Source organism: Gossypium raimondii, chromosome 5 (genome assembly GCF_025698545.1).
Source record: "Gossypium raimondii isolate GPD5lz chromosome 5, ASM2569854v1, whole genome shotgun sequence".
In the NCBI taxonomy this organism is placed as follows: Eukaryota; Viridiplantae; Streptophyta; class Magnoliopsida; order Malvales; family Malvaceae; genus Gossypium; species Gossypium raimondii.
This window is the reverse complement of record NC_068569.1, coordinates 34,436,085-34,508,173: the sequence shown is the minus strand read 5'-3', so window position 1 is coordinate 34,508,173 and position 72,089 is coordinate 34,436,085. Positions and strand designations below refer to the sequence as shown.

At 30.9% G+C, this 72,089-nt stretch overlaps 3 protein-coding genes and 1 long non-coding RNA gene across 7 annotated transcripts; 3 read left to right on the top strand and 1 right to left on the bottom strand.

The window, feature by feature from the left end:
• The first annotated feature begins 18,950 nt into the window (after positions 1–18,950).
• Positions 18,951–19,870, top strand: LOC105767546 (uncharacterized). Its single transcript, XR_008195840.1, has 2 exons — positions 18,951–19,116; positions 19,489–19,870. It is a non-coding gene; the product is annotated as an uncharacterized LOC105767546 (long non-coding RNA).
• A 7,667-nt stretch (positions 19,871–27,537) lies between these two features.
• LOC105765833 (putative clathrin assembly protein At2g01600) lies at positions 27,538–33,839 on the top strand. The gene is made up of 15 exons (XM_012585092.2): positions 27,538–27,848; positions 27,946–28,015; positions 28,130–28,227; positions 28,776–28,914; positions 29,058–29,185; positions 29,280–29,372; positions 29,488–29,538; positions 30,937–31,002; positions 31,116–31,181; positions 31,361–31,441; positions 31,540–31,620; positions 32,290–32,457; positions 32,537–32,618; positions 32,737–32,858; positions 33,317–33,839. The coding sequence occupies exons 1-15, from the start codon at positions 27,759–27,761 to the stop codon at positions 33,668–33,670; spliced, it is 1,689 nt and encodes a 562-aa protein (XP_012440546.1). The 5' UTR covers positions 27,538–27,758; the 3' UTR covers positions 33,671–33,839.
• A 3,033-nt stretch (positions 33,840–36,872) lies between these two features.
• Positions 36,873–40,855, top strand: LOC105765834 (cysteine-rich receptor-like protein kinase 43). Of its 2 annotated transcripts, XM_052631636.1 has the most exons (7): positions 36,873–37,115; positions 37,229–37,368; positions 37,858–38,068; positions 38,972–39,206; positions 39,332–39,482; positions 39,895–39,976; positions 40,091–40,235. In XM_052631636.1, exons 1-7 carry the CDS (start codon positions 37,052–37,054, stop codon positions 40,096–40,098), a joined length of 891 nt encoding a protein of 296 aa, XP_052487596.1. In that variant the 5' UTR covers positions 36,873–37,051; the 3' UTR covers positions 40,099–40,235. The 2 variants fall into 2 exon arrangements, with proteins under 2 accessions (XP_052487596.1, XP_012440548.1); XM_012585094.2 differs by lacking the exon at positions 39,895–39,976 and having other exon boundaries at positions 36,877–37,115; positions 40,091–40,855.
• A 2,629-nt stretch (positions 40,856–43,484) lies between these two features.
• Positions 43,485–46,116, bottom strand: LOC105765832 (protein TIFY 6B). 3 transcript variants are annotated; one of them, XM_012585090.2, is made up of 7 exons: positions 45,784–46,116; positions 45,454–45,632; positions 44,944–45,224; positions 44,746–44,845; positions 44,330–44,666; positions 44,185–44,255; positions 43,485–43,832 (listed from the first exon to the last, which is right to left on the bottom strand). In XM_012585090.2, the coding sequence occupies exons 1-7, from the start codon at positions 45,854–45,856 to the stop codon at positions 43,809–43,811; spliced, it is 1,065 nt and encodes a 354-aa protein (XP_012440544.1). In that variant the 5' UTR covers positions 45,857–46,116; the 3' UTR covers positions 43,485–43,808. The 3 variants fall into 3 exon arrangements, with proteins under 3 accessions (XP_012440544.1, XP_012440543.1, XP_012440545.1); XM_012585089.2 differs by having other exon boundaries at positions 44,185–44,239; positions 45,784–46,114; XM_012585091.2 differs by having other exon boundaries at positions 44,185–44,239; positions 45,912–46,114.
• Positions 46,117–72,089: the final 25,973 nt, after the last annotated feature.

Genomic DNA, 72,089 nt, shown 5'->3' with positions numbered 1-72,089 from the left:
TTTTCCCGGTAACAACCTTTTTCAAGCCGGTTTGAACTAGAATTACCATCATCTAAACTTGCCACAGATTGAAATTTGTCTCACCATCGAACTTCTCAATTTCAAACCTTATTGCTACCATATCTGAATGGGTTGATCTATGAAAATTGAAATAGCTCTGATACCACTTGTTAGGATCAACCCAATTAAGCAACAAGTAAAAAAATAACGAAATAAATTGAGAAATTGAACACACAAATTTAACTTGAAAAAACCCTCCAAAAAGGATAAAAAACCACGGCCAAAGATAATTTTACTATAATGGAAAAAGAATGAAGAGTACAAAAGATGGAGATAAAATCTAAACCTTGAAAACCCAAAAACAAAGAACCCTCAAAATGTAAACACAAAATTCTCTAAATGTGTTATGAGTTCTAATCTCTAATGGGTGTGTTTTCTAATGTTGTAAAAGAGCCTATTTATAGGCTAAATTTATTGGCCAAATAATAATAAAATAATCTAGACTAATCAGAGTTTGATTGAAACAAATAAACAGAGTTTAACTGAAAGATTATTTCTTAAATTTGACTAAAATAGGAGCCATACTCAACACTCAACATGCCACAACTCTCACACACTATATTCATTATGGTTCAACAGGTTTGACTTAATAGCTTTATCGTTTAAACCTTCTAGCCCCCGATTATCCGTATGAATATTAATGCGGTCACCTCAACGAACTTGCCACCCGAAGCCATCCTTGAGGGCGTCAGTCGCTGTAGTAATGCTATTCCAAGTAAACGAGGCTTTTTCAATTCTTTAGATTTAAAGATATTCCCATCGGGAAAGTATTTGGAGCTAAGGACTTTATAGCAAAGAGTTTATTTATTGTTAATGAGCCTCCACACTTGACGATCGAGAAGTGCCAAATTAAAAAGACGGATATCCCTAAATTCGAGCCCTCCCATACCCTTAGGGTGACAGAACTTCTTCCATGAAAGCATCGTCCAAAATCTACCCTGTTCTTTGCCAGTCCACCAAACTCTGCTGATTTTTGTTTGCATATCTTTGACTACACCTTTGGGAGCTAGGAAAATCAACATTGCGTATGTTGGTATAGATTGAAGAATCACCTTGATGAAAATCTCTTTGCCTCCAAACAATAAAAGCCTCTTGGTCCAACTATTAATTCTGCAAGACAATAGATTGTTAACCTCTTGAAAAGCCAAAGATTTTTCTTACTAATAGGCAGGAGGAGACCAAGGTAGTTATCCAATTTCTCCACCACTTTTATCCTTAGTAAGTCACCCAAGCTATTCCTTTGCACAATAGGAGTATTATGGCTAAAAATAACGATGGACTTGCTAAATTTATCTCTTGTCCTGAAACATTTGGAAAGTCCTTCAGAATATTAAGTAAAGCAATAACATCACTACTTTTATTTTTAACAAAAATAAGGGCATTGTCTGCAAAAAAGATGTGGTTAATCCTAGGGCCATTGATGCTAGCTCGAATACCACGTAAGACATATTTGCCTTGCGCATGGAGAAGTATTTTTGAAAGTGCTTCCATACAAAATAAGAACAAATAAGGGGAGAAGGGATCTCCTTAACGAAGTCTTCTCTCGGGTATAATAGCATCCTACAAATTATTGTTGCACTTCACTACATACCGAACAGTATGAACACAATTCATGGCTTTATTTACCCATTTATTACTGAAGCCCATCTTTAGCATTACCGTCTCCAAGAAGTCCCATTCCACCCGGTCGTACGCTTTGCCCATATCAAGCTTAACCCAAGGCCTTTATTGCGACCATTTTTGGAACTTTTAAGATAGTGAAGTAATTCGTGAGCGATCAAAATATTGTCATGTATCATTCTCCTAGGGACAAACGTGCTTTGATTTGGACTTATACAACTAGGGAGGACCACTTTGAGTTGATTGGTAAAAACTTTGGAGATGACCTTGTATATGAACCTGCATATGCTAATCGGACGGAAATTAATAATGTCAATTTTAGGAATTAAAATTATCATAGTTTCATTTAAATGGGAAACATCTTTATTCCCGTTAAGGATATCAAGGCAAAATCGAGTAATATCCCTGCCAACAATCTCCTAATTATGTTTGAAAAAACTCCCCGAGAGACCATCAACTCCAGGGGCCTTCGTAGGGTCCATTTGCTTAATGGCTTGGACGACCTCACTCTCCATGTATTCTTCTTCAAGCCAATCATTGGAATCTTTAGTGACACACTCTTGGATATAGTTCAAAAAAATGGTTGCCATCAACATGATTATTGAACCGAAACAAATTACAAAAATAGTTTTTAGTAACATTGCAAATAGTTTTTAGTTGAAAATAGTTTTTAGTAACATGATTATAATGGATTTTCAACTTTAATTACTTTTTTCTTGACCTTGAGGATCAACAATGGTGGATCTTTAATTTTGAATTGGAATCCAAATATTAATGGATGTCTAAGCTCAAAATAGGTCTAATAAGATGTTTTTAATCTTAAATCAAAAGATCAAACATGTTTTATGGATCAACTTTGAGAAATTCGAATTTTATCAAGAATATGGATGATTTTTCTGAAAAATTATGAAACGGGTTAAATGATGAAATTTACACATAGAAAACATGTTATTGGACTAGGAATGAATATTAGAAGTGGTTTGAGGTGCTGAAAAGGGAGTTTAGTTGAGGAATTTCATATTTCGGCTTAGTTGTGCAACATCGGTAATGTAGTTTAAAGCAATGATTTAGAGTTTTATACTTTATCAAATTTCATATTTCTTATTGCTATTGTTAGTTTTTAATGCATACTTTGTCTCTGTTAAAGCTCTACATCAAGAAGACGAACATGGAAATCAGAATTGAAGCTCAAACTTGCTTGTTTGAACACATTTTTGCATAAAGAGCAAAGTGTGGAGGTGAGTGATATTAAGGACAATTCGGTAAATTGGTAGGATTATGTGTTAAATTAAAGGTTTAATTGGTGTTATTAATGACTTAATTGCATATTGGATGGTTGGATTTGAAAAAATAGGTTTTATTTTATAAAATAGCAAAATGGCAATTGGTTGGGTAAGTTTTGTATTATGCGTTTAGCATGATTAAATTGTATGGAATAAATTGATATTTTGAGCATGAATTACTAATTTATTGAACACTTGATAAAGGAGTTCTAATTGGTATATAAATATTGGGAAAATGATATTTGCTATGCTTAATTTTATTAATGTTAAAATTGTTTAGCAACATGCTTTTACTTGCATTTTAACATCCTAAATTAAGTGATTAAACAATAGATTTTATGTCTTGTATGTATGATTACATTGGCAACATTGCATGGTGGATCTATTGGATAGTTGGCATGCCTTAGGATTTGTGAGTACTCACCATTATTTGTGATATTGTAAACATATGATTATTGGTGGACTGATTTGTTTGGAGTAGATAAGGAGTGTTGAGCTTGAGTCTCCACTCATCAGGTTATTTAAGTTGCTATAAGGGAGCGTGTAGCTTCGACCTGCTCAATTTGGATGACTGTATTTGATTTGTGGGAGTTCAGAGATCCGTTTATCCAATGTATGATCACATTTTTACTTATTGCCATGGATGTATTATGCCAATATAATTGATTGATTGTGCCAATATAATTGAATGTTTATGTGTTAAAAGATTATTTTACATGCCATGGAAAATTTTATTCTTAATTCTTGAAATAGCATGTGATGTTATGGTGAAATGTTAACATGTTGTGACTGAAAATTTAATGCTTAATTGCTTTGATTTATGCATGATTAGGTGCAAATAACTACTCTCATTCACTGAGCTTTTTAATCTCACACCCTCACATTTCGTGCAGAGAATTTCTGGGAGTAAGAAGTCGAAAAGCGAGTGCAAGGGTGATCTAAGAATAAGGTTCGGTAGTGGCTTAAGAAATTTACTTTAGAGACTATATAGGGGCATTGTGATGCTTTTGGGACTAGTGTTATTTTACTTGTAATGGACATTGGGAATTAAATTTTGGACTTTAATTTTGGTGATTTTATAATTGCTTTAATACATGATTTTATGTCTAATTTATGTTTGATTTATGGTGTGTTGATGAGTGTTCGTACTGTGGTTGATAACACGGTGTATGAAGCATGTATTTTACACTAACAATGTTTAATTGAAGCTTACCATGGAGTGGATTGCTTGCGACTAAGGTATGTAGCTTGTGTGAATTAATTGGTGTTTGCTAAACGTGTAATTAGGTGTTAACTTTTGATTAATTGTTGCATATTTGTTGTAAATAAATTAAATTAGAGGTGTGTGGATGTTTATGGTAATTAATTGTAGCTATTTCAAGTTTAATGGGTAAGTAAAATATGTAAAATCGGGTTTTTAAACGACACATGGGCTGCGGATACAGCCATGTGGGTTTTGGGGGTTTGATTTTTGGTTTTTGTAATCTAGTATTCTAATTTGCTTAATTTATAATTTAGTCTTAAAACTTGATTAGATTAATTGAAGCCTTTAATGATAGGGAAAATCGATAATATTTTAGGATTAGACTTGTAGCTATTAATATTTGGTATAAACACTCTTAATTTTTAAATTGGAAAATTTACTAAAAGTTTGTAAAAGTTACGATTTAGTCCCTAATAATAAAACTTGAATTAGACATAGTAAATGAACTCGAATTAAGCTAAAACTTTTAGGACTTGCATAATTTGACTAAAAGAAGGTCAATAAATATTTAGAAATAAAATCATGATAGTTTAACCTTAGGTGGTAAAATGATCAAAATACCCTTAGGTTTAAATACTTAGAAAAAGTTTAAAATGGTTCACAAATTGCTTTCGCATTAATAAATGATATTTAATTAGTTACAAATGAGGTGTTATAAGATTGGGGTGTGCGTTGAGTGGTCATTAGATGGAGAGTCACTTTAGTAGCTAATGTAACGCTTCAAATTCAGGCCGGTCTATCCTGGTCGAATTTGGGGTGTCACATTTTGGGAATTGTTAATACTCCTTCTTAGTTCTTGGTTGATAAAGGTGGGTAGTTAGTTGACAATCTTGATTTTTTAATGCATAGACAGAAAGATAAATTGTTGGCCTCCTGGTTATTATCAACTGCTTATGATGAAGTATTGTTCTATCTGACTAGTTCTCATACTAGTTCTGAGTTTTGGGAAACTATTGAGAAGAGATTTGCTACTAAGTCTAGTGTTAAGATCTCAAGTCTGAAAATTGCCTTGTATCCTCAAAAGAAAGGTCAGCTGACTATTAAGAGTACCTCTCCAAGTTAAAGGTATGTATGACATCCTAACTATAGCTGGCAGGATGATCTCAGAACAAGAGTCGGTGAGCATTGTTCTAGCAGGACTTTCAGTAGAATATGAGCCAATTCAAGTTGTAGCATCAGCAACTAGTGTTGCTTTTTATCTTCTTACTAACAAGCTTCTTAATTGTGAAGCAAGGCAGTTGGATTTTGTGTTTGATGTGCCAATGCAGGCTAATATGGTTAGTCAACAAAAAGGTAATGATGAAAACCAGTTCAAGCATTCTGGTTCGGGAGAATGTAGCAGGAGCTATAATCAAGGGTATAAGCAGTATGCTGAGGTGGTTTTCAACATGGCAAAAGCTCCCATCATGGTAGGGGTCGTGGAAGTTGATTTTCTAATAATTGGCCTCAGTGTCAATTGTGTGGAAGAATTAGCCATGTTGAGCAAAAATGTTGTTATAAGTTTGATGAGACCTTTTCTGGCATATCTAATATGGACCAAAGAGTTCAAATGTTTGTGAATTGTCATCAATTCACTAATCAGGGACATTCAGTCCAATCATCTCAGGGTGATAGTGTACATTAATGTTGTGGCCAAAGTGTGCAAGGACTTGGTCAACCAACTCAGGTATGACAACCTCTTCAAAACTGTTTTTAAAAGGCTTAATTATTATATACTTAAACCAAACTCAGTAATCCTTCTCGCTAAGTTTATTAACAAATTAACCAACCAAATTAAGGTTATATTTGAAAAACTAAAAAATTAAGTCTGAAAATAATAAGTGATAAAAAAGTACTCAAAAATTAAGTGATAAATTTAAGTTAAAAATATGTTTAGTATATTACTTAAAATTAAATCTTGAATAAAATTAGATTGTTTCATAAAGGATAATATAATCATAAAATAATAATTGTATTTATTCTCTAATAAGTGATAAATAATTTCCTATCTACTTATCTTTTTACACTTTTTTTATAAATAATTCTATCTAGTAGTTTTCATTGGAGGTTATCAAACATGTTTAACAAATTAAATTACTGAAAATATTAATTTTAGTTGATTGATTTTATCAACACTTTATCAAACAAGGCCTAAGTTGATTTGGTTATTCCAATTGTATATCATTGTAACACCCAAAAATCTCAATGTCCCCAATAAAAATATTTCAAAAGATAAAGAGAAACCTTTCCTAAAACGTATGAGTTCGTCAATTGTATAATGATAATAAAGTCAAATTTTGACATTGGAAAATAAAATATGAATAGTGAAATTTTAGTAAAGATTAAATTAAAAATTTGTGAAAGATGGACTAAGAGTGCAAATTTAACATTTTAGAAAAATGGGGAAAAAAATTTTGAAATATTTTTTTATGAATGTGGTGTGGATATGAATTGATAGGTAGAGTCAGAAAATTGAGATATGGACTAGATTGAAAATTGGTTAAAAGTACAATTATTAAACTGCAAGTTTTTCAGTTTGTGGAGAAAGGACCTTATAACAGTCCGATTCTAAGTGGTGCTAAAAAAAGCGGTTTCAAAATCTCATTTTCATAAACTAAGTCCGTAAATATTAAAAATAAATATTAATGGAGTTAGTAAGATAGAATATTAAAGTTTGGTCCTTTAATTTTGTCTATTAATTGTTTAATTAGGAGGATACAGGGACTAAATTGTAAAAGTCTTATCGCAATAGATTTTTAACTGGCCAAAGACTTAGAGACTTAAATAGCAACTAACCAAATGACTAAAATAGCAAAAAGACCAATTTTAAAACATGTTAGTGGACGACAATGTTAAGATTCCTTTTGTATGATTAAATAAGTAAGGTTAATAATGATAATTAAAGTTTAATACATGTATATATATATAATTTGAGTGGAAGTTTATCATCTTGCATAAGTTTCCCCCGTCCAACTTAATAAAAACAAGAGACGAAAAGGTTTCAAAGCTTTTACATTCAGTCACACAGTAGATCGAGAATTGGAAAAAACCGAAGATAATCAGGGAAAAGTAAAAATTGTCGATTAGTCCCTAAAGATTCAACTTATTTGTTGTTTTGACTAGGTAAGTTCATAAGGAACTTACTAATTAATTATACGCTATGTTGATTTATGTTCTGTTTCATTTATGTATTAGATTGAAGTGGATTGGTGAATTTGGCACTATTGGCTCGAAACAAACTAAATTATAAATTCATGAGAATATTGGTTATATGGAAATAGAACAAGTTATACAGGAGAATGTTGACTGAATATATGTCTCGTATGAGAAATGAAATTGTGTAAAGGAAAAGAAAATGTCATTTATACGGAATAATGACCGAGTGAATTTAGTAAAAGGTTAGGATACGTATGGCATGCCATTAGGGTTATACACTGATCAGGGATTTGAATGATGTTACGAGATCTAGAATTTATTGCAGACTCTCAGATTATATGTATCATTGGTTTAAACTGAACGGGTAACCTCGATAAGACGTTAGCTTGTGTAAGCAATTCCGTAAAAATGTCAGCTTGTGGAGCAACTCTGAAATATTGTCAGCTTGTGTGAGCATTACATTCCCGTATATCCGAGTCTGTTTTACTATAGTTTCATCGGGTGATGTTTAATTGATTGAAAATGGAATTCAAATCATGAATTGGAAATGAAATGGTATTGATGATACTTGACATATAGGTTGTTATGTGATTATGTTTCAAATGTTGACGGTATTACGATTCAAGAACGTAGCTAACGTATTCGATTTGTCATGATGTTGCATGTAAAGATATGTATTCAAGTGCTAAGGAAAGTTAATTTGGTAGCTAATAGAATAATTGTTTATGCTTAAATGATCAAGGTAAGATATGATAATTTCATGATTTGATTGTTAGTTGTAATGACATTGAATTGATTAGATTTAAATTGTGTATAAGTAGAAATAGACTTGTTAAGAACTTTAACATAGATGCTTGAACTATTCAACATGTTTTTGGTAGTATTTTTATTCAAAGAAAATTGGTATTTGGTGCAAATGTTGTAAGTTTTGGTTGAACTTGAAATAGGTACCAAAAGGGTTCATTTTTACCAAAAACAGGGGACACGTTGTGACCTCAGATTTTGGACGTCACAACGTTGCTATTACAATGAGTGACGTCATGACGAGCTAAGGCTTGTTGTCGCTACGTGACTTACTAAGATGGCCACATCGTGACGAGAACTAGAGGAAGTCGCGATGTCGATTCATACATTTTAAAAACTTTGCAATTTGGACATATTTCAAGTTCGGATTGACAAAAGAGCTTTTGTAAGCTCGAATAAGAATCACAAATGATTTATTGATGTAATTTGATGATGTTTGATGTATGATTGCACATGTGAATGATTATTTTACTATAAGTTTTAACTATAGTTGCTTTGGCAACGAATGTGGCATCTTGTAGCTCGGATCTGACGGTCAAAGTCGGGTGAGGGGTGTTACATACCTAAATGCATTTTTCCACTTTTAATAGATATTTGGAGACATAATCATGAGATTAGAATATCTAAGTGTTGAGATGTAAAAGAGAGATTAAATTTGTGGAAATTAAGAAAGAAACGTGTCGAATTTGATTGGTTGGTAATTAAAGGATTAAATTGAAAGAAAAAGGAAATATGTAGATATTTCACATTTCAATTCTCATAATTTGATCTTTTCAAATATGGGATATGATAATTTGAAAAGAGAACATTGATTGATAAGATTTAAGGCTATAGGGACCAAATTGTAAATATTTTAAAATCTAAAATTATGTTAAAAGGACTAATTTTTAAAATCTGGAAATTTCGGGCTGTTTTAGAAGTATTAAATTTTATTTTAAGTATTAAATTTAGAACAGTGAAAATTTAGATTTTAGGAATAAATCATAAAACTACAAAATTGGAATTTCAGGGACTGATTTGTAAAACTGGAATTTCAGGAATTCTGAAACATTTAATTATAAATTTTGGCATAATAATTATATACTTGATTCGATGAAATATTTTATTAATAATATTGTATGAAATTAAATAACATAAATTTGAAATTTGTAAGTTAGAATGGTTATGATTTGTATGTGTTTGGAATATTTGTTTAAGTTGTGTATACAAATTTATGACGGATTAATGAGAATAATTAAAATTAAAATTTAAGGCTATGATATAAGATCGAATGGTGGATACATGTATAAATTTTATATCAAACACAAAATTTAATTTCAAATGTTGAAATTGAGTGCAATAATAGTAAATTATGTGTATGAATGTTATGAAATTTTTTAAAAATTTTAATGTGACATTCATTATCCAGATCTGTTATCGGATCGAGTAAGAAATGTTACAATCATCATCAGTTGGTTATCTATTACTGTCGATTGAGGTTAGAAATTAAATTGATTTTTGACTTTTTTAACCAAACTGATTAATTACGCATTTTGTATTCACATGTTATAGGCTTAGTTCTCTATTGCTGCTGCAGTTGAAAAATACTTTTAAAAAACAAGTATTTTCAAGGGCATGGTGGAAAAGTACTACGAAAAATATAATTTGTTAATTCTTCATTATGGTTAAAAGTTATAGTGAAAAGTTAAAAAAAAAGACTATTTCATATATGATGATGAAAAGTAAGTAATATATTAATTTAAATGATATTTGAAAAATGATAGTACACATTACATAAAAAATTAAATATTTTAAATAATTAATATAAATTATTTTAAAACTCTAAATAAATATAAAAATCATATTTTGCTAATGTGTTGGTTAATTTAAATGATATTTAAAAAATTAATATACTAATTCATAACCTAAAAAATTAAAAACTTTTAAATAATTAATATAAATTGCTTTTTAAATCAAAAGCCAAAAGTTGGATTACACCACCTTCTTGATTTGGGTATAAAAACACTTTTAAATCATTGTTTTTCTATATAATTTGAATACAATACTATATATCTAAATCTATAACATATATCAAAATTAAATACATGCTTTACTCTAGCTAGGCTGTGATGCCCAACATTTGACACCTAGCTTTTATTATTATTATTTAATTAGTGGGGCCTAGATTTTATTATGGGATAGATTGGACCAATGCAAAATTTTAAGCCCGCTTTCTAGGCCCGAGGTCGACTTAAAAAATGGGCTTAAGTTTTGTTTAAACCCGACTCAGATAAAAATGTTAAACGATCAAGTCCTACCAGTCCCTGTTAATTTTTTTATATATATAAAAACAAATTTAAAAAGTATAATACATCAAATACACTAAAAATATTAAAATAAATGTTTCCCAATAAATTGAAAATACATTAAAAAATCTTTATACTTAAATAACACTATGATAGTTGCAATTTAGCAAGCAACTTCCTCTAAAATAGTAACAAAATTAATAATAAAACAACAGTTATACAATATTCAAAATTTAACAACAAAACAGTAGCAATATAATAGCAAAACAACATCAAAATGGTAGCAAACAACAATAAAGCAACAATGAAAAAAATTAAGCAAATTTGGGTCGGGCCTGAGCAAAAAAAAATCTTATCCAGGAAAACAGGCCTTATTTTTTGTCTAAGCCCATTTTTCGGGCCTATATTTTTACTCAAACACTTTAACTTTTCGGGAGAACCTTCGGGCCCGGGCGAATGACCTGGCCCATGATCAGGTCTAATAAGACCAAAGCAATAATGTTAAATTTCAGTTTTGGTCCATTTATTATAGTGAGATTTGAGGTTTGGTCTTTATGTTTTAATTTGACATAATTTATTTATTTACTCTTCTAATACAACTAGTTAGTGTAAATAATTAACATGATTTACAATTTCAATGAAAATGCTTAAGTGGACTTTTCCTTAAAAATACCCACTCCAACAATTTCTTTCATGTTAGTATGATTAGTTAGAAGGTGATTAGGGTTTGATGTGATTAGAAGGGGTGTTTCCAATAAAAGATACACTAACCGGAATAGTTAAAAGTGTTAGCTATTTGGAATAACTAATAACATTATAAAAGTCGAAGGATTGAATTGTGTCAAAATTAAAGTATAGGATTTAATCCTAAATTTTAGCATAACATAGGGACCAACACTATAATTTGAACAAGAAAGAAAAGAGAAATAAATAAAGATTCAACATAAAATCATATATATATATATATATTATTTTGAAGTATCACATATTTATTAGAAACTAAGACGTTAGTTTTATTTTATATTTAAATTATATTTGCATACTCATAAGTCTGTTTTCAATGCAAACACTTACACATTAATAATTTTATATAGATATTTTAGGTTAATGTATTCGCATAATGTTCATACATGTATTTGTGTAATATTTTAGAACTTCAAAATTAATTAAATAATTATTTATTAAAATTAATTTAAAAATAACTTTCGTTATTTATAATAAAATAAAAATTATAGAATTTTAAATATAACAATCATACTAAATCAAATCTTATTTAGCATCTCCTTTGCGTAAAATATGACATTTACAATCTAAAATCATTTTCTAACAACTCAAATATTTCAAAGAAACCGCAAGAAATCGTAAACCCTGAAATTTAAAACTCAAAACTGAAGAAATTTAAGAAAATATTAGACCCCAAGAGACTCAAAGCTCAAGAAGCCATCAAAAAAACATTAGTGTTCATCTTCCTTTGTTGATAGTGCAAGTCTTGATCACCGTTCCGGCGTTGGTATGATGCGAGTCATGGCGGCGAGTGAGGGAGAGAGCGCGCTTCGAGGATGGTTGGCAATGGCAGTCGTGGGATATTGGGTGCCATGAAGAACAGGTTTTGCCGAAACGAGCAGCGTCGACTGCTGATAAAATTGACAGAATGTTAAACAACACGTCGACCGGGATTTCAAGACTTTGCCTTGTCGGTGTTGATGATGGTGGTGGAGGCGGAAGAGACGGGGATTGTGGATGCTGAGAGAAGTTTCTCCATTGATCAACGCAAGAAGCCATTGGTGCAAAGCAAACCTATTATGGGGCGATTATATATATTATTTAGTAATCAGGAGAGGAGGCAAACTACAAACCTATTATGGGGCGATTCTTTATATGAAACGCCTTTTAGGTATTTATCTTGCAAAACAAGTTAGGGTTATGGTATATCATATGGGTGTGTTGGAAAAAGATAATTTAAATCTTTTTTAAAATTTTGCTGGAAATTATTTATTTGTGATAAATTGTAAAGATATGCTGCGTCTTGAGATTCTTGTGCTTTACTTACCTCAAAACCCACATGCAGCCACTACCTTGTTCATTCAAATACCAGTGCGTTGTTATTTTAAAATACTAATAATATATTTGTGAATTGAGTCTATACTATTGCCAGTGCAGGTAGGTTCGAGTGCGTTGAAGCGTATTATACTCCTATTTAAAGATTGGGATAGAAATATAAATAATTCTAAACATTATATAAAAAAGAACAGATGCTCCTATCATATTAGGAAGTTGTAAAATGTAGAAAAAACTACTCCTCCTAATTTCATTTTGTTAGGAAAAACTGCAAAATTATTGTTATCTTATTTTTGTGATTTTACCTTCATCGTGTAAACTTTTTTTAATATGATTTTTACGCCTAAGGTATGTGTTAAAGTTGTAATTGGAAATAAAATGGCAGGTAAAAATTAGAGGTTTCAGGTGGTAAAAGTTAGACAGAGAATGCGTCTTTCTTCATATATATTTGTATGCAATCATGGCCTAATTTAGTGAATGTCTCTGACATTTTTTGCCTAATTGTACAACATAAAATTTAATAAGTTGATTTAATATGCATATATTTGTGGGTTAATTTGTTATTTAAAAGATTCAAAAGATTTTTAAAAAATATTTTCAAAAATAAAATCTTTTTTAAATAATTAAAATTTGCATACAAAATGAATCGAATAAATAAAATGAATCTTGATAAATAGTTGTCAAGATTCATTTTGAATGAGTGGAAAACTAAAAATCTTCAAAATTCTAAAATATATAACCAATTTTAAATGTGCAAAAATAAAAAATTATTATTTTTCTAAATTTGAAATATGATGGTATTTGCTCCTAATAATATTTACAAGTTTGTTTAAGTGTTAATATAGAACTGATTAATTAACATCAACAACATTAAAAAATTTAAATTGAGGAAAAGTAAATAATTAATGTTGTGCAACAGAATTGAATCTTTATCAAGTGGTGTAGGAAGCAAATCAAAGCCTTGCACCAAGTTTTTCGAGTTAAAATTCTTACCCACCCAAATAAATATTGGTATTCTCCAATTTAAATTCTACTTAAATTATGTTTTTCTACTTAATTTCTGTTTCTATAATTAACTAATTTTGACAGTTAAAAATTTGCGATTTTGCTAATCAAATGTGGATATTATTGAGTTATTACATGTATATTTACTATTGTTTGATCATTAATCAAATACTACAACAAATTAAGCTTTTAGCGGCGTTTGAACCGAAAACACCGCAAATATATACTATTAGTGGCGTTTTTCTTATAAACGTTGCAAAAAGTAAAGCAATAGTGGTGTTTTTCCCATAAACAAAACGCCGCGAATTATTTTAATTTTTATTGAAACGGCACCGTTTTTATTCTTCGATACAAACCCCTTTCTTTCTCAAACGGCGGCGTTTTTCCCAACAAATGGCCAATATCATCTCCCCCGATTCCCTTTTCTTTCTCAATCTATTCTTTGCTTGACTAAAATATACAAACTTGTTATTCTATTTTATACCCCAAAATCCTCTCAGTTCTGCTCTATAGATATATTACCTTCCCCATCCACATTATTTGATTTCCCGAAACCCTAAACACCCACTGTGCCCCCTTTCCTCAGAGGCTATAACAAGCAACCGACACCTAGCCACTTTACCCAGCAGCCAACTTACTCGCCAGCCTCCGTGAGTCTTAGCAAGTATGTGAGGTTTTTCATGTTTTTTGTGTAACACCCCTAACCCTCATCTGTTATCGAAATAGGGTTACGGAGCATTACTGAACTTTACAAATTAAATAGGAACATTTCCTAACTTTTGTTACACATATTAAGAATTAATTATATAACACTCATATTGTCCCTTAGATGGACCTTCGAGGCCCAATTTTCACCTTAGAAGTGAATCGGGACTAAACCGGGTACTCAGGGAATTTTTCCCAAAATTTCAAAAATTTTCTTAGAAGTAGGGGACACATGCCTGTGTCTCTACCCGTATGAACGAAAATAGGCCATTTTACAAGCTATATTTCTCACCCAATTTTGTGTTTATCGACAATCAACATTACATATAACAAGCCATAATTAGACATTCAAAACTAGCCAAAATAAGTGGCTAAACTCAACACACTACACATAAGCCATCATTAAACAAAATCCCTATACATGTCATTATAACCAAAATCAAAACATTCGAAAATACCGATAGAACCAATGGATAGTGTGATATATCTCCGACAAGCTTCCAACCCAATCGAGCTTCCGATAATCTAAAAAGTAGAAGAAAACAAATACATAAGCAATGAATGCTTAGTAAGCTCATATAAAATTTAATCATAATACTTCCTTTTCAAATATGAAATTTATATTTATCAAGAATAATCTAATGTTTCTACCACAATACTCATGAAGTTATATTTAACAACTCACTAAGTGAATAAATCTATAGTATCACTTATACATAATATTTCTAGCATAGTAGAATTTTAAACAACTTTAACTCGTCCAAAATTTCTTTATTTTCATTTGCATTTCTTTACTTTCCATACTCATTCCATATGCATAACACACTAGTCATAAGCATATCATTCAACCATAGATACAAGCTAGTGCATTTAAACATAGACCTTTTTCGAATTAATCACATGATAACTCATTTTATAATAAATTGCATAACTAAAAACTTACCACTCTTTCATGAGCACAAGTATATTTTCATTTGAGCACTTACCCTTTCAACGCATCATGTAATAAACATATTACTATTTAACCAGTAACTTGGCACTTGTCTAAGTGTCAACAACAACACTTGTTAGCATACTTGAACATATTTCATATAAATTCAACATTGATAAACTTATTTTATCAACATATCACACTTGAGTTTATTACTCATCACAACTTACATAATTTCCATGTATCAACATATCAAGATATTGATATACATACATATCATGACACATATCATTCTCTTCTGTTTCTTCATATACATATATCATCCAAAAACAACTTATTTTATCAACATATCACACTTGAGTTTATTACTCATCACAACTTACATAATTTCCATGTATCAACATATCAAGATATTGATATATATGCAAATCATGACACATATCATTCTCTTATTGTTTCTTCATATACATATATCATCCAAAAACAACTTATTTTATCAACATATCACACTTAAGTTTATTACTCATCACAACTTACATAATTTCCATGTATCAACATATCAAGATATTGATATATATACATATCATGACACATATCATTCTCTTACTGTTTTTTCATATACATATATCATCCAAAAACAACTCATGTTATTTTACCATTCGAAGAATGACTTACGGATATGAGTACATCGTTTTAAGTAGCCCAAAGGCTTAACAGAAGCTCATGAGAGCTAAACAGAAAGTAAACACGAAAGTTCGCAATAAATGCTGAACCTCGGTTTACTTGGGTAATTTGCCGTTAATTCATCCTTTACATTCGTAGTGCCATAACTCAGTTATGGTCTTATTATCAGAATGCCATAGCCCAGCTATGGTCTTACATATAAACACTGCCATGGTCCAAACATGATCTTACGTCCATAGTGCCATAACCCAGTTATGGTCTTATCATCAGAATTCCATAGCCCAGCCATGGTCTTATATATAAACACTGCCATGGTCCAACCATGGTCTTACGTTCATATTGCCATAACCCAGTTATGGTCTTATCCGTCAATTCATCCTTTGCCATAGAACAATTGTACTCAATCTCGCGTTCAATCCAAACTGAGTATTAAATTCGATAATTTATTTCCAATAATAATTCAATTCCAACAATAGAATACATATATATAATATCCATCACCAAATAACATTCACTTTAATCAAGATTATACAGAATATAGTTCATACGAACTTACTAGGCTAAATTGCAAAAATACCAAGATACAGGGGCATTTTGGTAATTTTTATTTCCTTCAATTTTCCACCCGATCTTGATCTAAATTAATATTTCATCCAATTTATTAATTTAAATAATAAAACAATTCATTTCATGCAATTTGGTCATTTTGAAATTTTACAAAATTTCCCTAAAATTTTGCTTTTATTCAATTTAGTCCTTGAGCCCAAATCATGCAAATTAACCATTTTTTAATGCAAACACATGCTATAAGAATATTCATGGTATTAAATACAGCCCAATTTTGAAATAAGTTCACAAAAACCCTTATATTTTTACTATTTTAACAAATTAGTCCCTAATCGAAAAATTTATCAACATTACTTAATAAAATACTTTTAAATATCAATCAACATCTCAAATTCATCATTTAATAACTAAAATCATATATATTCATCAATGAAAACATTCAAAATATTTAAAAAATCAAAAACTAGAGTAAGATTTAGTTGGACATAATTGTAATAATCTCAAAAATATAAAAATTATAAGAAACGAGTAAGAATTGAACTCACATGAAGCAAAATTGAAGAAACAGCTCAAGGAGCTCTCCCATGTCTGTTTTTGAACCGAAAATTGGGAGAAGAATAAAGAATTGTCTAGAAACTTTCTAATTTCACTTTTATTTTTTTAGTTTTAATTTAATTACAATTTTGCCATTAATGGCTTTATTTTATTATTTTTTTCCATGTTATGCCGCCTCATCTTTTCATTTAGGCATAATTGCTATTTAGGTCCTTTTTTATTTATTAATCAAGCCATTTAATCACTTTATTATAATTAGTAAGTTTTACACCTTTTTCAGTTTAGTCCTTTCTAATTAATTAATTGTCGAAACGTTAAAAGTTTTTAACGAAAATTTAATACTACCTTAATGACACTCCTTAAATATTTATAAAAATATTCACGGCTCAGTTTATAGAAACGAAGTCCCGATACCTTATTTTCTAAAACCACTTGAACTAGGGTTTTATCACTTGAATCTAATAATTCATTATAATACATAAATTACTAATTCAAAATTTTTTTAAACCATATTTGACTCGTAAATATTAAATAATAAAATTTACGAGCTTACTCATCGGATTTGGTGGCCTCGAACCATTTTTTCCGACATCACTGAAAATCGGACTGTTACATTTTGGTTTGGGTTTCTTAAAATTTACTTTTATAATGTATTTCGTGTTAAATTTTAGAAATTGTTTTAGTTTCAATCCACATTGTCTTTGGTTGGTTCTGCTTCCTTTAATTTTCAATCGTGTTAAAATTTTAGAAATTTTAGCTTCAATCGTGTTAAAATTTTAGAAAATTTTTAATTTTCTTATTGGCTTTTTATTTTTGTGTTTTCCTTTAATCTCTAGATCTGTTGTAATTTATTTTCTCTTTTCTTCTGAATTCTGAGTTTTCATTGATGGTTCAGTCAAGTACATTGTGTTATTATGCTAGTTGGGTGCTTAGAAAATTGGGGTAATAGGAACATAAGTGCTTGATTAACTAAATTATTTAGTAGCACTGTTTCTTTTTAAGAACATAAGCATTTTTTTTTGGAAGAATTTGTGTGAAAGGTAAACGATTTCCTATATATAATATTAAAAAAATACGAATATAGAAAATATTAATCTACCTTAAATATATATATTTTGTTTTGGAAGAATTTATGTGAGTTGAAGTCTAAAGACTAATTGGCATGCCCTGCAACTTGAATTTTGGTGAGGGATGGACCAAAATTATTCTAACATATAACCATTCCAATTTTTGTGATTGATATACTAGTTAATGAGATATTCACTTATAAAATTCATTTTTGGAAACAAAATAATAAACTTTTATTTAAACATGAGAGTTTCGATATAGATATGTGTAAATAGTAATCTTCTAATTATATGATATAACACATAATAGCTCAATCTAGCGATGTGTGTTGTTGTTGCTAATATCTTCTACTCAATATTGTTTCCAAATATAAAATTTATCTTATAATTTGAGTTTTTATCACACCATTTTTAAGATGTGGTACTAATGGAGCTTTAGTAATTTCAATGTTTAGGAATTTTTTTAGCATTTGAGGAAGCTTCACGATTTTTTTTTCTATTTGCAAGCTGGTTTAGGTAAATATTTGCTAGCACTTGGTGTGTGTTTCTACTGTACTGGGTTTATGAATGTTAATTTGTTTTCTTGCAGGGTTTTGGTTTGGGGAAACATTAAAGTTTGGGTTTAGATCAGATACGTAGTTATTAGCATTAGTTGGCAGATAACATTGTCCCAAAGCAGGTCACAGGTATTCTCCTCTCCACCCACCAAACATAATCTTCTTTGCCGAGGTGCGCTATCCTTTTTAATTTCTCGACCCAACTTTTCCGCATTTCCCATATTGTAACAAGTTTCAACTTGCTATGTTTAATGGTATTGATGCATATTTATGCATGGTTTTTGTTATTTACTTTCTTGCTATGCCTATTTATTCATGGTTTCTTCGAATTTGGTTGCAATGTCCTTACTTGCTTTCTTGCTATGCCTATTTATGCATGGTTTCTATTTTTCTTTTTTTAGAAGAACACAATATATGATTGGCCATGCTTTCTATTTACAGCTAAAGATCAGCAAAATAAGGCTACAAATAGTTGGTCAATGGACCAAAGAAATAAAGTTGGAGTAGATGGACCATTAAGATTGTCAGACATTAAGGTGAGGAAATAAACTCTACTGATTAATTGTATTCATAATATTTGGAAAAAAAAGTAATCTGCATTGCTACAGCATGCAATGGTAAGTAGAGTGTCTGTCGAAGTATAGACCAGTAATAGAAATCACCTTGGGGTAATCTAACTTATTGAAATCTGAAGTTCAACAGAAGCATGTCATGACACGATAACAAACAAATTTCCTATACATAATTTTTTTTCTTGATTTCTTTGTGTTCTTGTTACTGTAAAATTACATATACAGCATGAATTAGTGTAAAAAGAAAAAAAATGGTTGAAGTTGAGCAGGTGTAGACAAGATTTCATTCTTTATACATCTCTCTTTCTTACTCTTTGGTGCCCTTCTGTTTTTCAGCTGGTGTTCCATGCACAACAGTTCCTTTCGAAGAAAGAAAATTGAAGCTTTTTCTTTCCATGTTTCTTTGTTCAGTTTTTTTTATACGTTTGGAGCTTCGTAAAGTTGGCACAAGTGCTGGCTGATTGTTGCTGGAGCTATTTGAATGTTGCCCAATCTTCATTGCTTACTTCTAATGTTGTAACTATTTCCATTGAATTTTGATTTTTTTTTTTCTTCCTAATGCTTGTAGGAAAATATCAATTGTCTACTCGGTACATAGAGATAGGTAATTTCTTCTTCTACACTTTCTTTTTGTTCAAAATATTTGGGTAAAAGTTTCCTGACTTTGACATGTAATTTACCTACTATCCTTTTATCCTAGCTACCATCTTCCTCTTGCTTTCCTGCTTGCTCTCTTTTTTACACTGTTTTCTTTTGGAAAAAAGAAAAAGAAAACAAATTGGGTAAGAAATTTAAGAAGGCCCAACTCATGGACAGCCAGACAGCAAAATATGCCTTCATCCATATTTTCCATTTTATTTTTTTTAAAGTATGTTCTGAAAAATAATACAAATTATATATTTTATTTACTGAGAATGCATCAAATAATGAAATATGAATAGAAAATGCAAGTAATACATTTTAATTAGATTTTGACTGAAATAAATGACAAGTTTTAACAATATATATGTTTTAAATTGTATATAATTAACGGTTGCTTTCCCATATTATGTGAATCTATTGAATGAGATTCATAGATATGCAAGTTTCAATTAGCTATGGTTTAATTTCACATTTGTCAACAATTAAAACAATATTGAGTAGATTGTTAGGTGTTTCTCTTCAAATATAGCATCTAACTTTATATCATAGTTATAAAATTAAAATAAAAAAAACTTATTTACTGAATATTGGATATTTCCAATGCATTTTAAATGGTGAATTTCTCTTACACATTTTACCTATTTTTAAATTTTTACTATCTCTTGAATCTATTTCAGATGCCCATATTTAAGTTAGCACAATAATTGAGAAATTTTTAACATATATTAAATTTTATAACAAAAATGCAAGTAAATTATAGATTTATGATAAAAACATGTTTGTCCAAATATTTGAAAAATGACTACTCAAATTTAAAAATAAAATAAAATTGTGAGATGAATTAACTCACCTATACTAAAATAACTTTTATTGATAAAATAGTACAAAATTAAATAATTGTTTTAATTAATTTTGATTATATTGGTGGGACCTTTTCTTTAAAAGAGAGCAATTTTTTATTTTATTTTTAAATTAAATTAAATCCTTATAATATGAGTCTTATTTTAAAATTTTAATAATCAGACTCATTAAATTAATTAGTTGAAAATCAATATAATCTTTTAATTATATATAAAATGTGTTAGATCAATTACTGATTTTATTAATTTTTAAAAAAATATAATTTAATCTAAATTGTAGGTGTAAAATAAAAGACTTAATTCCACTATGCATTCACCAATTTACAATTTTGCATATGCATCTAACTGCTTGGGATTCAATAAATTTAAATAACATGAATTAATATATATTAATGTCAATTTATCTTATCAGTTATTTATTATGTTTTTTTATTGAAACAGTGAATTGGATCCCTATAAAAGAAGTATTCGATAAACTCATTTGAATTGCCTAATCAAACAACCCCATTTTAAGCTCTCCTTAACTGCATTTGTAAGTACCTCGTATTACTTGCATGTTTTAATTTAATACAACATTTCTTTTGAGATAAATTCATGTTGGTGGTTTGAATTAAGGCGTGATATCTTACATATCTCCTTGTGATATTATCAATTTAGGTTAAATGTGTTCATTTAATTATATAAGTTACACGTTTCTTATTTTTTTAAGAAATAAATAAACAAACATAAATAGTAATAAACAAATTATAAATAAATAAAAGAAACACATAAGCAATAATAATACTAATTATATAACTAAACAATAGTTGATTTTAAATGATTTACTAAACTAGTTTTAAACTAGCAGGAAGATAATTAATTTGGATATGTTTCATTTATATTAGGTTAATTTAATAAAACAAATTTTAAATTCTTATTAATGTTGATTTATTCAACTTAACAAACGAATATAAATAAACAAAGATCCAACTTATTAACTATTTATTTATAGCCTTAAATTTACGAATAAAAATTTAGATTAATTAATCATATTATAAACATTGAGATATAAATTTGAACATAATATACAAATTAGAATTGAAATTTGACTTAAATCTATTTAGAACACTTAAGTAACTGTAATTTATTGTCAACTTTAGACTTCAAGAACTACGAAATGGATAAGAGTTGGATGGATTTGTCAAGGGTAAGCAAAGATTATCGAAATGGAGTAAAAACTTTTCTAAATTTTGCATTTCAAAATGCAAGCCAAGAGAATATGATTCTTTGTTCATGTAAGAAGTGTGGCAACATCAATTGGCATATTCGTGAAGTTGTCTACGAACATCTAATTGTTGATGGCTTTATTCGGGGGTATAAAAAATAGATTTTCCATGGAGAGTGTACACTTCGTAGAACCTCTTCAACGATTAATCCGGCTTGTCCTCATAGAGAAGATGACATGGAAGGCATGTTGAGGGATGCATTTTAATATGCATAGTCATGGTTTGCAATTATTTCCACCTGAAATTATTGCATCCAATGATTATGATATTGGTGGAAATACTTTTACCGAAACGGGAAGAAGTGCACTTGATGAAGAGTCAAATGGAGAAGCGGCAAAGTTCTACAAGTTACTTAATGAAATAAATGAAGAACTTTATGAGGGATCGAAATTTTTGCAATGTCGAAGAAAGAAAAAGAAGTGTTCTGCACAGTGTTGAAGGATATAAAGGTCCTAGATGGGTATGCATCAAATATATCTCAATGTGTGAGTCTTAAAGATCAAAGACTATATTCCCTAAAATCACATGATTATCACATCTTGATGCAAGATTTACTGCCAGTTGCTTTACGCTGTTGTATGTCAAAAAAGGTGATGTATTGTATAATTGAACTATCCAAATAATGAAAGCTATTTGTGGCAAAGTTCTGATTGTTGAAGAACTTGAGAAAGTACAAGATCAAGCCGCATTGACTTTATGCAACTTGGAGAAAATCTTTCCACATTCGTTCTTTACTATTATGGTGCACTTGCTAATCCATCTCCCTTATGAAGCAAAACTTGGTGGACCGATTTTCTGTTGGTGGGTGTATCCTATAGAGAGGTGCTAATTTATTTGAAAAGTTTTCATTCATTCATGAATATAGCTTTAATCACAACTTTTGATAATGTTGTATATCATGTTTAAGTTCCTATGCAAATTGAAGTCTTATTGTCGTAATAAGTGTTATCCAAAAAGATCAATTGCTGAAGGTTACTTAGTAGAAAAGTGTATGACTTTCTGCTCTAGATATTTAGAAGATGTTGAAACAAAACTGAATAGACCAAGTAGAAATGTTGGGCTCACTAATCATAACTTAGTTGAAACTTATCTATTTCGAAGTTATAGACAACCAATCGGTAAAGTTGAAATTGCACACTTAGATGATAGATCCTGGGTACAAGCACATCGATATGTTCTTTTTCACCACGATTCAATTGAACCATTACGCAAGTAAGTTTTAGAATTTGATAAATATTCATCTTTTTCATTTGTTTATTTTCTAACCAAGTAATCCATTTTTTAACATAGTGAGTTTAAACAAGTCTTGAGATCTTATTCACGCTCCTGAAGATTACAACATCGAGAGATTCATAAGTTATTCCCAGAATCTTTTCATGAATGGTTAAGGTAGACGGTATGCAACTGAAGCTTTCAATGAAAAATAATAATGTTTTCGTATAACATTATAATTAATCAATTTACTTTCAATTCAATAGGTTTGGAGTGGAAAGGACGTCAATGAATAAGTTAAATGGCTTTCCCAAGGTCCGAATAGAGTAGCAAAAAGATATAATGCCTTCCTCATTAATGGATTCAAGCTTCATACAAAATCTTGCTAAAGATTGAGGAGGACTCAAAATTGTGGAATAGTTGTTAATTTTTCAATTACAAGTTATGCTAGTGCTAGGGACAGTAATCCTGTTGAGGGAAATGTGGTGTATTACGAACTTTTTACAGGCATTATTGAGTTGGATTACTATGGCAAACGGAAGGTTGTCTTATTTCGATGTGATTAGGCTGATGTTAATATTGCTCGCGGAATTAAAAAAGATCAATTTGATTTTACAATGTTGAACTTCTCTCGATTAATTCACACTAGACAACAATTGATAGACGAGTCGTATGTATTTTCTTCTCAAGTCAAACAAGTTTTTTACTCGAAAGATCCAACTGATGAGGGTTTGTACGTTGTACTCTGTAACACCCCTAGAGACTTGTTTGACATGGGCAATGGAAGTAGAGATGACATCGACGAAAGATCAGAAACTTTGCCTTTTCCAGAACAAAACTTAAATGAAACTATCCCTAGTACTAGTATACAATTTCAATGGGTTCGCCAGGATGTGGATGAAGATATTTACGAATCATGATGTAGTAAGATTTTACATTTTTTTAATTATATGTAATATTATAATTTAAATCTTGATATTGTTAAATATTTCAACTATTTTATATGTATTATTATTGTTGTAATTAGTTACTAATATTTCAACTATTTTATGTGTATTGCAGATAATATGCCTGGAAGAATATTGCCAGATCTAAATATTATTCAAAATCCTCCGAATTCGGAAGAAATAAATAGTGATCAACAGACTGCTATTGGATCTTCGAATGTTCTGAATACAGTTGACGAACCTGTACAGAAATTCAAAGTAATGTTAACTTTAATTTATATGCATGTTGACTTTTATTATTGATTTTTGTTTCAAATTCTTATATTATATATCATATACCATTTTTTAGCTGAAAATGGTGGGAGGCGTAAAAATCGAGGACGTATGCTATTAAAGGATTTATACGATCTAAATTCTGTGGAGCGTGTCAAAGTATCTAGAAACAGTCATGGTCAACCTATTAGATCAGAAGCTCGACTTTTAGCAGGATACTTGGGCATTATAGCACGAAATGTCAATCTGTTGTCAATCAACTATGAGTCATGGAATCATATGCCTGATAGTAACAAAAATTAAGCTCTCGATAATATGAAGGTAATAACATGAATGTAATTTATAATACTTTGGCTTAATTTTCATTTATATTTACCTTCTAACTTGTGTTATTTGCAGGAGAGATTTGCTTTAGTGGTCTCGGACAATTATGTGAAGAAAGTATTAGCAAAGAAATGGAGAGATCATAAAAGTACTTTAAAGAAGGAATATTTTAAGAAAAATATAAGCCTCGAAGAGAAATTGCGAATTGTCCCACCAGGAATGCTGAGGTACCAATGGGATGATACAATTAGATTTTGGAATTCAAATAAATGAGAGGTATTATGTACTTCCAAACTCTTATATTTATTTTTGTTTATAGTATTTACTATATATGTAATAATAATTTCATAATGTAGGATCGTTAGCGAGTTGGAACTATAAGTAAGCAAAAACAAAAATTCACGCACACAGTTGGGTCGAAAAGTTTTGCTTATGTAGCTGATGAAGAGGTATTTTGAATTTATTAATTGTGTGAAATATTAATTACTTTCTACTAAATAATATTTTTCCTACTATATTGTAGGAATTGTCGTCTAGTCAAAAAGTTAGACAACTTCAACTTTTTGACATTACACATAGAAAGAAAGATGGATCTCTATAACTACTGAAGCTGCAGAAATTATGGTATATTTACTTAATAAATTTTGAATTATTTTAAATATTTATCATGTTTAATTATAATGGTTTAATTCGTCGTTTGTAATGCAAATAATGCCAAGTTATGTTGCATTTGTTTGGTTATATATTTCATTTCTAACTCATTGATTAATTTATTAGGATAAACTAAAGGATGAAAGGGCAGAGTATGAAGCGATGGCTTCAAGTGATAGTTCTGTTAATCTAGACGACTTTAATAACCGAATTATTACTGAAGTATGGTCGGGTTTGATTTCAGGGATTTTTTGTTATTATATTATATTGTTTATTCTCATGTTGTATTATTATTGTTATTTTTTCCTCATAAAATGAAAAGAAAATGGAAATATACATAGGTACCTAAATATACTGTGGTGATATATTTAGTTTTATTTACTTATGTAACTGTATATCTAAATTGTCTTTACAGTGTTCTAAAATATAAATTAATAAAATAATATTTTATTCTGATCATAGTTTTGGTTACAGAAACACAACTTGAAGTCAATACTTAAAAAATAGTTATAAACTTCACAAATGACTATCTTTTAAAATTTTTTATATATTTAAACTTCTTATAATTAGATTTTTAAAAAATATCAATGTAATTTAACTATTCAAGCTATAATAGTTAAAATTTAAATTCTAAATTTAAATTCAAGATGTAATAAATTAATTCTAATTCTAATTTAAATATTAATTTTAACTATTCTACTTTTTCATTAACCAATTTATTAATTTTAATATTTAGTTTAAATTTAAAACTTTCATAGAAAATTTAATTTAAATAATATATTTTTTATTTATCTTTAAAAACATAGTTTACAGTTCAAATTTTAAAAGTAAAACGTAATAATACATTTATCAGGAAGATAAATAATATTAATTAAAATAAAGTTAAATAATATTATCTTAATATTTATTGTAAAGATAAATAGTATTATTATAAAACATATATGATTTAATTATCATAAAATTAAATATTATTTAAATTTATTTCTAATTATTTTAAATTTTTGGTGCAATTTAAAAATTTTTGAATCATTAAGCATGTTATAACAATTTTATGTTTCAATTAAAGCATAAATTATATTTATTTACATAGCATGATATAGAAAATTTATTTTAATAAAGAATACTTCTATATTATATCAAAATCAAAAAGGATAAACTACTAAAATAGTCACTTTTGTTTACTTAAGGTTACATTTTAGTCACTTATGTTTGAAATGTTACATTTTAGTCATTTATATTATCGCGTTGTAACATTTTAGTCATTGAGCCGTTAATTGCAGTTAATGGTGTAACGACAAGCTGATGTGGCACATTAAATCATCTTCTCAAACTAAAATTTTAGGTTAAATTCTACAATTGGTCCCTATATTTTTTCATTTTGAGAAATTTAATTTTTTTCTTTTATATTCTTTTAACTTTCCTTTTTTTTCCTATTCTTTTATGCTTCTCCCTCTGTTTTCCTTCCTTCTTTATTTCTTTTAACATAGTTTTTTTTTATGTTTTCATTTGTTAAAACTAGTCCACAAGCTCGCCTCACTCGAAAAATTTAAATTGTTCAAAAATAAAAGGATAGGACTAGTTTTAACAAATAGAAAATATAGAAAAACTATATTAAAAGAAATGAAGAAGGGATGGAAACAGTGGGAGAAGCTTAAAAGAATAGAAAAAAAGGAGAATTAAAAGAATATAAAAGAAAAAAATAAATTGCTTAAAACAAAAAAAATATGGAGATCAATTATATAAATTAATCTAAAATTTTTATTTGAAGTAATAATTTAACGTGCCAAAACATCAAAAAAACAAAATAACCTTTTGAACAAATAAAAAAGAATCAAAAACAAAACTGTGCAACAATTGTGCTTAGAGCAATTCACAACTGTATCATAAAAAAAATTCCTGGTTGAGTCAATAAGATCATGAAAGGCATTTCGATTTATTTATCTCTTATTTTACACAGGATGGATTTGCCTGGACCAATATACGATTTTCTTTTAGTTTTTCTGGGATCAGGTCTTATATTAAAGCTTACCGTTACACCGTTAATAGTAATTAACAACTTAGTGAATAAAATATTACAATACAATAATATAAGTGACTAAAACGTAATATTTAAAGAGTGAAATAAAAATAATGGGATTAATGGATAGTCTAGAAAATAGTTAGAAAAGAGGAGAAATTATGAATAGAAAGTTATATTTATAAACTAGAGTTTAGATGGAAGCGTCCATCAGTACAGCAACTGACAGCCCATCTTTGGATTCTCTCTCTTTCTTTCCCTCTTCTTTCATTCTATTTCCTCTGCGATAAAGAAAAGAAAAGAAAGGAAAAGAAAAACCCAAGCAACGCTTAATTATTAGTAATCAAACTGAGAAAGGAAAGTGAAAATCCTAGTGCGGAGGATTATTTTTCTTTTAAGCGGTTAGACGCTACAAATGGGGACTCTTCAAACTTGGAGAAAAGCGTATGGCGCCCTTAAAGATTCCACCAAAGTCGGTCTTGCTCATGTCAATAGCGATTACGCGGTAATTCTTTGGGAGATCTCCTTTTTCTTTTCTATATTTAGTATTCGAAATTTTATTGGATTTTGATTTGCTATTTTTGTGAAATGTTTCTAATTAGGATTTGGATGTCGCTATAGTTAAAGCTACCAACCATGTCGAGTGTCCTCCGAAAGAAAGGCATCTTAGAAGTGAGTTCTTTTGGGGTTTTTGGATGTGTAAATTTACAGATCCAATTTGATTTTCCGGGGTTTTCAATTTCTGGGATTTGGGTTGATTTTTTTGGGATTTGGTTTTTGTTGCAGAAATCTTGTTAGCCACATCAGCGATTCGGCCTCGAGCAGATGTTGCTTATTGCATTCATGCGCTTTCCCGCCGTTTGGCCAAGACTCATAATTGGACGGTATTATTTCCTTATCATGACTATGAAATCTTAGGACTTCTGGTCTTTCAATTTGATATCGGATCAATGTTCAATTGGACGATGATGCTTTTGCTTTAGAATGAGTTGGGGTTTACAATTGCTACGATTAATTGTTTCTGGAGTTTAAGTTAATTGTTTCGTATTGATTTGTTTACGGGCTTGCTCTGTTGATATTATTAACTTGAATATGCAATTATCCGAGGTATTGCTGTGCATCATGTAGTATGTTTTCCCGTCATATTTATGGAAGAGTTCATTGCAACATCTTTCCACTCAAATCTGTTTCTTGCAGTTGAGCTTCATTATTCTAGTTCTGCATGCATTGTTGGATGGTTGTTTGGTTTTTTTTACTTTTTTTTTATTTATGGTTCTTTAGTTGCTCAAGTCATTGTGTGCATCATAGTTATCATTTATGATTTGATAAATTAAGTTGTATTGATTTTTTACAATATATCAGCATCTAGCTCTTGTTTTAATATAGATAGACAAACTTATATTGTAAGTTTTCTTTTTCCTTTATTTAATAGGTTGCATTGAAAACACTCATAGTTATCCATAGGGCGCTGAGGGAGGGTGACCCGACTTTCAGGGAAGAAATTTTGAACTTTTCGCAACGAGCACGTATACTCCAACTTTCTAATTTCAAGGATGATTCTAGCCCTATCGGTGAGCTTTAAATCTCTCTACTTTTATGCCTATTGGTTATGCATATGTCTGCATGTGCTTCTCTATTTGTCTCCTCTTCATCAGTAATAACTTCCTATTGATTTGCTTATTCACTCCTGCCCCTTTTTGTATATGCTCTTCAGCATGGGATTGCTCTGCCTGGGTACGTACATATGCTTTGTTTTTGGAAGAGAGACTTGAATGCTTTAGGATTCTGAAGTATGACATTGAAGCTGAGCGCCTCCCAAGACCTTCCCAGGGGCAGGATAAGGTTGGAATATTTGTTCTGTAGAATTATACTGGTGTTTGATTTTACCATTGTGGGTTCATGGTCTGCTGCAAATTTTGTTCTCTTAAATGGGCAGGGTTACAGCAGAACGAGGGATTTGGGCAGCGAAGAATTGTTGGAGCAGTTGCCTGCTCTGCAGCAATTGCTTCATCGTCTCATTGGCTGCCGGGTATTAATACATTTTAAGCTTGTAGAATTTTAGTTTTATTTCCTCAATGTGTTATAGATTCTGTTATTTGTTCTTATATCTGGGAAGTTAATGGGCTTCTCTGCTCTCTTTGCAGCCAGAAGGTGCTGCTATAGGAAACTACGTTATACAGTATGCTTTGGCTCTGGTATGTTCAATATCTCTCCCCCCTCCCTCCCCCTCTCTCTCCCTCATTATGTGTGTGTCATTTTATTTAGCCAATTTTATTTTAAATCATCACTAGTTGTGTCTGGACCTGGCTTTCATGCAGTATTCTTTGTCTTCTTTGTCTTCTTAGATGCTTAGTTTTGCTTTCAGATTCCCATCTAGGTTAGATTATGATTTTCATTCTACTTGTTCTATTCATTTTTTTCTATCTCATGTCTTGTAATGAATGGTCTCAAAAGAATTCTCTTCTGGTCAGACACAAGAAAAGGAATACTAGTTGGTATGGCCCAGCGCACTTGTAATTCACAATCCGTCTTCTATCTTATTACTGGTCTCCAGTCACTCAACTAATCTAGTTGAAAAGTCTTTGTTTGAAGAGTTGAAACTTAATTGTCAAGCAGTTCTTTACACAGTTATCGAACTGGTGTAGTGATTTTGTTATTAAAGAGCACCATATGTATGATTCTTATCTAGTCCCCAGTTCTTGTTTTGAGTTTTCTACTAGTGGAATCTGGAGTTGCTAAATCCAATGGTTAAACATCTCATTAACGAGTTTCTCATTTTCCATATGGAAGGTGTACAAAGTTCATGGAATTATTTCCCTTATAAATAACTACTAACCAAAAGGGAGAAGAATCCACTGAACAAGCATCTTCTCACATTTCAACCTAGTGTCTCAAACTATTTTAGAGATAAACAGCACAATTTCATAAATTTCCTCTTATAACTTTGACTCCCTTGATTTTGAGAACACTGGCTTCCTTTTATTTCAAGTCTAACTGAACCTCTTTAAAATTCCACTGTTTAATTTGGCTGAATTCGTGAAAAGATCATAGCGAAAATCAATGAAATCTTTATAATTTAATTAGTGGACAAATAAATCACATTGAGTCCTTAAAAATGACATTGAGCTGGAACATGATTGCTAATTTTGCTACCTATAGAATCATGTTAACCTACCTACTCAAAAGAAAGGATTGGGGGGGCTGGAGATGTTTGATTTACAGAAGGTGGATTGCTATTAAAGTTTAGAAGTTATGCTTCCTGCGTATGAAATGGATGTTAATAAAAGATGTGATTGCAGGATGGTATAATATAAAAAACTATTTGATTGATTATGTGACATATATGTATGTTCGGAATTTCAGATTTGAGAATAAGATTTTAAAACCCCATTTTGTATGTGTACCTCCTTTTTACTTTTAAAGATTGCATGACAGTTTTCTGTGTTTGTTAGAAAGATTGTCAGAAACCTATTCTTGTACATCTTCCTAAGAACCTCTTTACCCTCTTAGGAATAAGTAAAATGATGAGTATCTGACAATGGAAATATTTTACTTGTGAAACTATGTTAACCTCGCAATATTGCAAATTTCAGGTATTAAAGGAGAGTTTCAAAATATATTGTGCTATTAATGATGGAATTATCAATCTTGTTGACAAGGTGACATGGTTTTTCATTGTTTAGAAAGAGTTTCCTAGTTTCATGCTGATGCTTTTCTGTTTTCCCCTCTTTTTTCACTTTAGCTCAAGTTGTGGTTTTTTATTTTATTGCAGTTTTTTGAGATGCCAAGACATGAAGCTGTCAAAGCACTTGATGTATACAAGCGAGCTGGTCAGCAGGTGAAGATATAATCTCTTAAAATTTACATTTGTGTCAATTCTTTTGCTAATTAGTTACTTCTCTGATTATTGGATTACATTCTCATTTGGTTAGTAATTGTGGCTGGTTTGATGTCTTGATGTCAACAGTTAAATATAATGTTTGCTTAGTAAAAATATATTTAATGTCTATGATGCAGGCTAATAGCCTTTCTGATTTCTATGAAGTTTGCAAAGGATTGGAACTTGCTAGGAACTTCCAGTTTCCTGTTCTTCGGGAGGTATGGGTTCTATTGAGATGATTTGTTGTTTGTGTTTTCTCTTCTGTGACTTTTGTGTTCAATCCTTTGATGTTAATTAAACACTATTATTGTTTCAGCCACCACAATCTTTTCTTGCTACCATGGAAGAGTACATTAGAGAAGCGCCACGTGTGGTTTCTGTTCCAACAGAACCTGTGGTTAGTAGTCTTTCGACTCTATTCCAGATAATACATGCACGCATACATACATACATGCTACAAAGATAAGGAATTCATTAACATTAATGTAAAACTAATTTGCTTTTATACTCTTTCATAAATTTTATATGATTTATGTATATATTGTTTAATCCAATGGCAGTATTTAATGTTTTATTCATGCAGATTTTGAATGGTATTTATTCAACCATTAAATATATATGATAAAGATTGTATTACTCTATAAATATGATAGGGATAGCGGGTTGATTTGAAACTTTATTTGCATGATGTGTATGGGTAAACTGTTAATTCTAACAATTAACTGTGCATGAAGAAAAATGAAGTCTGGGAAATATGAGTAAAGTTGGTAGAGATGGTTTCCAAATATGAAGCAAATGAGAATAATGCTGTAAGAAGTGGTATCAAGCCTTGAGAATCTAAGCTGAGATGGTGAGCAAACATGATTAGTTGCAATTGCTAATGTAATGGCAAAAGTTGATTCATATAACTTGGCTCGGGATTTTAGATCTTAAAATGGAGGACCTTGTAAACTTTTTCCCCTCTTCATTTGCTTGTGTTTAATTAATAATTCTCAATTTGCATTGGAATTTAGCATTATTTTGAATAAATATATGCTATAAAACTAATGGTGTCGTTTTATTACAGCTTCAATTAACATACAGACCTGAGGAAGGTCCTTCTGAAGATACAAAATCATTCAATGATGAACCTGAACCATCTGCGCCTGCTGATGATGTTGCAGTTTCCAGTGTCGAGACTGCTCCTCCTCCCCCTCCTGTGCCTCAGACCAAGTTGGACACTGACGACTTACTGGTATGTTTCTTTTTTAGCTTGATAATGTATCCTATTTTTCTATTTCGTTCTTTCATTGATTGCATTTTGTTGGGTTCAGGGATTGAATGATGCTGCTCCTAATGCCTCGGCAATTGAGGAAAGTAACGCTTTAGCACTAGCCATTGTTCCAACTGAATCTGGTAAACTATGTTTCGTATTTTGCCCCCCCCCCCCCTTCCCCTTCCATTATTGATGGATACTATTCTGATCTTTGGCCGTGTGAGGCTAAGAAGTTACACTTTTTTCATTATTTTGCAGGTACTGCCTCAGCATTTAATTCTAGTGCCGGCCAACCAAAAGATTTTGATCCTACTGGATGGGAACTTGCCCTTGTCACTACACCAAGCACTGATATTTCTGCACCAACTGAAAGACAATTGGTATGCTCTTTCTGATCATTTCGCATGTATTTCTTTTGCCTGAGACTATGTTGTTTTAACTAAAGTATCCAAGTCCGATGCATATTCATACATGACTCTAAGGATATGACCTTCAAAGGTCTGTACATTGGACTTGGATGATTGAAGGTGGGGGATATGGACGAAATCTTACCAAATATAAATGTGTACCTGTAGGAAAGAGAGATCTGCTAATTCTGGACTTTTTTTTTGGGAACTAGGGCTTCTTACTTCTGGTTTAAATTTCTGGGTAGTTTATCAAGTATCTTTCTTCCAGCATTTTCAGTTTAGATTTTCATTGCTTGCCCCGTTTTAAAGATATACATGCAACTGAAAGATAAATCTAAGTACCTGAGTGAGGATACATTGAGGATCTTCCTTCTGAGCCCGTTGCAAACAATCTAAATTATCTAAGCGATATTGTTATCAATAATTGTCAGGCTGGTGGATTGGACTCACTCACCCTCAACAGTTTATACGATGAAGCAGCGTATAGAGCTTCTCAGCAGCCTGTATACGGGACTGCAGCACCAAACCCGTTTGAGGTACAAGATCCATTTGCTGTATCAAATAACATTGCAACCCCTACAGTAGTTCAAATGGCAGCAATGGGTCAGCAGCAGAACAATCCTTTTGGTTCCTACCAACCCACCTATCCGCAGCAGCATTTGGTGATGAGGCCATCTAATCCTTTTGGTGATGCAGGGTTGGGGGCATTTCCAGCTAACCAAATGGTCCCATTTGCTCAACCACATGCGAATAATCCATTTGGTGGAAGCACAGGCCTATTGTAGTGTTAAATACGAGGAGTTGATGGGTGTGTATTTTGGTTGGGAGATGAGAAGAGTGTGTAGAAAGGATGAATGGCTTTTAGCACCTGTGTTTTGCACTTGTATGGGCTGTAAAAGCCAGCCTGTGGATATTTAAAGATGTAATAATAATTTGTTGCTACCAATTCTTAAATATTTTGTTGAAAATTTCCCCAGCTTTCTGCCACTTGCATTTAATCTTGAGTACATCATGACTTGGCTGCCAACCCAACGGACTTAATTGATTAACTCCAAGTACTATTTTTCATCAATTTTCGACTTCTATTTTTTTATCATTAATTTACGCCTAAATAGCCTCTTTTTATTTTTGAAAGGACCCCCTCTTAAGTGTCTTTTTCTTTTTAAAATAAAATAAGGTTAATATGTAGTTTGTCTCCAAACTTATCTAAAAGTACCTATGTAGTATCTGAACTTTTTTGTACTTGGTATTTGAATTTGTATTCCGTTACTTAGGTTTGTGCCTTTACAATAACACCGTTAGTTTGTATTGACGTGGTATTAATGACCAATCCTATAATGACATGTAGTGTCTCAGTATGACACATGGTGAACATAAGTTTTAAAATTTTAAAATCTAATAATTTTTTGGACAAGTTCAATGGGCAAATAACATGTTAACTCTTACAAAACTAATGTTGTTAACAAATTGGGATAATGTGTGTAACGAAATACAAGTTCAGATATCAACTAGATACAAATTTAGGTACCGACTACGTACTTTTGAATAAGTTCAAGGGATAAACTACACAATAACCCTTCAAAATGAGATGGGGAGAAGTATCTTTATGCTTTTTAAAAACATGTTTCATGACAGGTTGAACTTTTGGTTTTAGTTTTTGTATTATGCATAAGTTACAGATTTTAATTTGGTCATTTTAGTTTGTTTCCTTTTTTTTGAATTTTTAACATTTCAGACTTCATCAAACGATAATTGTTAAATTCATTAAGTTTATTATTTCTAAAATCTTATGCGTAAATATATTATCACATATTTAATTTCATGTCAACTTATTTTTCACATATTACTTATTTAAAAGCTAATTAATAGATTTAATGAATGATCAAATTGGAGAAATTAGACTAAATCTACGACTTTATGCATGATAGATGATTAATAGTGTAATTTAACCAGATGCATTTAGTTGCTATGATTTTAGTCAAGATTGAAAATTTCAAATTAACTATAGGGACTAAATTTATCAAGTAAAAAATTACAAGAACTCAAATTAAAGTTGATAAATTAAATCCACAATAGCGCAGTTTAATGTATATAAAATTAAAATTTTAGTTTCGAAATATTATAATTTGAAGGAAAAACTGACATCAATATTCAATATTTAAAATTATATAGTTGTTTTGTTTTTGAAACTAATGGATACAATTATTTACTCCAGGACTGAGTTCAGTTTGACCTGCCCGACTAACTGCCTAGACAACACCATATACTGCAAGACCCTCTTTCTTATTCACACCAAAAATATGTCTCCATCAGCCTATTCACTTACCACCACCAACAGAACAAACCCAAGGAGAAATTATTTCAAAACGGATTTCAAAAATATTGGGTTTTTACATGAGTAATACCCAAAAACAAAAAATTAATTACGAAAATGGGACATTTTGTAAATTATTTATCAAAATGGTATGTTTTCAACAGTGGCTAACGTGTTAAGTCACCCATCATTTCTTAAAAAAATATTTTTAAAGTAGTGCTACCAATTTGTCAAGTGAAACCAAAAATCATTCGTATTTTCTTTAAATACAGTACAATATTGAAGAAATACAAAAAAAAAATTAAGTGGTGTCGCTTCACCCATTGGTGGAATCGATTTAATTTTTTTTATTAAAAAAAGTGGCATAGTGAGCCAAATCACGTTGCCTGATATGGTAGCGGTACCAAATTTTGTATTTTAAAACCGCTTCCCAGCCAATTCTTTAATGTTTTTTCTCACATGCCAAATCTTTTATTTTACTCCTGCTTTAAAAAAAAAATTTGAACAGTGCTGTCGATGCATTAGATTTTTGTATTTTTTTTTCCATATTGTACAATAATTAAAGAAAACACCAACAATTTTTTGTTTTGCTTGACAAAATGATAACACCACTTTACAAATAATTATTTTTTCATATGAAATAATTGGAAAATGGTGGGATGACTTTTGAGACTAATGATGCATGACATTTTGGTGACACCTAAATTTGCTATTAAAAATATATCATTCTCGTAAATAATTTATTATATGTGTTATTTTTATAATTAATTTTGTGATAGTAAAATGAAAAACCCAAAAAAGAAAATTTAGAGTGTAAAATTTAATAATATTAAGTAACATAAAATTGGATGTTAAAATAAGGGTTTATAAATGGTATTATATCTTTTTGTTATCAACACACACCATGACTCAAACGTCAACTTCCATTTTAATTTTCAAGTTTCAACCCAACAGATGTCAGTTGCTTTACCCACCAAAACTCTCTCTTTTCCTTTGCTTCCCACGACAACCTTATTTAATTTTAACAATTATACCTCAAAAAAAAATAATTAAACTATTAAATTCCCACTTAATTTAAATAATCAATTAATTCCAATTTCTTTTATTCATCGTTAAAATAAACTAACAAATCAATCCAATCAAATAGCTTCTAGTTTAATCTAATATTTTCTCATAAAATGATTAAAAAATTATAAAAGTATTAATATTAAAAAGTAAAAATTTGATATAAGTTTTAAAAATTATTTATATATAATATTTATAAGTTTTATAATTTTAATATTTTATGAGAAAATTATTAGATTAAGCCGAAGTTGTATCCATGAGGGGTCTGTATTGATTGTTTTAGTTAACAACAAAGGCTTAATTGGGCGTAAATTTAATACATGAACTTAATTAAATTTTTACATTTTGAAGATGATATTTAGATTTATTTGATTTATTTCACCTTTAAAATTCTGGATAGTAAATATCCCAAAATTTAGAATTGCTTATATATACTAACTAATAATTTCAAATGAACTCAAAACAAAATTTAATGAAATTACAAGATACAAATCTAAAATTTGAGTCATTTCTTTATTCCACAAACTTAACAATAAACTGGAAATTTAATTTTATAGAAAATAAGACCAAATCCAATATCAAGGGAAATGGTAATGTGAAATGTCAACCAATTAGTCAACACGCTCAATCACTGCCGTATCTTTGTTTTCCGCCCACATCATATCCAGGAAAAACTTCAAATTTCTCATTAATATCTCTGAAACCTTCCTCTTTTTCTTCAACCTCCCAACAATTCATTACTTCTTCTCATTCCATTTTCATTTCATGGTCTACTTTTCAAGACCTCATGTCTAAAACCAAGAATTTCTTTCAAAATCTAATCAAACCTTTCAGGTCCAACTCAAGCAATGGTAAATTGGGGGGGGGGGGGCGGGGGTGGGGGGGAAGCCCAGTTTTTATGTGAAAAGTTTGATCTTTTCTCTATACGATTGATGATTTGGGTGTTATTTGGTGTGTGTTTCAGGTGGGGAAAATGAAGAGGATTTGGAGAAAATAGCTCAAAAAGAACAAAAGAACTTCCTTTTCGAGACTTTAGTTGCTGCTACAAAAGATTTCCACCCTCACCACAAGCTCGGTGAAGGGGGTTTTGGACCTGTTTATAGGGTAAGATCCTAATTATTGTTTGGCTGGCTAGAAAATAAAGGAAACTTTTGTTGAACCTTATTTATTTAATTTTTTCCCCATTGATACAATGGGACAGGCTTCGTTTTTGATAATTTTTCATTTACTTAAGGAAAAATGAAGAGTCTAAGTAACATAGCTTGAGATTTCCATTTTTCACCATTAGCTTTGATTTAGAGTGAACTGTTTGTCCTAATAACTCAAGAAGCTAATCAAACCATTAAGCTGTTTGTCTTAGCTATTAATGAGGAGGCAAAGCATAGAAAATTTTAATTGAAGTCGCACAACAAGCTAGAACTGTAGTTAATTCATTAAGCCTGCCTTACTTTTCCAGTAATTCCATCTTAAACCAAGCTTAAAATCATGTTACTCTCAAGTAGTTTTCAGGTTTCAAAATGCTGATGTTTTTAGTTAATTGAGCTTAAGTGTGAGGAACTTATCTGTACTTGATGGCTGTTCTTTAATTTGTAGGGTAAGTTAGATGATGGAAGGGAAATTGCAGTGAAGAAGCTATCTCAATACTCAAATCAGGGGAAAAAGGAATTTGAGAATGAGGCTAAGTTGCTAGCACGTGTACAGCACCGCAATGTTGTGAATCTGTTGGGCTACTGCATACATGGCAACGAAAAGCTTTTGGTGTATGAGTATGTCGCTAATCAGAGTCTTGACAAGTTTCTCTTCAGTAAGTCACCATAATTTGTTTTTATGCAGGTTTGGGCTATCAGAATAAATTGTAATGGATTAACTCTGATAGTTTTGGCACAATTTAGCTTTCGGTGCTAGAAGCTATATTGTTTGTTTTCCTTTTGTTTCATTTTTTGTTACGTATTTGTTATTTCTTTTGTTTCATCTCCACCTTTGTGTGTCTGTGGTGCTGTTGTTATTGATGTCGGTTTTTAGAACTCAAAACAGACTAATATATGTAGAAACTACGAATACTCATTTCGAACAGCTTTGAAAGGATAATGGATTGAGCAATAGAGACAAGGCAGAACCTTTGTTCTCTAAAGAGAACTAACCCTTATTTTTATGAGGAGGAGAATTCTGAATAAGAGTGGAAATTACAACTTATGTTGTGCTAACCTTGATGCGTTTATATTTTGAAAAATGTTAAAATTACAGTTTGAAAGGGTCTTGGATTATGAGAAATTAGCAGTTAGGCTGAGTGAAAGCTTTGACTAATAACTGATCTGTCGTTAACTGCATCACTGCCATTCCAGGACTCAACTTGCTATCTACAAGCCAGAGTAAAAGTTTCTTAACATTGGTTCGTTCCCTTGGTGATATCTAGTATGTATTTAATTGTAATAGTTGAGTCAACTGAGCTCTTCGTGAATCATATGAGTTTTACACAGATGGTGTAACCATCTTTGGCGACATGCATGAGTATTGCTGTAAATGATCTTTTGATATTGTGATTCAAGGGATGTTCTGCTAGACTCATTCTTCGAAACTTAACTTCAAGATTGTGCTTGAAACTGATCATCAAATATGAGATTATTTATCATCTAGTCAAAAGATCTTTTTAATGAAAAATTCCAGGTTTTAGTAATAATAATGATGAATAAGATTTTTCCCTCCGTAGAATCGAATAGAAATGTGGAGCTTGACTGGAAGCGAAGGTATGAAATAATTACAGGCATCGCACGAGGTTTGCTTTACCTCCACGAAGACTCACACAATCGCATCATTCATCGGGATATCAAGGCAAGCAATATTTTACTTGATGATAAATGGGTCCCTAAAATTGCTGATTTTGGTATGGCTCGTCTCTTTCCCGAGGGTGAATCAAATGTCAACACCCGTGTAGCTGGTACTAAGTACGTTGTCTCGCATGCATCCTCTTAATTGATAATATGATGAGATCTACATGCTTCTGATTTTGTGGTAATGTCATAAGGTGTCGATATAACAAAGTTATTTGTATTTTATTGTTTGGAAACAGTGGATATATGGCACCGGAGTATGTCATGCATGGACAACTATCAGTGAAGGCAGATGTGTTCAGTTTCGGAGTTTTGGTTCTGGAGCTGATCAGTGGCCAGAAAAACTCATCCTTCAATTTAAATTTGGATGCTCAAAATCTACTTGATTGGGTAAGAACTAGATTATGATCTAATCTTTTGTTGCTTCAAGTCTTCTTTTTCTTTTATCCAACTCTCCAAATATATAGATAAACTTGAAAAACGAATGCACTTATGTTCAGCCAATAGATGGAATCATTCATTTAACTAAGATAACTTTTGGTAATTCGTGACATTCATGTTTTTGAATGTTTGCAGCTTGTACGAGATCACATGTCGTGTGCTATTATTAGTCTTTCTGTCTAATGTCATCTGGCATTTATGCCTTAGCATAGTTCTTGCTCTGCCTTATTACATATCTGCTGTCCTGTGGACTCTCCACAAGGGCGAAAATCATTATCTGGGGACTGAACATTTTGTGATATCTGACTGGAAATTCCATGATGCCTTACTTTACTTTTATATCCTATTGATTTTGTCTCAGTTAGGACCATACCACTTGCATGAGATGGACTCGGTCAAAAGCACTGAGTCAATACATTATGGGTCCTGGCATGCATGGGAAGGTTCATAGGAATCATGTTAATCATCTTCACATTTAATGGTGAAAATTATTCAAACATTCAAGGATTTGGAAGAAAGGTTTTGTAACCGGCACTTGTTGGTTGTCGATTTTGCAGGCATATAAGCTTTACAAAAAAGGGAAGGGCTTGGAGATTATGGATGCTGCCATAGTGCCATCAGCATCCCCGGAGCAAGTAAGTTTCTGCATCCAAATAGGGTTACTATGTGTGCAAAGCGATCCCAAGTCACGACCTGACATGCACCGGGTTGTTATTATGCTGTCAAAGAAACCTGGACATCTAGATGAGCCAATGAGACCTGGAATTGCGGGTAACCGATACAGGAGATCAGGCCCTCGCCCTGGATCCTCATCGACTGCTGGAGCTTCCGGTTTTTCAGATTCTCGTACTTCTGAATCAACCTTTAATATTAATACTAATACTGCATCTGCATCTGCTTCAGCATCAACTCTTGCAAGCTCCTCAAAATCTGACCCCCATGGGAAGCGCCCCATGAAGAGTTAGTTTTTTTGGACATTTTTGTATATTTAGATTTATATTTGATACACCGATAATATATGAATATATACAATGTCTACGAACCAAATTATGCCATTTTATTAATGAAGTTAGGTGGATTTACTTCCGAAACTTTTAATGAAGTGGCATCATCTGGTTCATTGGCATTTTATAGATATATATATATTATCCTTGCATCAGATGTAAACTCTTCATTCCTTTTCTGTTTACTAGTATGTAAATGTTAGTTGGGATTAGTTAGGCTAAAGCATGGATTAGAAAATTGTTAAGATGAAATTTTTTGGGGAAAAAATCATTGTTTTATTCGTAAGAAAATGAAAAATAATTGAAAGATTTTCTTTTTTGTGTGTTTTAATTCACATTGTTGTAACGGTATATGCCAGTAAGTCCCAATTGTTTTTTTAACGATATTATTATTTGTAAAAATGTAAAAATTATTTTATTATGTTTTGAAGGTTTTTTTTCTGCAAGTTAAATGAAAAGGTAAAATTTAATATAAATATACAATTAAATACTTTTAATATAAAAATCTGAAATTATAAAAAATATTTTATATAAATTTAATATGGTTTCAAATATTGCTTTTGTATATAAATATACAATTTTAACTCCATGAGCCAAAATGCATAATTTTTTTCCTCAAATTATGAAATAATAAAATATGTTATGCATACTATTTATAAAGTTTTTATTGAATTGGTGTGACCTATTGACCGAATTTTAACTCAATTAGGAAAATTACTTTAATGTCTATTCGCATTTAAAATAAATTATACTATTCGAGAATATTTGTCTTTTTTTAAAAGTAATAAAATATGTATATGATAATATTTGAACTCAAGTCAATTGAGTTAGAAAACCCTTAAATTTACTACTCAATCAAAATTTCATTTTAATATTCTTATACATTTTTATTTTATTATTGACACATTATAGCCTCCATCAATTGCATATATTCCTATATATTACTTTATTTATTTTATTTTATTTTTAAACATACATTTGTGTTTTATATTTATGGTTTCCACATACACGCGTAATATAGGATTTCTAATATATGATAATTAAAGTTAGAAAAAGTTGGTTATAAACTCAAAAGTTATAAAATATTATTTCTGTGTATATATATTTACAAAATTTGCAAAAATTAAAATATTAAAATATTATTTTTCTAAAATTATATAAAATATTACCGATGCAAAATCGTAATTTTACAAAAAAAAAAACCTTTTTCCAATATATGTGGTCATTTTGAAAAAAATAATTTTAAATTATTGAAATTTTTTGAGTAATTATTTGTACACAAAAGGAAAATTTTAAACTCTACAAGCAAAGTTAAGATTTTATCATATGTCCTTAAGTTGTATTTAAAAAGGCATAAAGATAAACTTAGCCTCCATTGTTTACTTATTTTGTCATATTGACCCTTTTTTTGGTCATTTTAGCTCTTAACCTTTAAATTTTAGTTAAATTATTTTTTTATGAAAATTTGATTAAACTGTTAAAATTTTAATTATATTGACGTGACAACTTACGTATACTTCACTGCTAATATAATAAAAGTTTTAAAATTTTTATGAATTGTTTTACATATGTTGATTTTTTTTAAAAGTCATTAAATTTTTAAAATTTTATGAATATGTGAACTGCCAGGTTGATGGTGATATTAGTGTTGTTAGTTGAGTCAGTTTTCTGCCAAAAATGAAGCAACTTGATTAAATATTAAAAATAGAGACCCAAAATGACTAAAAAAAGAAAAGTTAAAATGAGAAAATAAGTAAAGGTGAGTTAATAAATATAGAATACGAGTACTGTCCCGTACCTTATCTTATTGGTCAATCAGTTTTCCTGTCTTCTCAACAAGAATCAATGCACCCAAAATGGTTCTTATTCCACCCTTTCTCAACTTTACCAACAAATTCCTGCCAGCTTCATAACTTCTCCATTCCTCTTTGAATTTCTTAATATTTTCCTTGTTTCCCTCAAGCATTGGGGACACAATTTCATTGGAATACATCACTATATGATACGAAATCCTCTGATTTTCACATTGAATGTCCCCAACATTCCATCCCACGTGCCAAAGTTGTCCACTTCAGATGTCTCTGACCACTTTGAAAATTACACCCATATTGTATAGTCATATTACAAACCAAAGCCAATTCAGGAACTCTGATTGGAAATCTATCTAATCCACATCCTCAATCTTTTTTAGTTGGGTAGTCATAATCAACAATGTAGCATTCATGCAACTTTAAGGTATCACCTCCAACCCCCCACATAGCTCTGCTATGCTATCTTCTCGTAATTCCACACATGCAAAGGGAATCCATAAATTTCCACCCAAGTTGCTCTGTATTTACGTCTCTGACTAGAAAGTTGCTTTGCTTCAATTTAAAAACACCATTTTTTCTAAGTAATGCCTATGATGATTGAAGCAAAGAAGGCAATACAAGAGGCAATAGTAGCAGAATAGGATCTTTACTTTGATAGAATGAACTAAATGAAACCGATTATGATGATGATGATGTATTCAAATTGAAGACCATTGCTTGTGACGCTGAAGCCTTGCAATCAACATCAGGCTTAATCCGCATAGGACAAGGGGCTCGACTTTGAAGCCTGGTAAGTGGGCTTGTAGATACCGGTTCATCTTTGTGAACACAAAATTGGAACCTTAGGAACTCAGTATCAGATTCTGCCATTGTCTCTCCTCTATCTGCTCATCTCTATCACATCCTAAGTGCATCATATTGCTTTATGTAGACCACGCTGCTTTCTGTGATTTTGTGTTGAAATTGAAAAAATTGTGAGAAGATTTATTTGGAGTAAATTTGGGAACAGTAGGTAAATAGCTCCTGTGAAATGGTATAGTATGTTGTTAGCCTTGTATAAATGGTGGTTTTAGGCATCCGTAGATTGAGGGAGCAAAACCAAGCTTTTATGTTTAAGATTGATTCAGAAAAAAAAATACAAAATCTTACTATTGTATTATTTTTTTATAATGTAACAAAAGATTGAATGGGTTACAAAGTAGCAAATAATCCCACACTAATACCAAACAAAACAAAAAAAAGGGTACAATTATAGACCCTAAGAAATAAAGTACACAAATATAAAATTCATTTAGTTGATGGGAATTACATATATAAAACTTAAATTACTTTCCTTTTAATGACACCAAATGAGTAACCATGGCTAAACCCTGAAAGACCAAACCTTGTTGCAGGGTTTGCACAGCCAAGTTCATGCATTTGATTCCTGGGTTGTACAATGTGGTGGTTTCTTGCTTAGATCATACGGTGATGCAGTCATAATCCTACAAACAGAGCACCAACCAGATAATTAGGCTTTAATTCGAGCATGAGATCGGAACTTGAGCTTTAAACCTATCATCCAACTCTGGTACAAGTGTCTAATATGAATATGTTCAAACTTTTTCTAAGTTTTCCATGTATTTAAAGAATCATGTTCATATATGTTGTACAAGAGTACTCTAATACATATAGAACATGAGTACTTTAAAAAAGAGTAGAATTCATGCCTCAGCTATCAAACTTGCAATAAACACCAGAGGATTAATATATTTACATCTCATAATCTTGTGACTTTAGGGTTTCTACTAAAATACCATTAAGCTGCCAATAACTGTTCCTTGTATAAAAACTAACCTTTCCTTGCGTTTCTCCAAAAACCAAGCCAAGGATGCTTTGCGAGCCTGGGGCACTGCAAGCAAATGATTCTGCGTTATTTACCAATAGCTTTCAGTGGTGAGTAAGTTCTGAAGAGTGAATTTAGCTTAACCAAAATGCATACCAGAAGGCATCATGCTGGTTGGGGTAACAGGTCCCATGGTATTTGCCAATTTAGGCGCCTCCACTAGGCTAATAGGGGTTGTCAGACTTCCTGTGGTCTTGCATACGGTCTTTTCATCAGTACTAGTGGATCCACTCCTGGATTGAACACCAGTGTGAGATGAAACCGATAAAGGGCTTGGGATACCAGAACAAAGTTGTGCATTCGTGAAATGATTCGTGGGAAGAGTTTCGAATTGAAGTGGTTTTGAAATTGGTGCCTGGACTTGGACATTTGGATGTGCCACATTAGAAGTCAAGGAAGATCCATTCCCAGCAAGTAACATGATAGCCTGAGCCTGGATAAGATGCAAAAGAAAATGTAACTTTCTAAGCTTTCCATTAACCAGTAGATACCAGAACGTGAAAGAGATTCACCTTCTCGGGGGTGATATCATCATAAACATTCACGGTACCAGCATAAAAGATAGTCAATTGAACAGGTGATCTGGAGTCCCCAAGGCCCCTGACACTTTTCCTAATAAGGATGGCAAAAATACGACCAAAGTTCAGTAACCTGTTGTCAACCTTTTCGATAAAAGAAACTCTACTCGAGCTTAAAATCATCAAACTTACCGTGGTTCGATGCTTCCACCAAAGGAACCAAGGGTGGGAAGAACCGAATGCGTCGGAGTCGTAACTGGAATTCCTCCAAGCAATTGTGATTTCATAGCAGTAGTAGTGAAATGACTATTCATAAATGGGTTGGTAGTTGAAACGGGAACTGATTGGTTCGAGACCGGAAACATTTTCATGTCATAAGGCCGTTGAACATGATGTACATCATGCTGAACAGAAGAAGCAGCTGTGAATGGGAAATGATTGCCTACTCGTTGCCTGTTGTGATTGAAGGATTTCTAGATGGTGAAGACCAACATGGGAAGAGAAAGCAATACCAGTTTAGTATTCACACACAGTAGGAGACATTCTCAATCAATAAATACTAAAAACATGTACATCCGTGTTTCAAGTGTCGTATCTCTATAATCATGTCTTATACAAATACTTAATGTTTAAAAAGGTTCAGAAAAAGTTGATATCTCTGTATCTATGCCTAAAGTAGGAGCAAGGGAAATGAAAGCAAACCTGAAGTTCAGCAGCATCTGGTGGTGAGATATGCATGAAAGTAGAGGATACTATTGAATCATATCCAATTCTTTTAGCGTTATCTCCTTGAGCAAAATCAAAACTCATCGGCTGTGGTGGAACAGCTGAAGAAAACTTGTTTGAAATTGGCCATTGAATCCCCAAGCTTTTGGTAAAACCTATCAAATCCCAAACAAAACAACGCCATTACTAAAACTGGAATCTTTAACATAGTTATCCAAAGAAAGGAAGTTTCTTAAACTAAATGGAGAGTTGATTGAAGAAAAAAGAAGAAGGTTTAAAGAGGCAAAAAGGGGAGAAAATACACACCAATTTCTTCAACTTCTTCTTTAACCAAAGGGAAGGATTGTTTTGAGTTCAAACCCAGAAAATCTCTCTCCATTTCTTTTTCCTTTCAATTTATTCTTAATCAAATCAAAATTTGAAGCGAAACCCACCTTAGAAACCATAAACAGGAGGATTTCACTTTCTTAAATCCCTTCTTTTTTTCCTTTTTCCTTTTTCTTTATTATTGTCCACCAAAGAATGAAAATAACCGAAGGCAAAGCGAAAGGCCAGAGCTTTTATGCGCAAGTTGCAACCACAGAAAAATAAACAGAGGCGAGCAGGCAGTGATAGTGTTCTTTTTTCTTTCTTAAATCTCTTTTTCCTAACACGCGGGAGTTTTATAAGAGAGGATTTTTACAGCGGCGTGACGTATGTTGTACGGCATTCATTTTCTGTCTTCTTTTACTTTTTACCTTTTTTACCCTACCCTATCATTGATTGACTCATCAAAATAAATATTACTTATATTAAAATATGTGCAAAAATAATACTCCTACTAAACCTAAAATTAACTACTTCAAATATTACTCCACTTCTCTACTAAATATAATCAGAATTTGACAAAATAATTTATTAAGAAGAGAGATATACTTATAAATTTAAAGTAGTTTTACACATTCCTATTTAGTTTTGTACAACTGTAATATTTCATATTCTATTCTTATAAATTATGCTTATTAAATTTGATGTAAATTTTAAAAAAGTTTAAGTCATTCAATAAATATTAATATACATTATTTTAGATTGATGTGATAGAGATATCACATCAATTTGAAGGGTTAATTACAAAATTGGTCAATTTCTATAATGAACATGGGTGCCACTATACTCTCTGGCAACACCACCCAAACTCTGTCACCAATCATCAGCTATTTATGTAGTTGGAAAAAAATAATTTTTTTAAATGCTAATGCCTGAAAAATTGGCGGCACCGGCAAATATTTATAAAAAAATATTCATATTTCCTCCCAAATATAGTAGAAATGATATACGGGATAAAAATAATAATCTTTTTGGTGTCGCTTAACACATTGGTAACATCAAGGTCTTTTTTCAAAACAAAAAAAAAGTCACGAGCAAGGAAAAAAAGTTGAAGAGAGAGAGAAAAAAAAAGAAAGCTGAAAAAATGGCTTGGAGGGTAAGCCAATGACCTATTAGTCACGTCGGACGGTAGGGTGTCAACCTGGTGCCACTTGACAGGCTAACACTCTGCTGTTCAACATGACCAATCAATCACGAGCTCACCCCCCAAACTATTTTTTTTTCTTTTATTTCTTTCTCTTCTTTTATTTATATAAATCGGTCCCCCTCTCCCAATTGAAATTTCAAAAGTAAAGAAAATAAATTTATTATTATTATTATTATTATTATTATTATTATTATTGTAGTTGGCTATTTTGAGTTGAAATTTTGGGAGGAAAAATTGCGATAGTTTTAAGGTATGTTTTATTATTTGTAATAATAATTTATATATTATATATATGTTTATAGTTTAATCTATTGTTAATCTTTAGATTTAATATTTAAGATTATATTTTGTTTGTAAAAAGTTGTTTGTGATGGAGTTTTAAGGATAGATTATGATAGTTTTAATGCATGTTTTGCATATTATATGTTGATATTTTATTTTCAATATTTAAATTTAATGTTTAAGATTATATTTTAGTTTGAAAAAAATGTTTGTATTGGAGTTTTGGGAGAAAAAAAGTTGGTTTGTGTTGGAGGTTTTTTTATTGTTTTATTATTTTTATGCTTATAATTTATATTTTACTAGATTAGTTATGTTTATATATTTTTAATGAAGATACTTAAATTTCAGTTGCAAACTTCCTCTTAAGGTAATTTATTTTAATAATTTTTTGTTTAGTTGGAGATTAATATTATTATGTGGAAAATTTATTTAAATAAAAATTCTAAAATCACTTATGAAAATGAGTTTTGCTAAATATTATTAGGTGGAAGCGATATTGTTTATTCAATTTTGTTTGTGTAGATATTGAGATGGGTTCATTAATTGGAGCAATTGATCACATTGCTATGATGGTTAATGTACTGGTAAAAAAAATTTCTACTTGCTATTCATGAGTATTTTATAAATTTGTACATCATTATTTTTCTAATTGACATGTTTAACTAATATGGTAATTTGTTATGGACAGGGTGAGTATCGCATCTAGAGAGCGTGTGTCCATGGTCCGAGCTACTGCCCAGATGAACGTATTTCCCCTATTTGGATGCAGCGAGATTTGGAACAACGACATTGATTAGGATGTTTAAGCTTAAGGCTGACTTGATATCTGCCTTGGTTGAGAGGTGGCGCCCAGAGACCCACACGTTTCATTTATCGTGTGGGGAGTACACCATCACCTTAGACGATGTTACATTGCAACTCGGTCTCCTAGTTGATGGTGTTGCGGTTACGGGTTTAAGGAAAGGGATCGAACCTGTGTCACTTTGCCATCAGTTGCTTGGACGATCATTGGGTGATGGTGCTGCTAAGTTTACCAGTTTAAAAATTTTCTAGTAAAAGCAAAATTTTGAAACTTTACCGAGTAGCCTCTCTAAGTGGAAGAAGATGCGCACTGCTCAGGCGTATATACTGAAGCTAATAAAAGGTACTCATGTTGGACAATATAATAAAGTCCACTTGATATACTTGCCTTTGTTGGGTGATTTTCAAGTTGTCCATTTGTACAGTTGGGGTTCAGTAGTATTATCAATGTTGTACCGTGAGCTTTTTTAGGTGACAAAGCACGGTACACAAGAAATAGACAAGTGCCTACTATTGCTGTAGTCCTGGGCGTTGTAGAGGATGCCATTTTTGGCATTATTGAGTCACCAACAATATGTTTTTCTACTTGTAAATAGGTTAAAAAAATTTAAAACATCGATAAAATGAAAATTTTATCTAACAAGTTTTTTCTTTTCAGATGGTGTACTTGTCCAGAAATTGAGAAGTCTAAACCCTAGTTGTGTACAGACAAATGATTAAGGCATACACTGAGGAGGAGGTAATTTTTTTCAAAATAAAACTATATTCATGTCATGTAATTATTTTAGTTATGTTATTTTACTCATGTCACTATAATTATGATACTAATTGTGCAGTTCGTATGGATGTTATATGTTGCGTTAGACGTTGCAGGTGTAATTCCTTATTTAGCTTACCACCATTCATACGTGTGGTGCATTAACGCACCCGTGTTGAATTTTTCAACCGTTAAGTGGTACAATGATAATAAATTTCTACGACAATTCAAGAGTAAGCAAGATGTTTTGGACGTTCCATTCAACTTTGATAATGTCCACGAAATTAATAAGAAGGGAAAAAATACAAAGAATTAGGCATTAGAGTATAAAAAATGTATTGTAATGTGGAACTCTTGGATGGATATGAGGCCTCGATTGGACTTTTGTATGGGGGTTTCACGCCCTCGGTCCACTACCAACGTTGGTACATGAAAAATGGGTTGTCGTATTTGTTTAGTGGCCAGTTGATGGTAGTCTTTAGATACATGTACCGATGAGAACATCAGCAATGTGGACTGAGTCAATCTCATCCTTGCCAAAAATATCTTCCTCCTGCTCCCGAGTCAGAGTCTGAGCCAAAACCTACAAGGACAAACACAATCGGAAATTAGTTCTTATCATTCGGAATTGTACAATGATTGTTTTATGCCAGAGTTCCAAGGCTACACCTATCATTCGGAGATGCTCAATTCCAGTTTTGATTACCAATAACCAAGATCATCAATGATGGTTGATATGTTTAACTCTGCACCGTAGTACTCCACACCTCCTGGTCAAACCTTTGAGACATATAATTTTTTGAGTTACTTTGATACACCCCAAGGTTCGTCGATGGGTGATGGGAATGTAGGTTTGGGTGAGGAAAATATTGAGCTTCCAATTGACTGTAATGAACAACCCAAACATCAACAAAGCATAGGGATAATCATCAAGGATTGACAGGGTCAAGTTATTGGTTCAAAAACAATTGTAAACTCCCACATAATTATGAGTTTCACAATGGAGGCCTTTGCATGTCTTCAAGTACTGAGTATTGGGCTAGACCTCGGGCTATAGGAGGTGTTGTTGGAATGTGATGCCTTATGATGATTAAAAAACTGAATTCATACAGTTAAGATGGATCGGTTATAGGAGTCTTCATTCATGATACAAATTGAAAGCTGCAGGGTTCAAAAGATATCTATTTGGGTATGTGCCTAAAGAGGGAAATAGAGTGGCTCAGTTACTAACAAAAGAGGGTTTGAGGAGAGATGAGAGCACTTATCTGAGTGGGGGTGTGTTGGACTTCGCAGAGAATGAGATGGAGAAAGATCTATAAGCTCAATTGATGGGAAAATATGAGAGGGACAATGGGGGTCTTCTTTGATGTTTTCACTTTGACGTTTACAAAGATTCAGTTTTTCCCTTCATTTAAAAAACATTATTTTTGTAATTATTTATGGGAACAAATATCTTTTTAGAAACAAAAATAATTAATAAATTGTTTAAATTAAAAAATTGTAATTCAAAAATTTTCTTTCCATATATTTTTAATTAACTCATGAAATTTTGTTAATGTAATTATTTGAATTAATGTAATTGAGAGCAAATATTTTTCTTATCGTGATTTCAACTTCTTACCGTATATGAATTTAATGTATATTGTTTCAATTTTGTAATAAAGGCAAGCTTGCCTATAATTGTGGGTCATCATGACAAAAATATAGAAACAAATTTAATTCAATCTCTAAAAATGATTAAAATGCATTTGAACATCGGATACATAAATTTATATTTGCCTCAACTGTAATGATTGTCTATGACGGAAGTTTCAATGATGAAACTTGTTTCAACCGCGGCTAACCGTTCTACACGGACCGTAATGTTTGAGTTCGCCTTTTCCCCTTAAGTTAATGTCATTTCGAATCATGCAGTCGACCTTTGGGTATGCTACGTAGCCCTGAGTTTGGGCAAATCAAATGTAGGTGGAGGCACTTCTCATGTCGAGATATCCCTAAAGGTAGGGAACTTATTTTCCTAAATACGTAACGTGCATTCCAGTGTGTACACCTCATCGATGTATTGGTCATAATCGATATTGACCCATGCATATATTAGAACGACATGTGAACATGGGTATTGAAAAGTCTGAAACCTCCCACAGTTGTATCGTCTATTTCGAAGATCGACTATATAGGACGTAACCAAGAAACTCGCTCGATGGTTGATGGACTCTATCATCTGGAAAGTTTTCAAGTGTTGTAACCTCGCACTCTGTGTGTTGACTGCCATCGCTTTCCTAACCTCTTCACAGTGAACATATCCCGCATCAATCTACTTTGCTTGTTTCTCCCTCATTTTTGGCATCAAGGTTGCTAGCCTGCATAATGTAGTTAAGAAAACAACTGAAATGGGTAGATGTTGTGTGCGCTTTAATATGTCATTAACAGACTCTACGAGGTTGGTGGTCATATGTCTATAATGTGACTTGTCATCGAAACATTGAGCCTATTGGTACGGCTCCATGCTACGGAACCACTAGTGTATATCATGATTCGTTTCAACCTAAAGTCTCATAATCCTCTGCCTGAAACGATGTTATTCCAGATCGTACCCTATGTACGTATTTCCATAGGACATGTTATCATTCTTTTTAGTTTCTAAATGTATTCAAAAGATAAAAAAATATGACTATTGAATTACCCATGTTCACAACTTTTTTACACCAATCTACATTTTGAATTCCTTGTAAAAGTTAACTGCAATGTGACAGATGCAGTAGACAGATCTCTACAAAACATTAAAACACCTAATCGCCATAATAAGCCCAATTTCTATGGATTTACGTGTATTTCCCATAAAATCAAGTTTCATCAACCTACACAAGCGGTTCACAATGAGGAACAACCTTAACACATGTATTGAATGTCTAGAACAAGATGTGGAAAATTCTTTTCTTCAGACCTAGTTGGTCATCTGATCTGTAAGTAGGAAGTGTCTGCAAGTCAACCACAATCCCTGGCGCATACTCTTGTATTACATCTAACCACCTTTGCAATTCATTATATAACACATTACAATCTTTGTACAACTGTACCATTGCCATTTGTTTAGCCCACCATGCTTTCTTGTATGACACTCTGTACTGAAATCAAGATTGCATGTTGGCAATTAAGACCGATACAAGAATAGTGGGTATGTCTTTCACCAGTGACATAATGTAGTTACAAATTGCTTTCGCATCAAGTTTTCGACTGTCTTGCGTCATTCGTGCAATAGTACATGCATGAGGCCCTACATATTTTTAAATCTTTTTGCAGTTGCGGCCTCTACATCAATGTTGCTCATATCCGTCAATTGCAACCTTCTATAGACCTCCAATATTCCCTAATATATAATGTTGATTAAGATACAACGACTTTATAGTCCACTGACACTTTCATGCTATACTTCTTGATGGCAAATACACATTCCTCCTTGTTTATGAATCGTTGACCTACAACCAACTCTTCTTATAGGGAATTCGGTGCCAACCTGTGAGAAGGTATTATATCTGGGTATTTGCGAAACCAGATGCATGCACAACATTGAGATCTACACTCAACATGTAGGGTGAATGATCATTCCGTATAATAATGACACTAGTTAGGTTCCCAATCGAAAGGGGCATATACACTATCATCATCACTTACGCCTTCCTCGTCAATATCATCCAATACCTCATTGAGTTCGAGGTCACTAAAATCTTCACAATGGTGATACAGAACCACAATCATTATCGGGTCTTTCCTCACCACCTACATCGATACCAATCACCAATTGATGTATCTATAAACGAGGACCTAGATTAAGGCTATTATACACAATTAGAGCATTGTGAGGATTGTCGTCCCATGTTTGTGTCACACCATAATTGCATGGTTCTACCCATCTAACATTCAGACCAAAATCAAACTCGTGTATAGAAGATTCAACAGAGGCTCTTGGAACCTCTATAAGCGGGTCTTCAACTCCACATTGTTGATTTAATAGAGTGACATTTTGAACGATCTCAAAATCTGCTAACTCAGCGAACAATTCTGCTTGTTCAACGCTCTCAAGTGAGCAATATAGTGCGATCATAGTCTACACGTCATCATCCTTTACAAGTTCCACCTTCATATATTTGCACGGATTTAACAAAATTGGAAATTTATAAAATAGTTTTGGCATTCTCCTCCCACAACATCGAGCAATTTTTGCACTAATCTTTTGTTTCATTTCATCAAGTTTTACACTCTTGTCAAACCTTATTCTTATTTGATGGCACAATTCAAATATACAACCAACTACTGTTTGGAAAATTACCCCATTGAAATGGATATATATGAAGAATTAAATGTATGTATACAAAGAATTAGTTATTCATCTTTGATTCTAAATCTGTAAAATAAATTAAAAATTAAAAATATTAGTTACTACTAAAACAATTCATACTATTTTAAAGCAACAAAAATAGTTTTATCAAACAATATAACTTGTATCTCATACTATTAATTATTAATATATAGTCACATAATCATACATAATAGTAAAATAAATTTTAAAAATATAAAATAATTACAAACTAACCTTATCAATTCAAACATGATTTCCAAGGTAAAAGAACACTAAATTCTCAATGGAAAAAAATATTGTTTCTAACAACCCTTTTTTCCTCTCCCATTTTGTTTGTTTAAAACCATAAACAATTAAAATTTGATTTTTGGCCCGAGGAGCGATATATATAGGATATTGGTGCAGTCACACTGACATGCGACACTCATTAAAAAAATATTTTTTTTCTCAAAACAATCAATTTTTTTATAGATTTCAAACCGATGTCGCTTGACTACTTGGCAGCACCACCTTACATCACATTTTTTTTAATTCTGTTTCAGCCTTTTTCTAAACGACATTTAAAAAAACCCCACCAATGCTATCAATGTGTTAGGCGACACCCATTAAAAAATATTTTCTTTTTTTTCTCAAAATAATCAAATATTTTAGATTCCAAACCAGTGCCGCCTAACTACTTGGTGACACCTTACATCACTCTTTCTAATTTTGTTTCAGCCTATTTTTTTTTGTGAGCCATATTTTTTTTAAAATAAAAAATATTTTCCTCCATATTTGTATATGGGTTGTTTTTTATTTAAAAAAAATCATATTTCCGTCGGTGTTGCCTGACTACTTGGTGGCACCAGTTTAAAAAATATTTTCTCTTCTTCAACGAGATTGATGGAAGCAAGGGTGATGTAGCTTGATAGCGTGGCGACACCCATGTTTAGTGTAGAAAACACTCTATTTTCATAAATAATTAGGGTGCATTTTTTTGTATTATTGTTATAAAAAAACTCCAGTTTGAGAATTTACATGCACCACAAGTATAATTATATTACTAAATTCAAAGGTTAGATTGTTGAAGTATTAATTGTACAAAACTATATGAATGGGGGTTTTACAGTGGTGTAAGTGGATTCCTCCCCATTTATTAAATACTAATTAATAATACATACTTTAATCAAATAAGAAATATTTTTGCTAATATGAGTTCTTAAAAGGCATAATGATAAATTTAGCCCTCAACATTTACATCTTTGATCAATATGACTTCTTTTTTAGCTAAATTTAGCTTTGTATCCTTTCAAAAGAGTCAAATCATTTTTTTATAAAAGAACGTTGACTAAACATTATTTTTTTAACTATGTTGGTGTAGTAATCATGTGATGTCTACATGTACTTTATGTTGAAATAATATTATTTGTACTATATGTCACGTTAACAAATAATTTAAAATCATAAAAATATTTAAAAATAACATAATTAAAAATAAAAGTTCATAAAAAAACATGAAGTAAGTGGATTGTCAAATAAATTTAACATGGAGTACATGGGTTTATAAAAGTTTATGTTTAAAATTTAATGTTTTAATTACTATTTTGTTAAAAAAGTGGTCGATTCTTTTTAAAGTTGATGGCCAAATATGAATCCTTCTAAAAGATTATGGATCAAATTTAGCTAAAAAATAAGGATCAAACTAACATAGGAAATAAATATCAAGGATTAAATTTATCAAGACGCCTTATTAAAAATTGGTTAACTATTATTTATAAATTATAATAATGTTATAGCAAATACAAATTTTATTATTCTAATTTAAACGAAGATATTGAAATTAAAAGGGCCCCAATTTTATAAACTTTTCAATTAATTGGGTACTAAAAATCTTATAAGGAAATCACATATTTAAAATACATATGCATATTTAAAAATAATATATAATGAATGATGAAATGTATAGTTTGAAAGTAATTAATCATAATAACACATTAAATATGTATTATATTAAAATTAAAAAAGAGATTAAATTATGAGTAAAACGATATTTAAACATATAAATACATAAGATAAACAATACTAAATGCAATATAATTGTTTATCATGGTTTTGTCATCAACTGTGAGTTAATGTCGAGTTGACTTATGACATCAACTCAGTTAGCAACATTATTAATATGCAATTGGTAGAGATAATAAATGTGTACTTTTTAAAGAAAATATTAAAATAAAATTTTGGTTAAGTAATAAATTTAAGGTTTTATTATATATATATATATTTATTAGTTTTTGTTAAAATAATATTGTTGTAATTTTGGAACCGAATTGATACCTGTAACACTAATTCAATGACAATTAATTTGGTCATAAAAAATAATTAAAGATATTTAAAATGGGCAACACATGATATAATTGCAAAAAGTAGTGAATCTGGAGCATGAGGAGACCAAATATCCGTTCACGTGGAAATCTTAAAGACCTACACTTGTAGTACCACACCAACAAGTGTTGTCCGGGACACGTGTTAGGATGTCTTTTCCGGTTATCTCCGGTGATTTTCATCATACGATTAATTTAAATATGTATTCCACCACTTCATATTTAAATCATTCTATCAAATTATTTGGGAGTATTGTAAAGAAATACATATATAACAGTTTGACGTGTTATAACTGGAATTTTATTTATTCACTATTTTAATTTCGTGTAGAATTTTATAATCTGACTATTATTAACGAGATGGACAACAGCATGTGCTGAGGGCCCCTATCTATATTAAAACTCAATTTGTTTCTCTTTCTTCTTTATTGTTGTCCATTTCAAGTTCACCAAACACTTATCCTAGTTTGGCATCTCTACTTTATTAAAAAAAAAAAGGGAATTACAAACGTGATTAAAAATGATTATATATTTTATTCGGGCATGTGATACCTTATTATTTTTTGTTTTGGTGAAAATTTCAAAACCATCATGTGGTGATTTCTTATGGTAGTGCAATAAATATAGTAAACAAATATTCCCTCTCATTGTTGATTTGAAGCAAGGCATGTATTCTGAAACCCCAAAAATGAGATATACGTATTTATTTGATATTTAACTTTTGGGATTCTCTTATTTGGTTACTCTGCAAGACATGATCAAAAGAACGTGTTGGCCACCAACAACAAGCTCATTTATTTATTCTCCTTACGTTCCATCAATTGACCTGTTTTGGGAAATATATTTTCTGGAAATTCGTCTTCTATCTTTTCAACTCTCATAATTAAAAACCTATTTGAATTTTCCAAGTGCAATCTATTTTGTCTACACCTAGCATTTTATCCATAATATGGTCACTAATTAATGATTGCTCTTTTTCCATTTCTTGAATCTCAATGGTGGAGAAAGAAAGTAAGCAATCACATTCCCCCTAACAGAAATTTGAGAAATTCTTTTTATCTATTCAGAACACCCATGTACTATAAGGTCAAAAGTGATTTAGCTTCTCTCAACCCATTTTAGTCTACCTACAAGGCTACAACTACAACTTGAACTTATAAGATTATTTTTTCATGTAACATTAAATCAGTTTTTTTCTCTCCTCTCCTCTCCTCAACTCAACCTTCTCGCTTTCCCCCAATTTCATCCCTAATTTGAGTAATTTCATGAACTCTATCCACCATCTCTTTTGCTCTCTTCATCCGTATTCTTGCATACCTTCTAGAGGTGTCCATGGGCCGGGCTGGGCCCAGAAAAAATTTCGTCCCGCATCCTAGGCTCAGGCCCGGCCCGGCACGAAATATGGGCCTAAAATTTTGTCCAAGCCCGGCCCAAAAAAAATTTCCCAACCCATTTTTTAATAAACACCAAAAAGTTATTTTAAAAATAAAAAAATAAAAAAATTATTTTAAAAATATTTTAAAATTAAAAAATAAAATATATATATTTATTATATTCGGGTCGGGTCGGGCCGGGCCCGGGCCAAAAAAGTGGTGCCTGAGCCCAAACCCATATTTCGGACCTATATTTTTACCCGAACCCTCCTATATTTCGGGCTAGCCATCGAGCCGAGCTGACACCTCTAAATTACCTTCAACTCTTATCTATCTAGTCTTAACTGCTCTCACTAACACCAACGCTTTGCCATAATACTCACTTGGGAGACTTTGCTTGACTAGGTCTCTAACATGATGCTGAAAAAAACTTTAAATTTTTTACACTTTACTTTCTTCCATTGAAGAGCAATACTCAAAATCTCACAATTTTCAATATTATTAGTTTCTCTTTTTTCTTTACTAGAAAGTTGCCATGGTAAGATTCCTTTTTTTAAAAAAAATTGTAATTTATATTTTATAATTGATAGTGATAACAATTAGCTGATGAATTTAATGAAAGAAAAGTACTCTTGTTTTTTTCTTTCTATTTCTCAATTTGTCTTTAAAAATTGAATTTATAAACATTTTCCTTAAATATTTATGAGTTTCTTGCAAAAAAAAAAAAATCAACATCTCATATCAGAATCAACTTTTGAAACTTGTTATATCCCTCCATCAAGAAGACACGTTTTAGCATAAGAGGCATGATTGACAATACATTGACCTATTGAGTCTGGCCACCTGTCCCACTTCAAATAGAACCTACCACCCAGGTTTAAGGAGAACACTATCCTAATGTGAACATAGTTCCAAGTCAATAAGGAGTTTATTTCGGTTTGACTACCTCATACTGATAAAATCTGATAATACGTGCCTATGATTATCCATTGTGCATTTAACGGGATTAAACGTTTATCTAGACAAGGTTATACCAATAAACAATGAGACTTTTACCATTTCTATCCATTTCTGTTCATTTGATTCAACATGCAATTCATTTCTGGTTTCAGCAAAATAGCGGAGGAACAAATTGGACATGTGTATTTAGGGCTCAAATAATTTATAATTAATTTCTAACTTTTCCCCTATTAATTATAAACTCATTCAATCATGAAGTCATTCTATTATAGTATCGTGACTGAGCTCTCCCTAATAACATGCCATTACGAAAGCTACTTGATCAATGCTCGTTCAATGACCTTATCATAAGTGTGTTATTCTCATAGGAAACCCTTAATCTCTTTTGCATAAATTCGTTTTCTCAATATGATCTTATTTTATCTCATGGTTACCGTTATATCTTCCTTCATGAAAAGTCAATTATTATCAAATAGTAATCAAGTCATTTATCAAAAAGACAAACGACCCGTGGCCATGTTTACTTTTCATCTGTCATGTAATACCAATGATAGGATATCATTTACCCATTTATTGGACTATGAATTCCACTATTGTAAATGATGCTACATACTGCAAAAGTTGTATACCCAATGCACCAGCTTTCGATTCCTTATCTATTCGAACTCAGGCTTTTACTTACATCAAACTATACGAGCCATACATACATAGTCCATCATCCACTCAGGATTAAAGTATGCCACACTATGAATGTCACAAGTGAATAAATCCATAAACAGATTCATAATCTATTTTACTTGGGTCCTACCCGATTAACTGTTAGTTTAGTCAGTCACATTTGTCTCTATCTTTTGGAGTCATCCGCTCTGATGCCCTAGACAAAACATCTCCCCAATTGAACTTTATAGACGACATACATTTAGAAATGAATGTGGTTTCTCACTAAATATGGAAATGAACTGAGAATTATTTTAAGTCTTTTTAATTATTATTTAATTAAATAATTGAAGTTTGAAAATTGAATTTGTAAAAACTCATTTTCAGTGAAATTAAACAGTGGTTTTGGGATCACAAATTCGATGAGTAAATTATTATTATTTTATTATTTTAATGTTTATGGGATGTTAGTAAGGTTGTATTAAAATTTTGTTAAGAAATTTTGATGTTTGCATGATTAATTAAGTGAAAAGGACTAAATCATAAAAAAGTGAAAAAGTGGAGTTCTATTAGTTAAAAGGGTCAAATGGCTATGAAACTTTAAAGTGGATGGATTTAAATGGTAATTATACCATTCATAAATCTAGTGGACAATTTTGGACACAACTTAAGTGATTTTTAATGTTATTAAGTAAGGTTAATTAGGTAATTTAATAATTAAGTAATAGTAAAATAAAGAAAAGATAGTGTCATATTCTCCATGATTATTTTCCACTGAATTTTTAAAGAATAAAGTCATTTTTAGTGTTTGAAGTTCAGCTAAGCTTAGATTGGTGCATGGTGAGTATTTTCCATCCTGTTTTTAATGATTTCTATGTTTTTGAAGTCGTTTTAGCTTAATCTAGCTAGCCCGGGGGTCAATTTGTAAAACTATTAAAGATTGAGGGTTATGACATGAATGTTTTTGAATAATTCTTGATGTTTAATGGTGGATTATGAGTCATTGTTGATAAATAAACAAGTTTTGTAAAGTGATTTTTTATGAAATTTGCATTTAGGGATTTTTAGTAAAAATAGTAAAGGTTCATGACAAATTTATGAAATGATGGTTTGTATGGGTTGATATAAGGCCTTAATAAATTCAGTTAACTTGAATAAGGGATTAAAATGCTTAGATTTTAATTTATGAGCTTAAGGACTAAATTATAAAAAGTTAAAATGTTAGGAGAAAAATGGTAATTTTGCATAAATGTGAAATGTGGACTAAATTGAATACTAGAAGTATTAAATGGATTGAAATTGTCTATTTAGATGAAGATAAACCACGTATGGACCTAGATTAAGGAAAAGCAAAAGCTTTAGAATAGCTCGTTTAACATCTACGCCCTAGTTGTCGAGGTAAGTTCGTATGAACGATTGTTATATATTTATGTTATTCAAATATATGTTATTATGTATTTAAAATGTAATTGAAGAATGTATATCCAAATCAATGTTATGACGGTTATTGAGTCCCGGTTGAATCTTAGGAATTCGTAGGATACAAATTACATGTCATTAGGGATTTCGTGTTTTGAGATGCTGGTCTTGAATGTCCTACCGATGACTAAGGTCCTGCATTTGTTACGGATACTCCATAGCTCGTGTGAGCAGCATCGTGTAGCTTACATTCTGACCCACAGCTGGTGTGAACAGGCCCATTTCATAGCTCGTGTGAGCAATGATGTAAAGGAAATGTATGCCACACGATGAACGTCACAAGTGAATAAATCCATAAACGGGTTCAGAATCTATTTTACTTGGGTCCTGTCCGATGTACTGTTAGTCTAGTTAGTCACATATATGTCTATCTTCTGGAGTCATCCACTCCGATGCCTTAAACAAAACATCTCCCCAATTGAACTTTATAGATGACATATTAAATGACATACATTTAGAAATGAATGTGGTTTCTCACTAAGTTTGGAAATAAACTGAGAATTAATTTCAGTCTTTTAAATTATTATTTAATTAAATAATTAAAGTTTGAAAATTGAATTAAATTAATTGGTCATTGTGAATCCGTTGAATGTAGAAATTAAATATATTTTATCATAGATTCTTTTACGGTAAAGTTGACATGATTTTAATAGAATTAGAATTCAGTTGAGAAAATTATTTAATTAGAAAAGTAATTTAATAAATAATATTTATTCTGAGAAATAGAATAACATGTACTGGGAAATAGAAACTGAGCTCCAACATTTGTTGTTGAATCGAAGATATATGTGACACATATTTAGCCTGGACTAGTAGTTTGTTGTTGTTTTAAAAGTTTAGCCTGGACTAGTAACCTTACATGTATAGTACCCTCTGTAAAGGAATTATGAGTGATGATCACCTAAAGGGGTTCTCTGTGTGTCCCAAGTCGATGATGGGAAAACCTCGCGAAATGTAATTCTAGGAAAATCCATATCGTAAACATGCTATGAAAGGATTGCCTTTGTAGTAATATACGAAAGGAATGCCTTCGTGGCAATATACGAAATGAACGCCTTCATGGAAAACTCTGAAGGAAATGCCTTGATGGCATACTCTATATGATGGCCCATATGGGGGGTTCTGTGTGACCCTTATGGTGCGTTCTGCCAAGACTTTATGGTAAAATATGCTTATCCGCCCTTATGGTAAGCTTTGAATAAATACTGATAGTTTTGTAATAATTATTGATGAGAGAATGTTATGATATGTTCAAGGTCAGGGGCTGAATAAAATCCATGATATAATTGAATAAGTCTTTAAGGGGATTTCTTGAAAAGAAATGTGAATTTATATATTAAGAAGGATATCCGCTATGATAATATACTAGTGTTGGAAATGAACGTGTTCGTAGCTATGTGTGACCTAAGAAGTAGTCAATGCAAGTTCGTCTGTGTTATGTAATGGCTGAATCATATTTACCTGGAATTTGCCATATCTGGTTGTATAAATGATTTCTATTGAATTCATATGGAATATGAGTTTTGGTTACCTTGACTATCTGGGGTCTTATGTAACATTCCGATTTAGGGCCTAGTCGGAACAGTGGTTTTGAGACCACAAATCCGATGAGGAAAAATTTATTTTATATTTTTATGTCCTACAATTTCACGGAAATATTTTGTGAAAATTTCATTCAAAAATTTTGGCGTTTGGGCACTCAATTTAGTCAAAAGGACTAAATTGTAAAAAGTGCAAAAGTTGAGTTTTATATGTTAAAGGTATTTAATTGTTATGGAACTCTAAATTAGGGGTCCTTATATGGTAATTAGACCATTAGTTAGTGATGGAAAAAAATGGACATGAGATAAGTGAAATATGATTTTTTTAGTAAGGGCATTTTAGTCATTTAGTAAATAAATAGAATTAAAAGGGAAAAAGATGTAAAAATTGTGTTCATCATCCTTTCTTGCTGCTGAAACTTGAAGGAAACCATAACTAGGGTTTCTTCACTTTCTCAAGCTCATAGTAAGTGATTCCAAGCCCCATTTTTAATGTTATTTACGTTTTTGGAATCCTGATAGCTTAATTTAGCTTATTTTAGCAATAATTTAACCTAGGGTTCATATTTGGAAAAATACCCATAGGTGAAATATGTTTATTTTGATGTTTTATGGTAGAATATGAAGCTAGGAATTATGTTAAACAACTTTTGCTAGTCGATTTTAAGTGAAAACGAGTATATTGGCATAATCGGCAAAAATACGTAATGTTCATAAGTAAGTGTTAGAGTAAGAATTTGATGTTGTCATAGAAGGGAAAAATGTTCAGCATGTTATAAAACATAAGAATAAGAGCTGAAATTTAATTTCCGAGCTTTGGAGAAAAAGTGTAAATATGCAAAAGTTTAGAGGAAAATCTGTAATTTTGCCAAAATTAAGTCAGTGACTGTTTTGATGAATGTGAGTATTAAATAAGCTAAATTTGCTATTATAGATCAAGAAGAACAAAATCCGGAGCTACATCGAGGAAAGAAAAAGATTGAGGACTAAAGTGTTAGATTTGATCACATTTTTGTACCGAGGTAAGTTTACGGTAAATAAATACAATATTTCAATAATTATTATTAATGCTGCTATTTTCCAGCAATTATGTATTTATTTCATGAAATTATTTAATGTTGACTTAAGTATGAGATGACAGAGAATCAGTGATAAAAGCCCTGTTGAATCATTAGGAGTGTATTGGATACAAATGTCATGACATTTGGGTAAAGAGATCCCATGTAAGACCATGTCTGGGACATGGCATTGGCATTATTGAGATTATAAGAGGTCTCATGTAAGACCATGTCTGGGACATGGCGTTGGCACCGAGATGAGAGGTCCCCAGTAAGACCATGTCTGGGACATGGCATGGGCACCGATATGAGAACTCCCATGTAAGACCATATCTGGGATATGGCATTGGCAGTACAAGAAACATCCCATGTAAGACCATGTCTGGGACATGGCTTTGGCATGTTATTATTAGAAAAGAGACCCAAGTATCCTTATTATTCCAATGTGACTCAACAAGCTAGAAAATAGATTATGTTCTATGGAAGTTCAAGTAAAAGTATAATTAGCAACTTCAGGTGAGTTATAAGAGTTAAGAATATGTTATGATATCAGTGAGAACCAATATTTTAGCAAGAGAAGAGTAAGTTGTAATCTTAAGCTATCTAAATAGGTAAGTAAATAAACAAGTAAATGAGAGTAAGTAAAGAGGAAACTTAAGAACATGATACTTGCATATCATTATTTGAGTTAAATGTTGTTATTTATTTACTTGTAAACTTACTAAGCTTTATGCTTACTTCTTTTATTTCTTTTTCTTTCATATAGTATTATCAAGCATAGTCGGGATCTTGAAGACGTCGGAGAACGTTCACACTATCAACCACCACAAATTGGTATTTTAAGACGATAAATGTTTCGAGCTATGGCATGTATAGGGACTTAGTCATTTCGATTGTATATTCCAGCTATGGCATGTATAGGGACTTAGTCATTTCGATTGTATATTCTTAAATTATGGCATGTATAGGGACTTAGTCATTTCAATTGTATATTCTTAAATTATGACCAAAAGATGATATGTAAATATTTGATGATGAATAGTTATTAAAATGGCTAAGTATGAAGGCGTTTGTTGTTATAAATGTCTAGGTGATAAATTATGCATAGAAATCATGAAAAGGTAACAATTGATAGTGAATCAGTTTTGAGACAGCAGTAGTGACGTGATTTTGAAAAAATCACCAAGGATAGTAGAAAATGAATTAGAGGGCGTATGAGATATAGAATTAAATCTTATTTAGTTTATTTTCATAGAAAAATAACAATGTAGACAAAGGAATTATGTATTATGAGATATTTGCATTTTAGTTAGACAAGGTCAAAGTGGTTTTTGGAATCCCTTGTTCTGACTTTGGAAAATAATTAAAAATTGTACAAAAATAGTTATGAGTTGTAATTTATATTTCTAGATTCCTTATTGAGTCTATTTTCTGTAGAAAGAAGTGAGACCACCATATGAAGTCTGTACAATGAGATAATTAAATTTTAGTGACGAGAGGTCAGGATAGTCAATCAGTGAAATAGGGGAGAATTTAACTAATAAGCTGTACTAATTGGCTGAACCAAAAATTATGAAAAATTTATGGTAAAAATATATATGAGTCTAGTTTCAGGGAAAATTTACGGATCTAAATTTCAAGTTTTGCATCTCGAGTTATAATTAATTTAGTAACTACTTCACAGGTGAACAACTTTGTTGTGAATAGTGAAATTAATTTCAAAAGTAAAATTTTATGCCCCGAACTTTTAAGTTAAGTCAACTAACACCTCATGCTCGACTCCGGCAACGGTTTTGGGTAAGGGGTGTTACATTTTATTCTTTCCGTGAAATTGTAGACCCTAAAAATATAGTAAAAATAAAATTTTTCTCATCGGATTTGTGGTCTCGAAACCATTGTTCTGACTAGGCCCTAAATCAGGATGTTACATCTTGAAATAGAGTGATGTGAAATTTATCTTAAGGATCTATGTAGCACAATATCAGTATGGGTTTGTGTGGTTTTTAACTAAGGTATGAATTGATCAGTTGTTGACAGTATTATTTCTGCGCAAGTATTCACCAACATGTATGAGTATCCGCCCGCGGTAAATGTTAGTGACCAATTGTTTGAAATAGGAATATGAGTTAAGACATGGATAGTTGGAAGGGTTTTCTGAGGGAATGTTATGTTAAGAAAGTATTATGAGATGAAAGATTTATGAAACAATGGAAGGGATTTCCTCAGTTTACTAAATATGAAAGATTAAGCATAACAAGGGTTTGATGACTGGCATATATAAGAGTGATAAAATTGTAATGCTATCAACTGAAGTAAATGATGTAGAGTAATAGTTGACCCATAGAAATTCATAAAAGATTTGTAAAGTATCATTCAAAGGTATGGTTATAGAGCTCACTAAGTACTCTTGTACTTACAAGGTTTGTTATTTCGTTTCAGGTATTTGAGGAAAGTCTACGCTTGAAGGGACAACGTTAGAAGTTTGCCAAGATAGTAGCGAAGTGGGCTATTATGCATACAGTGGAAATTTTAGCGTAGTCTAGGAATACACTCCTTTTGGCCTATTTTGTTGAACTTTTTTTTGTAAAGATTTGTATCTAGATTCACATGATAAACTATTGTAAGACATTTTCTTTGCCCTCATATATTAAGCACTTCATTTGGAATGCCACAGGAAATGTTTTAAAGAAGTAAGAAATTATGAACTGATTTTGTTAAACGGTTAAGTTTTATGTGGTAACACCTGAAATCTGAATCTGGTGAATCGGGTTGGGTTGAGGGCATTACAATAAATGAAGGGACACATTTCTTGACGGAAAAAGCACCAACAATCCTTGAATGGGCTATTGATGTCAAAACCAAGGCGCCAACCACATTGTATTATGTCAAAAAACGACTTGAAATACATACCATACATGTGCATGGACCAAAAACTACTCGCATAGCCAAAATAACATCATCCACAGTGATGGTAGGGATCGTTACCTGCACATCTTCCAACCTTTTTTGTTCCTTCTCTAAGGTTCGACACACATTTTGGAACTGCAAGCTTAAGTCATTAACCTCAACATCTGGCTCTAGTATAATTTTGAAGTTAGTGTTTGAAACTAATCAAATCATGAAATATAGAGTGAGGAGAGGGCAAGCTTAAACTCAGTCTCAATAATGGTTAAGGAGAGAAAAAGAGTGAGCTGGTAAAATTTAATGTTACGTAGAAAAATATTTTTACATGACAATTTTTTTATTACTTGGGATTATTGCCAATGTGATAGGAAGGGCCTACCTAATAATTTCTCAAGTAAGAAAAAATTTAGTCTCCATAAAAATAGACGAGACAATTTAATTTTTATTACATCCGAAATCGATAAAATAAAAAATTTGAAGTGATGTGAATAATTTTTGTTAATAAAAACTAAGTGAGAAAATTAAATAAATACAAATATGGGGAGCTTGCCTATGTGTATATGCAATAATTGGTTAATTTTAAAATTAATTTAAAAATATAATATTCATAAAACTTCTAAAATAATCTTAAAATAATAATTAATTCCAAAATTTTGAAAAGAAAATGTACAAAGGTTCTTTAAATTATTACAAAATTGAAAAATATCAAAAATTTCTACAAAGAAATTTCTTTTTAACTTTTCAAAATTTTTTTTATTGTCATTTTTCATGTTCGTTTTCGTGTTCAAGGTTTATGGCTACTTCTCTCAATAACGTTGCTTTTAAGATTCGGGCCTACATTCTCTCATTCGGAGTGAAGTGTGTTTTACTATTACACTCAATATTTGTTAGTTAGAAATTGTTTATTAATCTTTTGAATTTTATTTAATTTTTGAATTTTTATAATTTCTAGAATACTATATAATATTTTTTTATTTTCAAAATTTAAAATTCAACCAAACATGAATGGACTTGTATAAATGTTTTTGAAATATGATTTATCTTTTGTTCTTTCCACCACATGAGTTTTACAAACATAAACAGTTAACACTGTATTCAATTCTCATGCTCACTTTTAGATAGTATAGGGACTAAATTATCCTATTAATTTGAAAATGCCTAAATTGCTCATGAGCTAATAGCATATTAATGTAAATAGTTAACACAACCATCAATTGTCTTTTTATTCTTTTTCTTATGGTATAAGAACTAAATTATTCTACTAATAAGTATTGGGTCTACCAATTTAAGAAAAGATGTTCGAATATTGAAAATGACATTATTGGAAGGGATAGTAAAAAACCTTAAATCGTAAAACAGACATAAAAAATAAAAATAAAAAATAAAATTTCTCTTTTTAGTTTGAAAGGTAAACAAACGAATTAACTTGAGTTGAATAATTAAAGAATTTAGGTAGTGGCCAGATAAGGAAAGTGACAAAAGAGAAAATTGTAAGAAAATGGAGTGATAGGGACAATAATAGAATGGACCAATCACATGGTGATTTATCGACCATGAGTTTGAAGCACATGTGAAACTTGGTTTGTAATTGTATAGAGTAGGGGGTCTTTTATCCATAGGGGTCCTCTAGATCCTTTTGTAAGATTTTTAGGGCATGTGATATGTTTTTAATGTTGTCATTTTCTAAAGTTTTTAATTTGCTTTCAAGACCCCCACAATGGCCCAAACCACAAACTCCACAAGCACCAAAACTGCCCCCCTGCCCTCAACCCCCCACTCGTTTGTTTGGCAAATACGATTCTTGTAAATTGTGCGCCAAATTTATAACCTGACAATTTCAGGACTGTTCATTTTGGTTTCTTTTAATTACATGTATTTATATTTAAAAATATTAATTTTTATATTTTCTTGAATTTTTAGAATTAATCTCTATATTTTTAATAAATTTCAGTCATATTAACTTTTCCATTTGAATTTATGTCATGTTAGTAAACAAATTATAAAAAAATGACGTACGCATATTAAAGTCACATCATCAGTGTCATGTCATTATAAAATTAAAAAATTAAAAATGGTAACATTTTCTGAAAAAAAATGAAATTATAATAATGAAGAAAATTCTAAACTTATTTCAATTGTTTATATATCAAGAATTCTTTAAAAAATTCATTTTTTAAAAATTATTTAATTTTTAAATAATCTTATTATAGGTTCTGATTATATCTTTTTTTTTTTACACAATGCTTAGTTATCTATAACCCTTCTCTATCCTATAAATAGGAGGATAATGCGCTTCAATATACTCGGACCCACATCCTCCCGTATTGACAACAATACCTATACCAATTGAGCTAAGACTCAATCGGTTGCATGTTATTAGTTTTAACAACATGCTAAGTAGAATTGGGATTCAATTTACAAATTGTTAATTATGAGAACTAAATTTTATTAAAAATAAAATATAAAAATTAATTTTTTTTCCAGGCATTAAGGAGGAACTAAATTTATATGTTATTAAAATTAAAATATAAATACTGATATCTTTATTGATGATTACATGCAATGGTTATTGAAATTTGCATTTTGATGTTTAGTGCCAACTTACAACATCCTCCCACCACAACAATTATGACTTTATTGGATGAAGGATAAAAGAGTAATTACAAAATTTTATGTATATATTTATATAAATTTTAGTACTTTAACTATACTTGTTATATAATCATGTGACATCATATTTAATATTTTGTTTTAACTATTTCTCAATATTTATGTCATATACTCCTATCTTGTTTAACATGGTTTATGTAAATCCAGCAATAATATGGCTTAAAGTGAATAAAGTATTGGAAAATACTTTGCAAATTATTACTGTTTATTAAAATTTTTGTTACACGTGTATGCGTGTGTTGAAATAATATATTTAAAATATATAAACGCATTTAAAAATAACATTTAATAAATAATTCAACATATAATTTAAAAATAATTAATAATAACAAATGCAGTATATACGGTATTACAATAAAAATTTATTAATTTGTGTGTAAAATAAAATTTAAATACATAAATATATTATATTAAAATATTAAATGCACTATAATTGTTTATTATGATATTGTTATCAATCTTGAATTGATGTCGAGTTAACTTGTGATACTAACTTAATCAATAATATTATCAATATATGCATATATACACACAATTAATAGAAGTAATAAAGTGTGTATAATGACAATAAAATGTACAAAACATTACCATATAAAATTTTGGTTGATTGGTAAAATTAAAGTTTTATGGATGCAAATATTATGAGTATAAATCCCACCATATGCAAATTATTTATTGGTTTTTTTAAAAATAAGACTAAATTACTCTAAAATAATAGATTTTATTTTAAACACGAAAGGAGATTTTTGAAAATTTCTTAGCCATTAACTTATCAGAAATTTAAATAATAGTATAAATTCAGGAGACATCACAGTTTTTAACTCTAATTAAAAAATTAAAATTTATCATTAAGATATCCAATAAGAATCATCACTTTCACCTAGATCTGCTCATAGCCCAGGTCATCCGTCCAAAATTGAAGGCTCATTCAAAAATCTGGAGGGTTTGGACAGAATATGAGGCCTGAAAAATGGGCTTGGGTAAAATTTAAGGCCAACTTTTTATACGGGTCAGGCTTTGGGTATGATTTTTTGGCCCGAGCTTGCCCGGCCCAACCAAAATATATTATGCTATAAAAATATTATATTAATTATATATGTTAAATAATAATTATATATATTAAATCACTAACCCATTACTCAAAACCTAAAAAAAATTTACCCAACTAAATACCCTAACCTAAAATATAAAATTTTAAAAATTATATTTAATAAAATAAATATTTATTATATTTATTTCAGATTTCTAATATAATAATATATTTATTATATTTGTGGTAGTGTTTTTTAATATAAATACTTTTTAATGTATTTTAATGGGTTAGAAAACTTTTATTTTAATATTTTTAGTGCATTTAGTGTATTATATATTTTCTAAATATATTTTTAAATAAAAATAATCTAAAATAAATTAAAATGGATGGGTCAAACTCGCGTTTACCTTTCTTAAATTAGGCCAAGCTTGGGAAAAAAATAAGTCCATTTTTTAAGTTAAACTGAGCTTAGAAAATTAATCTAAGTACATTATATAGACCCAACCCGACTCAATCCATGAAGACCTCTACTTCCACAAATAATTTTAAAATCCAACATTTAGAAATAAAATTAAAGGAAAAAAAAAGAGAAAAAGTTCCTCGCGTGTCTATGGTAGACTTGTCCATGGGCCGCCCGGCCCGACGGCCCGCCCGAAATATGGGAGGGTTCGGGTAAAAATATAGGCCCGAAATATGGGCTTGGGCAAAAAAACGAGGCCCGCTTAAAAACGGGCAGGCCTCGGCACCACTTTTTGGCCGGGCCCTACCAACCCGACCTGAATATAATAAATATATATATTTTATTTTTATTTTTTAATTTTAAAATACTTTTAAAATATTTTTATTTTTATTTTTTTATTTTTAAAATAATTTTTTAATGTTTATTAAAAAATAGGCCGGACCGGGTCGGACCCGGGCCTAGGAGGCGGGCCGAAATTTTTTTCTGGGCCCGGCCTGGCCCGGCCCATGGGCAGGTCTAGTCTATGGCCTTTGGCATGTGTCTTGTAAGTGAGAAATGTAGTTGATGAAAATGCGCATGAGGATTACACAGCAAGTCAAACGATACCGTACTTTGTTCTTAAGAACTAAAAAAGGGTTAAAATGTGAGTTTGTTATCATATTATAAGTGAATATTGGAATTTATAATTATACTTTATTTTCTTTAATATTTGCCCTTATATTTCAAACTATGAGCAAATTTATCATTCAACTTTGATCTAATTGAATTTTACTATCCAACTTCAATTTTATTAAAATTTCCACCAACTCTAAATTTTAATTAAAATTTAATATTCAATATTAATTTTAATTTAAAAACATAATTTAATAAGAAAAATTATTTCCATTATTTTATTTTTGTTATAAAAAAGAAAGAGAACAACACTAACAAGTAAATAGTAGGTGAAAAGTATAGGAGAATTTCTTGTATTCCACTTTCACTTCAAGGGACTTTATTTATAAACTCCTTTGCATTCAATGAAGTACATGTAAATGAAGCATTTTTAATTGCTTAATTAAAACATGCAATTTACTCTCATGGTCATAAATAAACCAGAGCGTTTTATCTCATTATTTTAATGAGGGTTTAAAGGGGTTATAGACATCCACTTTTAATGTATTTATAACACTCCCCATGTAACACCCCAAACCCGGCCTAAACATTAGGGCCGAATTTGGTGATGTCACATTGTAACACCTCTTACCCGTATTCAACGCTGGAATAGGGTACGAGGCATTACCATAATAAATACACTTATAGACATATTAAACCGAGTTATAAAATTTCATCCAAATTAAAAACTTTCAAATTATTATCTTCAAGTCGCTAATTAGGGTATACGAGGCCCAATACATACCCATTCATATGCTCAATATATTCGTTAAATCAATCCAATATTGAAGAATCTTCTTTATGTCAGAATCAATATTAATAACAATCATAAATCTTTTCATGTTAATTTCATATATCACTTACCGAACTTCGAATGTTAATTTACAAATATGTAATTCACTAATACATTCTGGTATACACAATGTTTAATTGATGAAATCATTTGATTGAGCTAAGTTTCATGTTCATTCCAAATTTTCTTCTAAATCCATAAATGCTTCCACTTACCATTTACCTAATCAATTTCTCGAACCAAGCTATCACACAACAATAATACATACCTGTGCTTCATGAATTCAATATTCGATTCTTATCACTATCAAATCCATGTCATTCGAATACTTAAAGTTTATTCAAGCATATATTATTATGTTTCATATACCAAGCATATGTCAAAATTACGAATACGCAATCAATACAAAGGTCATTTATTTGACTAGCAAATTAACCTCAAAATTTATAACATTCCATTACTTAAGATATGCCATAAAACACTCTTTTAACATAAACTAGCACCATGGCCGAATTTTCATTATGCTATTTATTACTCTTTTTCTGAATCACATAGCAAAATATTACAAATATGTATATATTTGAATACTATAATTATGCATCAACTTACCAACATGAGTTAATTCATGAGTCACTCATGACATCACTTCATGCCAAATATACCACACATATGCTATGAAACTTTATTTTCTCTCATGAGCTTACCATGACCAATAATGCACCAATACAAACATTACTCCTATTTCAACGTTAATTGATTATAATCAGGCATATAACCAATTATACACAATTCATTCATATACTTTATTGTCCTCCTCCTCCTCTCCATCCCACATCCTTTATGTATATAACATGCTCAAATAGCATTATACATAATTTCACTATTCACTTATATTTAAATTCAAAGCTATCTATTTGAGTCGGAATCACTAAATCATTTTTATCCGGAGCTACAGAGCTCTAA

What these genes read in the sequence shown, in the direction of transcription:
- LOC105765833 (XM_012585092.2), top strand. Translation starts at nt 27,759, where the DNA reads ATGGGGACTCTTCAAACTTGGAGAAAAGCGTATGGCGCCCTTAAAGAT. An exon ending in GGATGATTCTAGCCCTATCG is followed by an intron (nt 28,915 to 29,057) that starts GTGAGCTTTAAA and finishes TATGCTCTTCAG; the next exon opens with CATGGGATTGCTCTGCCTGG. An exon ending in ACAAGCGAGCTGGTCAGCAG is followed by an intron (nt 31,182 to 31,360) that starts GTGAAGATATAA and finishes TCTATGATGCAG; the next exon opens with GCTAATAGCCTTTCTGATTT.
- LOC105765834 (XM_012585094.2), top strand. Translation starts at nt 37,052, where the DNA reads ATGTCTAAAACCAAGAATTTCTTTCAAAATCTAATCAAACCTTTCAGG. An exon ending in ACCCGTGTAGCTGGTACTAA is followed by an intron (nt 39,207 to 39,331) that starts GTACGTTGTCTC and finishes GTTTGGAAACAG; the next exon opens with TGGATATATGGCACCGGAGT. An exon ending in CTCAAAATCTACTTGATTGG is followed by an intron (nt 39,483 to 40,090) that starts GTAAGAACTAGA and finishes TCGATTTTGCAG; the next exon opens with GCATATAAGCTTTACAAAAA.
- LOC105765832 (XM_012585089.2), bottom strand. Translation starts at nt 45,856, where the DNA reads ATGGAGAGAGATTTTCTGGGTTTGAACTCAAAACAATCCTTCCCTTTG. An exon ending in CAGATGCTGCTGAACTTCAG is followed by an intron (nt 45,225 to 45,453) that starts GTTTGCTTTCAT and finishes TTCACCATCTAG; the next exon opens with AAATCCTTCAATCACAACAG. An exon ending in ATGATATCACCCCCGAGAAG is followed by an intron (nt 44,667 to 44,745) that starts GTGAATCTCTTT and finishes CATCTTATCCAG; the next exon opens with GCTCAGGCTATCATGTTACT.